This window comes from Cetorhinus maximus, chromosome 7 (assembly GCF_964194155.1).
Source record: "Cetorhinus maximus chromosome 7, sCetMax3.hap1.1, whole genome shotgun sequence".
NCBI classification, from domain to species: domain Eukaryota; kingdom Metazoa; phylum Chordata; class Chondrichthyes; order Lamniformes; family Cetorhinidae; genus Cetorhinus; species Cetorhinus maximus.
This window is the reverse complement of record NC_135885.1, coordinates 15,363,798-15,435,886: the sequence shown is the minus strand read 5'-3', so window position 1 is coordinate 15,435,886 and position 72,089 is coordinate 15,363,798. Positions and strand designations below refer to the sequence as shown.

Genomic DNA, 72,089 nt, shown 5'->3' with positions numbered 1-72,089 from the left:
GCAAGTGATGTTTCGCTGGTGACGCAGTGAAGCTGTTGGAGGGATCACATTAAACTGGGCTCCCAGATGCAGTAGTGGAAGTGATCAGAGGTCAAGTCACCAGCAGGAAGGATTTTCTGGGTGATGGGATGCCCTCAGCCAAATTAGTCAACAGGAATGAAGAGAGGCGACAGAGCCTGTAAAACCCACAAGCATTGGCCGCAGTACAGGAAAAATAATGATTTCATCAGGGCTGCCAAGCTAATACTTCATATCAGTGTTAATCTCCATACAGTGCAAAACCCCATCTTAAATCCAGTACTGCCAATATTTCCCTGCTTACTATGTATCTCCTAAAGTTACCCTGGATCAATTCACTGCACTCACATCCTCAAAACCAGCCATTGTCCTCAACTGTCCTCTTTTGACTCCACTTATTCCTTTTTCTTGTCATGTACGTCATGATAAGATGCCCTGTACATCTTCAAAATCCTTCATTGGAGAATGAATTAACCCACCCTCCCTCATCTTGCAAAAGAACCTGGCAGACAAGAAAATGGACACTTCAGGGACTTCCTTCTCAGACAAACACGTTCCACAAAATGCTGACTAGATTCAGTCATGGTTAGGTACTTGGTCCATTAAATATTGTAATGGGGGAGGGTATTGGGATGGCCTGGATAGAGTGGATGTGGGGAAGATGTTTCCATTAGTAGGAGAGTCTAGGACCCGAGGGCACAGCCTCAGAGTAAAGGGAAGACCTTTTAGAACAGAGATGAGGAGAAACTTCTTTAGCCAGAGAGTGGTGAATCTATGGAATTCATTGCCACAGAAGGCTGTGGAGGCCAGGTCATTGAGTGTATTTAAAACCGAGATAGATAGGTTCTTGATTGGTAAGGGGATCAAAGGTTACGGGGAGAAGGCGGGAGAATTGGGTTGAGAAACTTATCAGCCATGATTGAATGGCAGAGCAGACTTGATGGGCCAAATGGCCTAATTTCTGCTCCTATGTCTTATGGTCTTATGGTCTATGGGTTCGTTACAACTTAAACGTGGTGTATATCAGGCATGAGCAGACTAGCATCTATGAAATCGGGGATGGCTTAGATCTAAGCTCAATGTATATACTATATTTTACAGTAATAACAGTAGAAGATCAACTCCTGATAAGAGATGTGTCTCTCATAAACAAGTGTGTCGCAAACTGAACAGTTTGTTTCACAATTGACTGGAATACTATTTCCCTCGATCAAAATCTTTTATTTTACTTCTTTTATGGGGAGTTGGTGTCACTGGCTAGGCCAGCATTTGTTTCTTGCCCTTGAGATGTTGATGGTGAGTCATCTTCTTGAACTCCTGAAATCTACATGGTGTAAGTACACCCTCAGTGCTGTTAGGAAGGGACAGTAACAAAAGGTTCCAAGTACAGGATGATGTGTGGCTTAGAGGGGAACTTGCAGGTTCTTTTCTAAATTCATTCACGGGATGTGAGCTAGGCCAGCATTTATTGCCCATTCTTAATTGCCCTTGGTCAGAGGGCAGTTTGGTTCACAAAGGGTCAGCCACATTGCCGTGGGTCTGGAGGCCAGACCAGGTAAAGATGGCAGATTTCCTTCCACAGAGGACATTAGTGAACCAGATGGGTTTTTAACGACAATCGACAATGGCTTTGTGGTCATCATTAGTCTTTCAATTCCAGGTTTTGATTGAATTAAAATTTCACCATCTGCCATGGAGGGATTCAAACCCGGGTCCCCAGAGCATTACCCTGGATCTCTGGAATACTAATCAAGCGACAATACCACTATGCGCCCTCCAAGCATCCCTGAAGTGGTTAAGCATTCCCACTGACTCATGAGAGTCTCCGGCTTGGTATCAACCCAAACGGAAAGCGCTCATTCTCAATCCTGAGGGTCTGCCTAAAATTGCTGTGTATGTCAGCAGTGGCTTAGTTGGTATCACTCTTGTTTCTGAGTCACAAGTGTCTGGGTTCTGGTCCCACTCCAGGCCTTGAGCACAAAAATCAAGGTTGTAATTCCAGTGCAGGGGCTGATAATGCTGCATGATCAAAAATGTTGTCCTTTTGGATAAGACAATAAATTGAGGCCCCATCTGCCTTCTCTGGTGAATGAAAAAAATCCAATGGCACTATTTTGAAGAAGGGCAGGGGTATCTCCCTGGTGTCTGGGCAAACCTTTATCCTTCAACTAACTGCAACAAAACAGAGTATCTGGATGTTATTATCACCTTGCTGTTTGTGGGTTTTCCGTACGCAAAATTGACTTCTTCCATTTCCTTCATTACAACAAGGATAGCACCTCAAAAATGGCTTCATTGGCCTTTTTTTAAATTCTTTCACGAGGATGGTGCATCGCTGACTAGGCCAGCATTTATTACCCATCCCTAATTTCCCTTGAGAAGGTGGCAGTGGGCGACCTTCTTGAACCGCTGCAGTCCATGTGGTGCAGGTACACCCACAGTGCTGTTAGGGAGAGAGTTCCAGAATTTTGACCCAGCGACAGTGAAGAAACGGCGGTATATTTCCAAGTAAGGACAATGTGTTGGAGGGGAACTTGGTATACTCATGTGTCTGCTACCCTGATCCTTCTAGGTGGTAGAGGTCATGGGTTTGGAAGGTGCTGTCGAAGTGGTCTTGGTTATTTGCTGCGGTGCATCTTGTAGATGGTACACTACTGCTCCTGGGCATTAGTGATGGAGGGGGCAAATGTTGAAGGTGGTGGATCGGTGGTGGGCGGGCTGTAAACTGCTCTGAGAAATCCGCTGGTTGTGAGAAGCACTATTGCAGTAATCTGATGTGTAATATACCTATAAGAAAAATGTTGTAATGGAAGATCACATGATCTTGGTATCCAATAGCAGAATAGCGTGGGCTACCTCTATAGTCAATAGTCTTGAGTCAGAGTCTGAAGTGTAGAGACAGAGTTTGAGTTGTAAGCACACAAGTGTAGCTGCTGCGTTCCTTTGTAAATAAACAGAATGTGTTTCTTCTAAGAGCGGTCTACTGATCTTCTCTGTCTATGGTGCCAACTTGGTCACCACGAAACAAGCATTCAACCCGGATCCTTAAGTCCCAATACACCAGGGTATAGGATCCAAAAATTGGCGATGAGGAAAAAGCAAGAAAAAGCATGAAAGGACAAGAGAAAAGCGAGAAAGCACAAAGGAAATCAAGACAACCGAAGTCGGGCCTCACACGGTAATTGCAAGAACAATTTCCATCCGGGTCTTCGAAGCAACCCATACAAAGCATGCTGCAATTTGTAAGAGTTGATCCTTTCAATCCAGCCCTGGATGATTGGTTTCATTAGGTTGAAGGTCTTGCGTCTTTTTCTGGGCGATCGACATTGCGGGGGAGGATAAGAGGCGAGCAGCCTCCTATCCACACGTGGGAGTAAGACCTATGGATTGACTCGAAATTTGTTGGCACCCAGTGCCCCAGATTCAAAGTTTTGATGACTTAGTGAACCTCATAAAGAATCACTACCAAACAAAGCCCTCGGTAACGATGCAACAGTTCAAATTTAATTCAATGAATAGAGCTGCGGGGGAGACAGTTGCTTGTTATGTGGCAAGTCTGAAACAGTTAACTGAATATTGCGAGTTTGGTCCATCTATAAATGATATGCTTAGAGATCATTTGGTGTGCGGTATAAATGAAAATGCAGTTCAGAAGAGATTATTGTCTGAAACAAATTTGTATTTTCAGAAGGTATCGGAAATAGCACTGGTTATGGAAGGTGCAGTGAGGGACTCAAAAGCAATATAGGGAGCGCAAAATGGCGTGAAAACATGGCATAATGGTAACAGAGGTGGAAGTAGACAACCTTGTAATGAATCACAGTTTTAAAAAATCAAATGTTTTTTTCTGTCATCAAAATGGACACCGGATGAGACATTGTAAAGGTAAAATCAGACAGACTTCCACAGAAGTAACAGATTCAGATATTTATTCACTGTATAATTTAGAGGTAGGAAAAACAGAACCTATGTAGCAGTGAGAGCGAATGATAGGCCTATCAGGATGGCAGTGGATACAGGAGCGTCCGCTGTCCAGCCGAACTCGGCAGATTGGAGAAACTGGAAGTTATAGACCATAAGACGTAGAAGCAGAAGTAGGCCATTCGGCCCATCGAGTCTGCTCTACCATTCAATGAGATCATGGCTGATCTGATAACCCTCAACTCCACTTTCCTGCCTTTTCCCCATAACTTGAATATACTTAACAACCCGGCCTCTATAGCCCTCTGCGGTAAAGAGTTCCACAGATTGACTACCCTCTGAGAGAAGAAATTCCTCCTCATCTCTGTTTTAAATGGGCGCCCCCTTGTTCTGAGATTATACTCTGGTCCTAGGCTCTCCCACAAGGGGAAACAACCTCTCAGCATCTACTCTGTCAAGCTCCCTAAGAATCTTACATATTTCAATAAGATCGCCTCTCATTCTTCTAAACTCCAATGAGTATAGGCTCATCCTTTCTCCTCATAAGAAAATCCCTCCACATCTGGGATCAACCTCGTGAACCTTCTCTGGACTGTCTCCAATGCCAGTATATCTTTCCTTAGATAAGGGGACCAAAACTGTTCACAGTATTCTAGGTGTGGTCTAACTAGTGCCTTGTATAGTCTTAGCACAACTTTCTTATTTTTATAGTCCATTGCCTTTGAAATAAAGGCCAACATTCCATTTGCCTTCCCTATTACCTGTTGAACTTGTATGTTAGCTTTTTGGGATTCATGCATAAGGACTCCCAAATCCCTCAGTGCTGCAGCTTTCTGCAGTCTTTCTCCATTTAAATAATATTCAGCTCCTCTATTCTTCCTGCCAAAGTGCATAACCTCACATTTTCCCACATTATATTCCATCTGCCAAGTTTTTTCCCACTCACTTAACCTGTCTATATCTCTCTGTAGACTCCTTTTGTCATCCTCACGACTTGCCTTCCCACCTATTTTTGTGTCATCCGCAAACTTGGCAATAGTACATTCACTTCCCTCATCTAAGTCATTAATATATATTGTAAATAATTGAGGCCCCAGCTCTAATCCCTCTGGCACTCCAATAGTTACAGGTTGCCATCCCGATAGTTCCCCCCTTATCCCAACTCTGTCTTCTATTAGTTAGCCAATCCTCTATCCATGCTAATATACTACCCCCAACACCATGGGCTCTTATCTTATTAAGTAGCCTTATGTGCGGTACCTTATCGAACGCCTTTTGGAAATCCAAATATATAACGTCTACTGGTTCCCCTTTATCTATCCTGCTTGTTACCTCCTCAAATTCTAATAAGTTTGTTAGGCATGATTTTCCCTTCATGAAGCCATGCTGACTCTGCTTGATTAGATTATGTATTTCTAAATGCTCTACTATTACATCCTTTATAGTAGATGCCAACATTTTCTCAATGGCAGATGTTAAGCTAACTGGCCGATAGTTATCTATTTTATGCCTCTCTCTCTTTTTGAATAAGGTTGTTACATTGGCTGTTCTCTAATCCTCTGGGACTTTTCCAGAATCTAAGGATTCTTGGAAGATTACTACCAGTGCATCCACTATCTCTGCATCTACTTCCTTTAATATCCTAGGATGCAACATATCTGGTCTAGAGGACTTATCGGCCTTTAGCCCCATTAGTTTCCCTAGTACTTTTTCTCTAGTAATAGTTATTGTATTTATTTCCTCCACCCCTTTTGCCTCTTGATTATTTAATATTTTTGGTATGCTATTAGTGTCTTCTACTGTGAAGACTGATGCAAGTATTTATTCAACTCCTCTGCCATTTCCTGGTTCTCTATTATTATTTCCCCAGCCTCATTCTCTTTGGGGCTTATGTTCACTTTGGCCTCTCTCTTCCTTTTCACATATTTAAAGAAGCTCTTACTGTCCATTTTTTTATTGCTTAGTTTACCCTCAAAGTTTACATTTCCCTCTTTATTTTTTTTTGGTCATCTTTTGTTGGTTGTTAAAACTTTCCCAATTCTCTGGCTTACCACTAATCTTTGAGACATTGTATGTTTTTTCTTTCAATTTGATACTGTCCTTAAATTTCTTTGTTCACTATAGTCGGTTTACCCCCTTCCTTGAATCTTTCCTCACTGGGATATACCTTTGTTGAGAGTCATGAACTATTTTCCTAAACATTTGCCATCATTCATCAACTGTCTTTCCTGCTAAACTCCTTTCCCAGCCCACTCCAGCCAACTCTGCCCTCATTCCTTTTTAATTCCCCTTATTTAAGTTTAGCACAGTTGTTTCCGACCCAAGTTTCTCACTCTCAAGCTGAATGCTAAATTTATATTATGGTTACTGTTTCCTAGGGGATCCTTTACTCTGAGATCCTTTATTAAATCTGCCTCATTACACATTACCAGATCCAAAACAGCCTGATCCCTGCTTGGATTCACAATTTATTTTTCTATGAAATTGTCCTGAATACACTATAAAATATTGCTTATGTCTACCTCTGACAATTTGATTTTCCCAATCTACATGAAGATTAAAGTCACCCATGATTAATGTACTGCCTTTTTTACATGTCCTTATTATCTCCTGATTTATTCTCTGACCTACAGTATAGCTACTGTCAGGGGGCCTGTAAACTACTCCCACCAGTGTCTTCTTCCCCTTGTTATTTCTTACCTCCACCCATATGGATTCTACATTTTCCGATCCAAGATCTTGCTATCGTACTTATTCCATCTCCTGTTAACAAAGCTACCCCACCACCCGCTCCTTCCTGCTGTCCTTTCGAAAAGTCACATACCCCTGAATATTTAGTTCCCAGCTTTGATCTCCTTGTGACCATGTCTCTGTAATGGCTATAAAATCATGCCTGTCTATGTGTGCTGTTAATTTGTTAATTTTATTCCAAACACTACATGCATTTAAGTAAAGAACCATTAATTTTGGTTTTTTACCATTTTTTCCCGTTTTGACCCTATTTGCTGCTGTTTTTTAATGTTTGTACGCTCTGTTCCTTCCTGTCACACTTTGGGTATCATTATCTAAATAGCTGCTCTGCAAGGCTGTCACGTCCTTTTACTTTGTAAGCCTACGTATCCCCTTTCCAGAACCCTCCCCCCACTCTCTTTAGTTTAAAGCCCTCTCTACAGCCCTAGCAATTCGGTTCGCCAGGACACTGGTCCCAGCATAGTTCAAGTGAAGCCCGTCCCAACGGAACAGTTCCCTTCTACCCCAGTACTGATGCCGGTGCCCCATGAACTGAAACCCATTCCTCACATACCAATTTCTGAGCCACACATTTAACTCCTTTACTTTAGTTACCCTATGCCAGTTTGCCCGTGGCTCAGGTAGTAATCCCAAGAGTATAACCTTGGAGGTTCTGCTTTTTAATTTAGCTCCTAACTGTTCAAATTCTTTCAGCAGAACCTCCTTTCTAGTCCTATCAATGTCGTTGGTACCAACATGGACGACGACAACTGGGTCCCTCCACACCCCCCACTCCAAGTTCCTCTCCAGCCCTGAGGAGATGTCCTTAACCTTGGCACCAGGCAGGCAACATAGCCTTCGGGACTCACGCTCACGGCTGCAGAGAACAGTATCTATGCCCCTAATTTTACTGTCCTCTACCACTACTATGTTCCTATTTTATCCCCCAACTTGAATGGCTCCCTGTACCATGGTGCCATGGTCAGTTCGCTCATCCTCCCTGCAGTCCCCACTCTCATCCACACAGCTTGCAAGAACCTTGTAACTGTTGGACAGCTGCAGGGGCCGAGGCTCCTTGAATGTTACCCCCTGGTCCCGAAACCTGCTTCACCTGCAGTCACACCCTCCTGTCCCTGATCACAGATCAAATTTGAATTACCTAACCTGAGGGGTATGACCACTTCCTGGAGCAAAGTGTCCAGGTAACTTTCCCCATCCTTGATGTGGCGCAATGTCTGCAGCTCAGACCCCAGCTCCTGAACTTGGATCCTAAGCTCCTTGAGCTGGAAACACTTGGTACAGATGTATTCACTCTGGATCATTTCGGTGTCCAGCAGCTCCCACATGCTGCAACAGCAACACATCCTGTCATTGCTATCTTATTTTATTCAATTTATTAATTAATTACTCTAATATCTCCACTCTTTACACTTTATTATAATTATTTTTTTATACACACCAGTATCGATCTTATAATTAACAAACTATCTTTAAGAAAAAGAGAAAAAAAAGACTAGAGCTAAACATAAACTAAAGACCTTACTTTACTTTAAAGATTAGAAATACTCACCAATCCTACTCACCAATCAGCTGCTGTCCGCACTATTTTCCCTCTCATGCTCTTTAATGGTCTCACACTCTTCTCTCACTCTCTCTCTGTTAAAGGCCCCGCTCCTCTCACACTCTCTCGCTGTACGTGACCATGTTGTTTCTCTCACAGACTCCCGCTGTAAATGACCACACAGCTTCTCTCACACTCTCTCACTGTTAAAGGCCCCACTCCTCTCACACTCTCTCACTGTAAATGATCACGCTATTTCTCTTGCACTCTCTCACTGTAAATGACCCCGCTGTTTCTCTCACACTCTCTCACTGTAAATGACCCCGCTGTTTCTCTCACACTTTCTCACTGTAAATGACCACGCTGTTTCTCTCACACTTTCTCACTGTAAATGACCCCGCTGTTTCTCTCACACTTTCTCACTGTAAATGACCACACTGTTTCTCTCACACTCTCTCACTGTAAATGACCCCGCTGTTTCTCTCACACTTTCTCACTGTAAATGACCCCGCTGTTTCTCTCACACTCTCTCACTGTAAATGACCACGCTATTTCTCTTGCACTCTCTCACTGTAAATGACCCCGCTGTTTCTCTCACACTTTCTCACTGTAAATGACCCCGCTGTTTCTCTCACACTTTCTCACTGTAAATGACCCCGCTGTTTCTCTCACAGTCTCTCACTGTAAATGACCCCGCTGTTTCTTTCACACTTTCTCACTGTAAATGATCCCGCTGTTTCTCTCACACTCTCTCACTATAAATGACCACGCTATTTCTCTTGCACTCTCTCACTGTAAATGACCCCACTGTTTCTCTCACACTTTCTCACTGTAAATGACCCCGCTGTTTCTCTCACACTTTCTCACTGTAAATGACCCCGCTGTTTCTCTCACACTTTCTCACTGTAAATGACCCCGCTGTTTCTCTCACACTCTCTCACTGTAAATGACCATGCTGTTTCTCTCACACTCTCTCACTGTAAATGACCATGCTGTTTCTCTCACACTCTCTCACTGTAAATGACCCCGCTGTTTCTCTCACACTTTCTCACTGTAAATGACCACGCTGTTTCTCTCACACTTTCTCACTGTAAATGACCCCGCTGTTTCTCTCACACTTTCTCACTGTAAATGACCCCGCTGTTTCTCTCACACTTTCTCACTGTAAATGACCCCGCTGTTTCTCTCACACTCTCTCACTATAAATGACCACGCTATTTCTCTTGCACTCTCTCATTGTAAATGACCCCGCTGTATCTCTCACACTTTCTCACTGTAAATGACCCCGCTGTTTCTCTCACACTTTCTCACTGTAAATGACCCCGCTGTTTCTCTCACACTCTCTCACTGTAAATGACCCTGTTTCTCTCACACTTTCTCACTGTAAATGACCCCGCTGTTTCTCTCACACTTTCTCACTGTAAATGACCCCGCTGTTTCTTTCACACTTTCTCACTGTAAATGACCCCACTGTTTCTCTCACACTTTCTCACTGTAAATGACCCCGCTGTTTCTCTCACACTCTCTCACTGTAAATGACCACGCTGTTTGTCTTGCACTCTCTCACTGTAAATGACCACACTGTTTGTCTTGCACTCTCTCACTGTAAATGACCCCGCTGTTTCTCTCACACTTTCTCACTGTAAATGACCCTGTTTCTCTCACACTCTCTCACTGTAAATGACCACGCTGTTTCTCTCACACTTTCTCACTGTAAATGATCCCGCTGTTTCTCTCACACTCTCTCACTGTAAATGACCATGCTGTTTCTCTCACACTCTCTCACTGTAAATGACCATGCTGTTTCTCTCACACTCTCTCACTGTAAATGACCCCGCTGTTTCTCTCACACTCTCTCACTGTAAATGACCCCGCTGTTTCTCTCACACTTTCTCACTGTAAATGACCCCGCTGTTTCTCTCACACTCTCTCACTGTAAATGACCCCGCTGTTTCTCTCACACTTTCTCACTGTAAATGACCACGCTGTTTCTCTCACACTTTCTCACTGTAAATGACCACGCTATTTCTCTTGCACTCTCTCACTGTAAATGACCCCGCTGTTTCTCTCACACTTTCTCACTGTAAATGACCCCGCTGTTTCTCTCACACTTTCTCACTGTAAATGACCCCGCTGTTTCTCTCACACTCTCTCACTGTAAATGACCGCGCTGTTTCTCTCACACTCTCTCATTGTAAATGACCCCGCTGTTTCTTTCACACTTTCTCACTGTAAATGATCCCGCTGTTTCTCTCACACTCTCTCACTATAAATGACCACGCTATTTCTCTTGCACTCTCTCACTGTAAATGACCCCACTGTTTCTCTCACACTTTCTCACTGTAAATGACCACGCTGTTTCTCTTGCACTCTCTCACTATAAATGACCACGCTATTTATCTCTCACTCTTTCACTGTAAATGACCACGCTAACCTGTGCAGTTTTCAGAATGGGCAGCACCAATTGCACCCATCCTCAAAAGCATTTGAATTTATGGAGACAACAAATTAACAGTTAATAAAAAGGCTAAGTTGGACAGACACCCCATGCCAAAAATTGAAGACTTGTACGGTAAACTGGCAGGTGGAACCTCCTACACAAAGCTTGATACGAGTCATGCTTATCAACAATTGGATTTAGAGAAGGCCTCCTGGAAATTTGTCACAATTAATACACACAAAGGCTTGAATCAACACATCTGTTTACCTTTTGGCTTATCTTCAGCTTGCACCATATTTCAGAGAACCATGGAAAGTTTACTGTAGGGATTGCCCCATGTTGTAGTTCATTTAAATGATGTTCTGGTGACAGGACTCACTGAAAAGGAGCGTTTGGCAAACTTGGAAGAAGGTTTAAAACTTTTCTTGCAAGTCGGAGTGCGTTTGAAAAAAGACAAGTGCATGTTGAAAGCAAAAGAGGTCGTCTATACAGATGCACAGGGCCTCCACCCAGTTGAGGAAAAAGTGAGAGCCATTAGAGAGGCACCAGCGCCTAAGAATGCATCCGAGCTCAAATCATTCTTGAGGATGATCAATTACTACGGATGCTTTTTGCCTAATTTGTCGACAGAACTGGCACCCCTGCATTACTTACTCAAGGAAAACCAATGTTGGTCTTGGCAAACACTACAGGAAGAAGCTTTCACAAAAGTGAAATAGTTGTTACAATCATCCACCCCATTAGTACATTTTGACCGGAGGATAAAACTGATGTTGACATGTGACGCATCTCCCTATGGAGTGGGAGCAGTGCTCTCCCATCGAATGGACGATGGGTCAGAACAGCCTTTAGGATATGTATTGGGGACACTTGACACAGCAGAAAAGGGGTAATCAACGATAGAAAAAGAGGGCCTGTCAATCATCTTTGGTGTTAAGAAATTGCATCAGTATGTACACGGTCACCATTTTACTATCATATTGGACAATAAGCCATTGCTGGGATTTTTCAGCGAAGACAAGAATATACCACTTATAACCCCAGCAAGAATAAAAAGATGGGGGTTGATCTTGGCAGAGTATGAGTATATTTTCATTCATAGGCCTGGAAGACAAATTGCAAATGCTGATGCACTTTTTCGTTTGCCCATGCAAATAAATTATGAGGATGTTCCAATCCCTCAAGAATTGGCTTTATTATTGAATTTCTTAGATTCATCACTGGTATGTGCTAGACAGATCAGAGATTGGACAAGTTGATCTCAGTCTTAACCAAAGTACGAGAATAAGTTCTTCATGGTTGGTCACAAGAACACGAATCTGACAATGAAAACGTATTTCCAGAGAAGATACAAAATAACCAGCCAGGACGGTATCTTATTGTGCAGAGCACGAGTGACTGGTCCTCCAAAAGGACAAAAGCCATTGTTGACTGAACCACATAGTGCACATCCAGGAATTTCCTGAATGAAGGCCATAGCACACAGCTACCTATGGTGGCCTGGGATGGATGGAGAAATAGAGAGCTTAGTGAGAAGTTGTTTGCAGTGTCAGCAAGCGCAAATGTTACCTTCAACCGCTCTGTTACACCCTTGGGAATGGTCAGGAAGGCCATGGGTGCGATTACACATTGACCACATGGGACCTTTTATGGGAACAATGTTTCTACTTATCATTGATGCTCACTCAAAATGGATGGACAAAAATGAGGTGAAGTCACCAACATCTTCTGCTACAATTGACAAGTTATGTTAAGGTTTCGCTATCAACGGACTACCGGAAGTGGTCGTATCAGACAATGGCATAATATTTCCAAGTGTTGAGTTTCACTGATTTATCAGCGTCAACGGTATTCCTCATGTAAAACTTCACCTTACCACCCTTCCTCAAATGGACTTGCCGAGTGGTTCAGATGTTCAAATCTGGTATGGAGAAATTATCTGGAGATTCCAAAGTGACTAAATTAGCACGTTTTCTTTTCCATTATAGGACCACCCCTCATGCAACAACAGGTGTCACACCTGCGGAATTGTTGATGAAACACTGTCTCCAATCGAGATTGAGCCTAATTATGCCAAACTTGGGAGCGGGGAAGGTGGAAAGGAGATAGGGAAGTCAGAAAACTGGACATGACTGGCACAGTCATGACAGGACGTTTAATGTAGGAGAGAAGGTACATGTGAAGAATTTTAGAGAAGGACTAACATAGTTGCTGAGTGAAGTAAGCACAGTAACTAGGCCTCTTTCCTAACAAGTGAAAGTGGAAGATTGAGTCATTTGGAGACATGTGGATCATATAAGGAGAAACAAAATACCCAGAAATGATTACACCGGCGTTCATGACTGAGTCAACATCTCCTGTTGAAAGAACTCAACTGAGTACAGGTGCGTCTGAAGGGTCGACTCTACCTGTAAGAGTCGAGGGAACAGGTTTGAAGGTACCTACCAAAGAACCTGATGCTCAGACGACTCCAGTAAAGAAAGTTCTGGATAAAACATCTGAATCTGTAGAGCTGAGACATTCTACATGCATAAGGAAACCCCCAGAAAGATGGAGTTTGTAAATTACTGATGACGAGATCTGATGTGTAATATACCTTTAAGACGAAGGTTGTAATGGAAGATCACGTGATCTTGGTATCCAATAGCAGAGTAGCGCGGGCTACCTCTGTAGTCAGTTGTCTTGAGGTAGAGTCTGAAGTGTAGAGACAGGGTTTGAGTTATAAGCACACAAGTGTAGCTGCTGAGTTCCTTTATAAATAAACAGAATGTGTTTCTTCCAAGAATGGTCTACTGATCTCTGTCTTGGTACCAACTCGGTCACCCCGAAACTTGAGGATGGATGTAGTTGCATTCGAGGCGGTTCGGAGGAGGTTCACTAGATTGATTCCAGAGATGCGGGGCTTGTCTTATGAGGAGAGATTGAGCAGTTTACGTCTATACCAACTAGAGTTTAGAAGGATGAGAGGAGATCCAATTGAGGTATATAAGATGCTGAAGGGGATAGACAAAGTAGACGTGGAGCGGATGTTTCCCCTCGTGCGGCATTCTAGAACGAGAGGCCATAGTTTTAGGCTAAGGGGCAGTAGATTTAAATCAGAGATGAGGAGGAATTACTTTTCTCAAAGGGTCATGAATCTGTGGAACTCACTACCTCAGAGTGCAGTGGATGCCGGGACGCTGAATAAATTTAAGGAGGAGATAGACAGATTTTTAATTAGTAGCAGGCTGAAAGGTTATGGGGAGAGGGCGGGAAATTGGAGTTGAGGCCGAAATGAGATCAGCCATGATCGTATTGAATGGCGGGGCAGGCTCGAGGGGGTGAATTGCCTACTCCTGCTCCTAGTTCTTATGTTCTTAAACAAGCATGGAACCCGGATCTTTAAGTCCCAACAAACTAGGGTATAGGATCCAGCAACTATATAAATCCAAGTCCCTTTTTTTAACCTCCTCCGTCCCTCCAAGAGTACAGAACAGCACTCCTCCAACTCTCGCCTCCTATGTACCCTCGATTTCTTTCACTCCACCTTTGGCATCTTCAGGGGTGTTGGCTTGGCGTTTTGGGAATTCCCTCACGGAATGTCTTTGCCTCGTCACGTCTCTTTTCCTCTTTAAGACGCATTCTAAAGCCTGCATTCGGCTGGCCCATCCTGTTCCCTGAAAACACTAGTGAGGCGCCTTATTGCATCACAACCCCCTACATAAAGGCAAACTGCGTCCAATGTGTAACCCAACAGGCCTGCGGTTAGCTGAGTGAACATTTCGAGGATTGCAATTTATATGCCCTATCTTACAGTAATGCACCTCAAACATGATTCGCAGGATCTTATGAATTCCCTCTCCTACAAAGAAAGTCAAACAAAGCAGGGTGGTGGTTGAATAAATCTGCAGCCTTTGTTGATTCACACTTTTGCCTGTCCCTACAAGTTTACCAGTAACTTACCACATGAGTGTACGTTGAGTCATTAGGCTGTTGTTGCGCAACTTTTTTGTGTGTGTGTTCGCCTGGGTTGTGAGTTTATTTTTTTTGGGGGGGAATTCACTTTTTACCTGCAGAGTACAGAACTGTCGAAATTAAACCCCTCGGATCAGTCGGTATTGTGGAGCACCAGCAAGAGATCCCACCAGGTATGTGCCGGGGAACCCGCCAGTAAGCATGATCTTGGAGAGGGGAAATCACACACTGATGATTTCTCTCTCTCTCTCTCTCTCCCCTCTCTCGCCTATGTGGACGACTTATTTTTGTATGCGCCCTTAAACCGGGGGACTCAAGGCGCTTTGGAAATGTGAACTCTTGGTTCTGTGGTTGGATGATCGTCTAGCAACTGAAGCAGAGTTTTGGACCCAATCCCTTAATCCTCAGGATCTGCCCAGGATGTTGTAGCTGAAGGTTTTCTGTTACACTGTTACTGGAATATTCTAATACTGGTATTTCTATCATTTATATGAATATTTTTTAGTTTTATTAGCATCTCTGATATGGTATTGGTATATCTGATACTGGGATGAATATTTCTTATTTAGTATTTCAGATACTAGAATTGATATTGGTAATTCTTGCCGTTAAAGCTGATTTATATAGTCTTTTTTCTGATAATCACCATAACTGATCTTTTTCATGGAAAAACTAATAGAAGTAAGGAATGTTGTCCGTCAAATCCCAATTTCAATCTAGCAAAGATAAGCTTTTGGCTTATCGAGCTTAATTTACCCCTTTGTTGCATCGAGGGAATACTGCAACTTTCAAGCACCAGAAGGTAGGAGAAATGTTCCAGAGACTCTGTGCCCCCTTTGCACTGCCGCAGGACACCCTGACGCTTCGCCTGAGTGCCGGGAGCGCACCGGTGCCCGCAATGGGTGCGGGCTAATGGTTTGCCAATGATACGAGTTGGGATGGGATGGGGTGTGCGTGGCCCTGCCGCCTCATTTCCCTCTCCAGCTACTGGCGTTTTGAAGGGTGGGTGGGAGAGGTTGGAAACTGGACTCTATACCCATCAGATGTGGGCAGATAGCAAATCACGAGAGGCTAAAAGAAAAAAAAAGCGTAAGAAATGTTTCATGGACACCCTTGGATCTTTTGGACGTTTGGCTGCTGTTTTTGGGACAAGTTGGGTTGCCCCTCATACCGATGCAAATATTTCTATGTACAGTGTTCACCCGGAGCAGCCTTGTAATTGAAGTGCAGTGAGAGTACATAAGAACATAAAAAAATAGGAAAAGGAGTGGGCCATATCCTCCACCATTCAATAAGATCATGGATGAACTCCTACCTCAACTCCACTGTCCTGCCATATCCTGATATCCCTTGATTTCCGTAGTGCCCTAAAGTCTATCGATCACAGTCTTGAATATCCTCGACTGAGCTTCCATAGCCCTCTGAGGCTAGGGGAATCCCAAAGAATCCCATCTCTCTCAGTGAAGAAGTTCCTCCTCATCTCAGTTCCAAATGGCCGATGCCTTATCTTGAGTTGAAAATGATCAGCTGCACATTTAGTTCCCTCATCTAAATCATTAATATATATTGGGAATAGCTGGGGTCCCAGCACCGATCCCTGTGGTGCCCCACTAGTCACTGCCTGCCATTTGCAGGTGACACAAAGCTGGTTGGGAGGGTGAGCTGTGAGGAAGATGCAGAGATGCTTCAGTGTGATTTGGACAAACTGAGTGAGTGGGCAAATGCATGGCAGATGCAGTATAATGTGGATAAATGTGAGGTTATCCATTTTGGTAGCAAAAACAGGAAGGCAGATTATTACCTGAATGGCTATAAATAGAGAGAGGGGGATGCGCAAGGAGACCTGGGTGTCCTTGTACACCAGTCGCTGAAGGTAAGCATGCAGGTACAGCAGGCGGTAGAGTAGGCAAATGGTATGTTGGCCTTCATAGCCAGAGGATTCGAGTACAGGAACAGGGATGTCTTGCTGCAATTGTACATGGCCTTGGTGAGACCACACATAGAATATTGTGCGCAGTTTTGGTCTCCTTATCTGAGGAAGGACGTTCTTGCTATAGAGGGAGTGCAGCAAAGGTTTACCCGACTGATTCCTGGGATGGCGGGACTGACATATGAGGAGAGATTGAGTCAGCTAAGATTATATTCGTTGGAGTTCAGAAGATTGAGCGGGGATCTCATAGAAACCTATAAAATTCTAACAGGACTAGACAGATGCAGGAAGGATGTTCCCGATGGTGGGGGAGTCCAGAACCAGGGGTCTCAGTCTGAGGATATGGCGTAGACTATTTAGGACTGAGATGATGAGAAATGTCTTCACCCAGAGAGTGGTGAGCCTGTGGAATTCGCTACCACAGAAAGTAGTTGAGGCCAAAACATTGTATGTTTTCAGGAAGGAGTTAGATATAGCTCTTGGGGCGAAAGGGATCAAGAGATGTGGGGAGAAAGCGGGAGCAGGCTATTGAGTTGGATGATCAGCCATGATCATAATGATTGGCGGAGCAGGTTCGAAGGGCCGAATGGCCTACTCCTGCTCCTAGTTTCTATGTTTCTGTGGTGGTTTTGTTTTAATGTTTGAAAAAACAAGTGTACCCATCCCCACTTTCAAAACATGGACAATTTATGAAATGGGTTCAGCGCTCTGGTGTGAGAAATTGCAATGTAGCAATTTAACTGCGATTAATCTTCATGACAACTGTCGTTTAATAACAGATCCAAAGCCAAACTTAAAATGTTCCCAGGATATCCACTGGAATTCTTTGGGACTTTTTCAACTCTTTTTTTTAACCTTTAGATTATAAATAGAGATTATAAGTCACGTTGACACAATACTAACAGAAATATTTAATGATCCAATAGGTAGAAATCTATACTCAACTCTACTAAAGCCGTATAACCAGCCACTTAAAGGGCAATCCCCTTAAAGGACACATTTGCATACAGTAAAAAGACTTCTCCTTTAATTTCTCCCAGTTGGTTGCATGTTTACAATGACATCATTGCCTCGCTAAAAATTCTATTGCCTAGTAAGTCTTGGTTTTAAAATAGAAACACGCCACATCACAAGTATCACAAATAGGTTCTTCTGTAATTTGTACATGATTGAGCCTCTATCAATGTCAGAGCTCTGCTGTTCCTCAATTGTATTAAGGGATATGGAACCAAGGTAGGTAAATGGAGTAAAGAAACAAGTCCACCATGGCCTATTTGAATGGCAGAACAGACTTGAGGGGCTGAATGTCTATGCCTATTCTTGTGTTCCTATGTACATACCAGAGGGATAAATATCCACAGTGGCTCTGATGATCACCTCACTGTGCCTTCATTGGAAGACCCATGAAAATCCTGGGAAAATATTGCTTAAACCATTATTCTGGGATTTCCCGGGCTGTTTACTGCAGTCAGGAGAGCCCCTGCAGAAACTCAATTTTATAATGTTCACAGTACCAAGCTGTGCGACTCGATAATCAGCGTACTGGAAGAAACCCACACTGAGGTGGTTTCAATCAATGTAACTCAGTTAATGTGCCATTGTGAAGGGAAGTTGGCATAAATATTAGGCTGTACATGGCGACATAGTAATGCATAGTACCATCTGGAGAGACGCACTAAATAAAAAACATCATAGCCCACAGTACCTCTCATACAAGTACTCGATCATTTTTCCCCCCAGGTATTTAAAAGACTCTCTTTCTTGAATTTGCTGGTGTAGTCACCCTATTGAATACTTTCACTACCCCTGCATAAAATTGTTAAAACTAAAGTTTGAGGTGATCGTTGTAAACCTGTTAAAAATACTGGGTGGAACCAGCCCAGATTTGCATTAAGTGCCGGAGCGGGTGGGTAAGACGACGTTTTACCCACCAGCCATGATGGTGGGTTTTCACGCTCTATCGTCCAAAACTCGCCACGTTATTTATGCCTTCTTGGGAAACACGCCATTTCCATGGCGGACGGGCTCCTAGTCGCCTGCCACGCCATCACCTCGCTGCTTCATCACGCCAGGCACCATGTTTAAAGTACAGCCGCGCTCAGTGCTTTCAGCCCAGGACTGCAAGCAAAGATGTCATGGTCCTGAAAGGCAAGAAGGCTTCAGCCCTCAGGCGTTCGTTGGATGCCATGGAGGCCCGCTGCAATGTCCTCTATCCCCTCTCTGGCCGCAGGAGGGGCAGCAACATTACCACTTGGTAGGCGATGGCAGTGGCGATCAGCGCCAATGCTGTACAGAAGAGGTTGGCCATCCAATGCAGATAGAGGATGAATGATCTCATCCGTGCAGCCAGGGTAAGGCAACCATCTCATCACTCTCAACTCACACACTTTAAGCCCATCACACATTCACTAGCATCTCAGCTCAAGGGACATCACCACCCTTTCTCACACACATACCTCACATGTCCATCTGGCTTCATATCCTCTGGAGACTGCCTCCTCAGGCATCACCATCTTGAGGTTACATATACAGATGAACATGTATCCCCCCACACACACCTTGGGGTACCCTCCTTCCCCGGTACAGCCCTTGCCCTGCAGCCTCTTTCCTTGCTCTATTGCCCAAGGTGCCTGTCATAGTTTGCGCTAGACATTCTCTTGTGTTCAGTGTGGGTTTTTACTCCCATAACTGACCCTCCCATCACATTTTCCAATCAAGTTAATTTATGAAATAACCTGGGGCAGCTTTGTTCTCATTCTGGGAATGTGACAAAGCTGGCAAGGCCAACATTTATTGCCCATCCCTGTTTTGCTCTTGAGAAGGTGACGGTGTCAAGTAAACTTGGGTGTTGTTGCAACTGCACCCAGGTAGTGCATCACACACCTGACTTGTGGCTTACAGGTGATGGTGGGGCTACGGCAAAACAGTACATGAGCCACTCGCCACAGAATGTCCAGCCTCTGACTTGCTCTAGCCACCATGGGATTTATGTGGCTGGTCCAGTTGAGTTTCTGAGCCAGATTGTAACAGGCTTTTTCTGGATGTTGACAATTGAAATATCTCACACGTACCTGAATACACTGAGAGAGTGTGTCTGCGTGTTTGTGTGTGTGTGTGCATGTGACAGTGACAAGAGCACGAGAAAGAGAGAGAGCCTTCTCTCAATCCCCTGTTTCAAGTCTCTGAAATTGGATGTTCGGCTAACCAGGCTGGCACTATCCTTTGATGTGTGAGGATTGATCGCCCATTACAGAAATGACCTTATTTTCTTTTCCATGGTCGGGCACAGAAATAAATGGAAATGAAACTTTTCAAATTGAACATATTAAACATTTCAAAGAGTTCAGCAGGAAGGTAGAAGTAAGAAATTGTTACAAAACATTTTAATGTATACATCCACCATTCCTTAGGTTGTGCTGGGATCACGAGTGATTATATTTGCTGTCCATGATGCTGCGTGCTCCATCTTTCCTGATAATGGCCATTCTTTGGACAGTTGCTATGAATGGAGCTTCTCTTACTTCCTCTCAAGACCTGTGTAAGTAATTTCAACATTCTAAAATCAGAATAATCTGAGATAAATAATTGTAATTTAATTTTAAATCTTTAATCCTGGACACAAAATCACCTCAACACCTTCATTCCTGTAGACCAGCTCAAGCCCATTGAAAGTTGGGTCACCGATAATGTCTTGCTGTTGGCTAGGGAATTGTATGTGCTATGCTGTTAAAATTTTGGTTTTGGTTATCTGCGCTAGCTTTGAATGGCGCTCTGTGCTCATCAAGGTGAGAGGCGTTGGCTTTGGGAAGTGAAACGAGAACCATTCAGCAAGTATATCATTGGAATCAAGAACTCCCATGTCAAGCACAGCTCACAGACAACTATTAAATAAAGCTCCTTCTAATCGGCCACTGCTGTAGAAGAGTAACTGTTGTGGTCCCTTTGACAAACGGACCGCAGGAGTCCTCAGGTACAGGTCACGATCGTTTATTCGAGCAATGGCAAGGAGAGAACCATCCCAATGCAGCTTGAGATAGCATCCTGCTAAACAGCAATTGTTCACCATATTTATACATTATTGATCACGTACAAGAACAGTTTCCAGATTCCGATCTCGTCAACATATATAGGTTTACATTAAACAGACATCTCTCTAGTAACAAAGGTACAAAGGTACAGGCATCACCCGTCCCTACTTTCACCCCCGGCGGAGACCTTCCCTCCCATCTCAACTAGGACCATCTGTTCTTTCCCTATCTGCTATAAACATACCCAATCTTCGTTGTTTTTCAACCTAAGGCTCCGGTCTGACTCCTAAGATACCCAATCTATCTTATTTGCATTCCTCTCTGTTCGGCCTGGCCTTGCTGATGGTCACAGGCTGACAGGGTGTGCAAGGTTCAGATTCCTCTCTGTCCAGCCTGGCCTTTAACTGTACTTGCAGGCACTGGATGCTTGGATATTTTAAGTAGTCCATTCCCTTTCAATAAGTTCTTAATGTGCCCCTATATTCCCCCCTAACAGTACCCCCTTTTGGCCCTTGACCTAGCCCAAGGTAGCTAACTACAGTGGTGCTGTCCGTCCTCTTTACGCACCGCCACCCACTGACACTAGCTAGGTATCCAGCTCTGGTACGTAAAAAGTACTGGTCAGACCATCTGTATCATCTGGTCCGACCATCTGTATCATCTGGTCCTTTAATTTAAACCTCTGACTTGCCAAATTCCTTCTCCTCCTGTTAAGACTCCCCCAGCTCCACATTTTTTGCCCTGCTTGGGTGGCCCTAAGACGCATTAGAATATTGGGCTGTCCCCTGTCTCTTAAATTACTTTTGTGATTGATGTTTTTTTTTAAGTTCAGTTCATCCTTTCCACCATCCCCGAGCTCTGTGGCTGGTAGGGAATGTGGCTGGTAGGGAATGTGGAATTTCTGTTTATATTTAAATTTATACATTTCTTTAATGACTCTTCCTGTGAAATGAGCTCCCTGATCTGAATCCACCTGGATAGGCACCCTCCACTCCTTCCAGTCTACTGTCTCCTGCTGCTGCCCCACGTCGGACCTCAATTCCTTAAACTGCCTACACAACTCTATAGTGCACCTTCTTATCCTATCTTTCAATGGCTCAGTATCTTCACTTCCAGTGACAGTTCTCTCTGGGAGCTGCTTAACTGTCTGTCATCATAGTGTTAATCCTGTGGTCCTACTTTTTGTACTGATTAATACAATCAGTAATACATCTATTTAGCCTTTTTCCAGCTTTCCCTTTACCTATATCCATCTTGTGGTAAATTATTGTTAAGTATTATTTCTCCTTACATTTCAATTTCTGAACTACAGATTCCACATAGTTTTACCTCTAAGTTTTTTTCCCCCCTGACCATGATCATCCTAAGGTTCTCTTGATGTCAGTTTCTCTATTGTCTTAATCGTTTATAATGTTTCCTTGCTCTTTAGGCCATATTAACTATTCCGTGTCAACGAGGTTCTCTGTCTCTGGATCTTTGCTTATTTCCCCCTGTGCGTTTCCAATGTCTCAATTGATGACCAGATTATCAAATTCAGTTCCCTTAAAACAGTTCGTATACAGTGTCCTCTTTCCCTAACACATTCTCCTATTTGCCTCATAACATTTTACACATGCAACAGCTACCATCTTATCTTGTCCAGGTTGCCTGGAGAGACTTAAAAATAAATAAAATATTCACATAACAATTTTAAAAACAGAAATCAGGCATTGACACGTTCCTTATCTTCTTCTCAAACAACATTTTATTGTCTCAAAGGTAACCCACTAAATTGTGTCTGACCCGTTTCTTTTAGAATTATCCCAGGTTCATTAACTCAGCCAAAAATTGGATTTCTGCCAAACTTTGTCAAGGTCTTGAGCTTAGCTTCATATTTTGGGAACAGACTTACAAATACAAAAGCATGCAGCATTTGAATTAGTGCCAATTGCTGTCAAACCCTTTAAAGTGAAAATTCCCTTTTGAGAACCTTATCAGGAACCAAACCTCAAAATTTTAAAATTTGTAAGAAATGTAATTTACACTATCAAAATTAAAACAATCTCTTTCTTATGTGTATTGATTTGTATCCAAGTTATAATTCCCATATGTTTATCAACACATTCTTTATCTTAGATAGCATCCTAGTGATTCATAAGTAATCTTCTAAACTACACTGTACTTTACACCTCAAGCCTTATCCCAACTTCAAATAACAGTGCTGTTGGGATGCAGATTGCTTTTCATATTTAATTCATCTCTTCAAAATAAACCCCTTTTTCTCCATTGGAACCACCTAGGCCGTGTGTTTATGCCTTTTGGTGTTCCTAGAATCCCTTGAACTTCAGGTAATTTTTCCCCTCAGAATTTTGGAATACTAACTCGTATGAGTTAATGTAATTTGTATGTACCAATCCCAATCAGCTTGGAAGCTGGTGATACTAGTCTGCAAGGGGGTGGTACAAAGGTTGGTTCATCTAACCCTGTTTAACGACTTAAAACTCATATTCCAAACTAAACTTCAATAGCAGTGAGGGAAATAAAGGGATCTTGAAGACTCCATCGATAGGGACAATCAAACTGACAAAAGCTCACATTTCCCCAGCTCCTGCCTATCAGTGCTTATTAACTCCCTAGGGGTACCCCACTTTTCTCTCTCTCTCGCTCTCTCTTCAGCACAAGCAGCTCTTGTAACTTAGATCAATTCATTTTTTTAAGTTACAGAAAATTCAGTAGCAGACCTTTCGGGTCCCAATCATCCTTCCACATTTACAGGAAAATCTCGTCATCCTGCATGGGACATTATACACCCCCAATTCATCTCTCCCTCCCCCAAAGCTTCCTTAAATGCCTCCTCAAAGTCCCTGTGCAGGGCTGTCCCCTTCTCCTGATCTGGGACGTTCCCAGGTTTCGCCCAGTCTCCACTTCTAGACTGCAGGGGTAATCTTCCCCAGATATCCCCTGGGCATTTAGCCTTCACCAGTATATGGGTAGCAAGGGGGTGCATTGCATGGAAATCTTGCATTTCCCGCAGTTTGGTCCAAAAATCTGGGTTGTTGTGCCAAGTTTTAAGTCTCAGCAGTTCTTTAAGCAAAACCTGCTTCTCCCCCGGGCTAATTGGTACCTGCTTAACTTTCTCCGTAACCCTCTCAATCCCCTCATCCTCCCCCTATTTCTCAGCCCCCTTTCTCTCTTCAGTTTTTATTCACCTATCCTGACTTTACTTTTCCTAACAGTTACTGCCATAGGGGCCATGGGATTCAACGGGCACAGTGGGGGCGGTTGGTTCCTATGAGGGTGGTTTTGTCCCAACTCCAACATAGGTTTCACCTTCGGAGCTCTCCTCCTCTTAATCAGTATCACTACAAGCTGCTGCCACCACTGCTCTGATCTGTCCTGGATCTGACTTTGTCTCTCTCTCACTAATCGACTGGAACTTAGTATTAATCCGTCTACACGCAGGTACAAAATAATAATAACCATCACCCCTTTCTTTTCCTTATCCTTTTTCTGCTCTATTCACCACTGTTTTTGTTCTCCGGGGGTTCCCTGTGGGTTCCACCCCTCCTTCTGCAGTTTTGTGATTAGTTTTGACTGTTGTTCCGCGATGAACCTCGTAATGGAATCCGCGGTTCCCCAGTCGAGTTCCATAGCACTGACCTGTTTCCCTGACAACAATCTGTTCTTATTCCCATCTATCTCTGCGCGGTACGTTCGCACGGCCCTAACAACTTAATTTCTTGTGGTATGTGCGGTTTCACTTATTTCACTGGGGTCTGGCCTTCCTGCGCGGCTTCGGCTAAGGTTATATTCCAAACCGTAACCCGCCAGCACGGCTCCGCCTCTTAACTGGGGTCTGGCCTTCCTGCGCGGCTTCGCCTCCTATCTCCTGTCTTGAGTCCTCCTCCCGATTCTTTGAGACTTGACCGGACCGTTCTCGGGTAGGCTTGCTGCACTAACTACGGGTGGTAAATAAATATACTCACCCACTCTGCAGAGCCATCCCGAGGGTCCAATCCAAATATCCTGCCGACTACGCCAAACTGTTGGGGTCACTTTGACAAACGGACCACAGGAGTCTCAGGTACAGGTCACGATCGTTTATTCGAGCAATTGCAAGGAGAGAACCATCCCAATGCAGCTTGAGATAGCACCCTGCTAAACAACAATTGTTCACCATATTTATACATTATTGATCACGTACAAGAACAGTTTCCAGATTCCGATCTCGTCAACATATAGATTTACATTAAACAGATATCTCTCTAGTAACAAAGGTACCAAGGTACAGGCATCATCCCTCCCTACTTTCACCCCCGGTGGAGACCTTCCCTCCCATCTCAACTAGGACCATCTGTTCTTTCCCTATCTGCTATAAACAGACCCAACTTGGTTGTTTTTCAACCTAAGGCTCCGGTCTGACTCCTAAGACACCCAATCTATCATATTTGCATTCCTCTCTGTTCGGCCTGGCCTTGCTGATGGTCACAGGCTCTGAGGGTGTCCAAGCTTCAGATTCCTCTCAATCCAGCCTGGCCTTTAACTGTACTTGCAGGCACTGGATGCTTGGATATTTTAAGTAGTCCATTCCCTTTCAATAAGTTCTTAATGTACCCCTATATTCCCCGCTAACAGTCACCATACCCTGCCAATGCAATTTTCTCCATTTCCCATGTGCTTTTGGACCTCTGAATGAATTGCTAATTAAACATTGCATTGCAAACAGTTTTACCAGTGGATCAACTCCTGCTGGGTTAAAACTGCCCAAACTCAATTCCCATTGTGCCCTCACAGCCACGGGGAAAACCATTAGCCAAGGCCGGATTTGATCCCACAGCTGAGTTGTGAAAGGAAACTGCACCAACTCGCACTGCCATCTACAGCTGGAATTTTGAGGGGTGGTGGGGGAAGGGATTGGGGGTGGATGAGCCTAGAATTTCCCACTAGCGACCGGCGTGCCAGTTTGCCAGAAGGGTTCTGGCCCAGGGCCATTTTGTATAAGGCCAGGTCAGGGTTTGGGGGTGGGGTGGGGGGGGTGGGGTCCGGGGGGCGGATTGGGGGTGTGAGGTGGGTGCGAGATGGCTGCACATAATTCATTCGGCCAGTTAAGAGGTCTTCAAATTTCCAGCCAGAAGGCAGGCATCCCACTGCAACTAAGCGCAGCCAGTTAAACAAGGCTTTCTCCTGGCAGGGGTTGAGGAGAAAGTGGGGTGGGAATCACGCTACATTCCTCTAGGACCCCCCCACCCATTCCATTCCCATGATGGTCATCAGGCCACAGCTGTGGCTCCTGGCCACCCAGTGGAAGAGCTATCCCTTAGTGATTGTGCCTGGCAACTATGTCCTTTTTCAATTTCATTTTTAAAAAATTCTTTCCTGGGATGTGGGCATCGCTGGCCGGGCCAGCATTTATTGCCCATCCCTAATTGCCCCTTGAGAAGGTGGTGGTGAACTGCCTTCTTGAACTGCTGCAGTCCCATGTGGTGTAGGTAAACCCACAGTGCTGTTAGGGAGGGAGTTCCAGGATGTTGACCCAGCGACAGTGAAGGAACGGCGATATATTTCCAAGTCAGGATGGTGAGTGGCTGGGAGGGGAACTTGGAGGTGGTGGCGTTCCCATGCATCTGCTGCCCTTGTTATTCTAGGTGGTAGAGGTTGCGGGTTTGGAAGGTGTTGTCGAAGAAGTCTTGGCAAGTTACTGGAGTGCATTTGGTAGGTGGTACGCAGCTCTGCCACCGTGTGCCAGTGATGGTGGGAGTGAATGTTTAAGGTGGTGGACGGGGTGCTGATCAAGCGGAATGTTTTGTCCTGGATGATGTCGAGTTTCTTGTTGTGCAGACAGTGCTGCCACCTTGAGGCATCCCTTCTGTCTATCCCGATGTAGGAATAGGCAGCTCCCCCCTTGGTGGGTGGTGCAGCTGACATGCCATTGTTGGAAGGTCTCCTATTGGCCCTCCAATATTGGGGCCCCGCTCTGCCATCCTTAAGAGGACGGCGAGCGCGCTCTCTGCCAATCATTGGCCAATCCTGCAAAACCCGTCGTCACATGACTGCTGCTGACAGGCTCGGGGTCATGACCCGCGTTTTCTTCTGACGTTGGGGTTCCAGCCCATGGTCTCTTGACTTTTCTAAAGTTAAAACAGTTTAAGGTACTGGTCACTGATGGATGGAAGTCTTGCATTTATATCATGCACTATCAATTCCATCAATAACATCTCAAAATCCTTCATATAGAGCGAATTAGTTTGAAATGCAATGGCTCCTGTCTTATGGGCAAATCCACTGTGGACGAAGAGAGATAAATAATCAGTTGCATCTGTATTGGTCGGGACCGTTTAAGGAAGGACATGGAAGGATCTCCTGACATTCACCTCAACAGACAGAAGACCCTAATTTTAACATATCACAGAATCACAGAATCACACAGTGCAGAAGAGGCCCTTTGGCCCATCGAGTCTGACCGACACGTGAGAAACACCTAGCCTACCTACCTAATCCCATTTACCAGCATTTGGCCCATAGCCTTGAATGTTATGACGTGCCAAGTGCTCATCCAGGTACAACTTAAAGGATGTGAGGCAACCCGCCTCCACCACCCTCCCAGGCAGTGCATTCCAGACCGTCACCACCCTCTGGGTAAAAAATTTTTTCCTCATATCCCCCCTAAACCTCCTGCCCCTCACATTGAACTTATGTCCCCTTCTGACTGACCCTTCAACGAAGGGGAACAGCTGCTCCCTATCCACCCTGTCTATGCCCCTCATAACCTTGTACACCTCGATCAGGTCGCCCCTCAGTCTTCTCTGCTCCAACAAAAACAACCCAAGTCTATCCAACCTCTCTTCATAACTTAAATGCTTCATTCCAGGCAACATCCTGGTGAATCTCCTCTGCACCCCCTCCAGTGCAATTACATCCTTCCTACAATGTGGCGACCAGAACTGCACACAGTACTCCAGCTGTGGCCTAACCAAGGTTCTATACTCCAACATGACCTCCCTACTTTTGTAATCTATGCCTCGATTGATAAAGGCAAGTGTCCCATATGCCTTTTTCACCACCCCTCTGACATGCCCCTCCGCCTTCAGGGATCTATTGACACACACGCCAAGGTCTCTTTGTTCCTCAGAACTTTCTAGTTCATTGAATACTTCCTTGTCAAATTACTCCTTCCAAAGTGTATCAGCTCACACTTTTCAGGGTTAAATTCCATCTGCCACTTATCTGCCCATTTGACCATCCCATCTATATCTTCCTGTAGCCTGAGACACTCAACCTCACTGTTAACCACCTGGTCAATCTTTGTGTCATCCGCAAACTTACTAATCCTACCCCCCACATAGTCATCTATGTCATTTATATAAATGAGAAATAATAGGGGACCCAGCACAGATCCCTGTGGTACACCACTGGACACTGGCTTCCAGTCACTAAAGCATCCTTCTGTACTCAACCTCTGTCTCCTACAACTAAGCCAATTTTGGATCCACCTTATCAAATTACCCTGTATCCCATGTGCATTTGCCTTCTTTATAAGTCTCCCATGTGGGACCTTGCCAAAGGCTTTGCTGAAATCCATATAAACTACATCAACTGCACTACCCTCATCTACACACCTGGTCACCTCCTCAAAAAATTCAATCAAATTTGTTAGGCATGACCTCCCTCTGACAAAGCCATGCTGACTATCCCTGATCAAACCTTGCCTCTCCAAGTGGAGATAGATTCTCTCCTTCAGAATTTTCTCCAATAGTTTCCCTACCGCTGACGTGAGACTCACTGGCCTGTAGTTCCCTGGCTTATCTCTACAACCCTTCTTAAATAGTGGAACCACATTAGCTATTCTCCAGTCCTTTGGAACCTCACCCGTGGCCAGAGAGGAATTAAAAATTTGGGTCAGAGCCCCTGCGATCTCCTCCCTTGCCTCCCTCAACAGTCTGAGACACAAATCATCCGGACCTGGAGGTTTATCCACTTTTAAGCCTGCCAACACCTCCAATACCTTGTCACTGCCTATATCAATTTGCTTAGGAACCTCGCAGTCTCTCTCCCCGAGTTCCATACCTTCACCCTCATTCTCTTAGGAGAAGACAGATGTGAAGTATTCATTTAACAATCTACCGATGTCATCTGGCTCCACCCATAGATTGCCCCTTGGTTCTTTATGGGCCCTACTCTTTCCCTGGTTATCCTCTTCCCATTGATATATTTATAGAATATTTTGGGATTTTCCCTACTTTTACCAGCCAGAGCTTTCTCATATCCCCTCTTTGCTCTCCTAATTGCTTTCTTAAGCTCCACCCTGCACATTCTGTACTCCACTAATGCCTCCGCTGATTTGCTTCTCTTGTACCTGCTAAAAGCCTCTCTTTTCCTTCTCTTCATAACCTGAATATCTCTGGTCATCCATGGTTCTCTGGGCTTGTTCCTCCTTCCTATCACCCTAGAGGGAACATGTTGAGTCTGTACCCTCCCCATTTCCTTTTTGAACACCCCCCACTGCTCCTCTGTAGATTTCCCCACAAGTAGCTGTTCCCAGTCTACCTTGGCCAGATCCTGCCTTATTTTACTAAAATCCACTCTCCCTCAGTCCAAAACATTTTTTTGCAACTTGTCTATTTCTTTGTCCATAACAAACTTAAACTGTACCATAACTTGAAGAACATCAACATCAGTGCTGCTTTGGAATTTTATCCTAGAATATACACTCTTGAGGGGCTGATACTTCTCCAGAAGCAACTTTGTTGGCTCAGGAACATTCGCAGGCTGAGAGACGGATGCCATTCCCAAGGATTGTCTGTATGGTGAGGTGGCCAGAGTCAGAAAATCCAGCAAGACACCAAAGCTCTGCTTCAAGGATGACATCAATTTTCACGCTTGGGATGCATGAGCTGGTGACAGAGGGAAATGGTGACATTGGGCAGAATCATCCTAGATTTGCCCTAAGTGCAGTAGCGGGCAGGAAAAAAATCGACATTTTACCCGTCGGCCGCAATGGCAGCTTCTCACACCATATCATCCCAAACCCGCCACACTAATTATACATTCCCTGGATACACGCCATTTCCGTGGCAGACGGGCTCCGATTCGCCTGCCATGCCGTCACCTCGCTGCTTCATCACACCTGGCACCACATTTAAAGTACAACCGCGCTCAGTGCTTCCAGCCCAGGACTGCAGTAAACATGACATGGCCCCAAAAGGCAAGAAGATTGCAGCCCCTCGAGCGCCTTTTGGATGCCATGGAGGCCCACTGTGATGTCCTCTATGCCTGCTCTGGCTGCAGTAGGGGCAGCAACATTACCACTCTGACTTTGCGATGGCAGTGGTGCTCAGTGTCAATGCTGCACAGGAGAGGTTGGCCACCCAATGCAGATAGAGGATGAATGATCTCATCCATGCAGCCAGGGTATGGCAACCATCTCATCACTCTAAACTCACACACTCACAAGCCCATCACACATTCACTGGCATCTCACTCACTGCCAGCTCAAGGGACATCACCACCCATTCTCACACACACACCCTTACATGTCCATCTGGTCTCATCTCCTCTGGAGACTGTCCCCTCAGCCCTCACCATCTTGAGGGCAATTACACCGATCAACATGTGCCCCCACACGCACTCAGGAATGCCCCCCTTCCCCAGTACAGCCCTCATCCTGCAGCCTCTCCCCTTGCCTGAGGCCACTTCTCCCCCTTCACCAAGTAAGCCCTAGCCCTGCAGCCATTGCAAGACCACCCACATATGGCTGGTCTGGTAGGTAGAGACCTGCCCATGAGCCCCCCCTAAAAGTGCTGTGGCGCTGTCTCCAAAGCCTGGCGCTGATGACTGCGAGTGCTGCCCGAAGCAAGGTAGGCAAACAAACCTTGAAATCCCGAGTGAAGTGCAGCCCGCCAGGTGCATGCTTCATGTGAGCTGTTGTGAAACACATGGGCGTGTTTTCCTGCCGACGTGGGCGGACGATCCAGAGGGGTGGTGGGGTTGAATCCGGCGGGCTGGTCTAATAATGATATGCTGATGTATTACAGTTAGGTTCCTGACGTTCGACGGCGGGGAATGTGGCTTGCCATCAACGGGCTAAACGGACGGTCGTTGTTTCATCAATTGTGAAACTGATTTTTGGCCATCTTGCCCGCTAACGCCACCGCACACACCCGGCGCCAGCGGGCACGGAAAATCCCGACCATTGCCTGTGGGCCAACACGTGCCACCATGATGATCAGTTGCTACGGTAGCTTGGCAACAGGCTTGGCAAACACCAAAATCCACAACCCGCAATGGCAGCTGACAGCCACTGCACGTGTGGTACTTGAGCCAGAACCTGCCTCTCATGGGTTGGTCTCTTCAGCCATTAGCAAAAGTGTACCATACGAAGCTACCCTACGAAGCTAGATGGCAGAATGCTGCAGTACAGAGGCTTCTGGGTGTCCTTGCACCTGAATCACAAAAAGTCAGCATGCAGGTTCAGCAAGTAATTAGGAAGGCAAACAGAACTTTGGTCTTTATTGTAAGGGGGTTTGGAGTACGAAAGAATATAACGATATGGAGGGAAGTCCTGTTGTACAGGGCATTGGTGAGACCACACGAGAGCACTGTGTGAAGCTTTGGCTACCTTACCTAAGGAAGGATATACTTGCGTTGGAAACAGTTCAGAGAAGGTTCACTAGGCTGATTCCTAGGATGAAGGGGTTTGTTCGATGATAGAAGTTTGAACAGAATGGGCCTACACTCATTGGCGTTTAAAAGAATGAGTGGTGATCTTATTGAAACACAGAAGATTCTAAGGGGCTGTTGGATCCCCTACCCTGGTTTGTTGGGACTTAAGGGTCTGGTTGCATGCTTCTTTCAGGGTAACCGAGTTGGTACCATAGACAGAGGAGATCAGTAGATCGTTCTGAGAAAAATCACATTCTGTTTACTTAAAAACGGAACTCAGCAGTTACACTTGTGTGCTTACAACTCAAAACTCTGTCTTTACCCTTCAGACTCTAACTAAAGACTACTGACTACAGAGGTAGCCCCCACTACCCTGCTATTAGATGCCAAGATCATGTGATCTTTCATTACAACATTTGTCTTAAAGGTATATGACACATTAGATTACGATATCCCTTCCCCTTTACTCAGAAATACATTTTACAATTTTTTCAGAATATATTTTTCACAGAGATAAGTAATTTACCATGTCAGTCTTTCTGGGGATTTCCTTATGCATGTAGAACATCTCAGCTTTACGGCTTCTGATGTTTTATCTGGAACTTCCTTCACTAGAGTCGTCTGAGAATCAGGTTCTTTGGTAGGTACCTGCAAATCTGTTTCCTCAACTCTTTCAGGTACAGTCGACCCTTCAGACACATCTGTACTCAGTTGAGTTCTTTCAACAGGAGACATTGACTCGGTTATGAGCACTGGATGCATCACTTCTGGGTATCTTGTTTCTCCTCTTATAATCCACATGTCTCTGTGTGACTCAATCTTTCACTTTCATGTGGTAGGAAAGAGGTCCAGTTACTGCACTTGTTTCACCAAATAACCATGTTAGTCCTTCTCTAAAATTCTTCACATATACCTTCTCTCCTACATTAAACGTCCTGTCATGACTGTGCCAGTCATGTCCAGTTTTCTGACTTCCCTGTCTCCTTTCCACCTTCCCCGCCCCCAAGTTTGGCATAATTAGGCTCAATCTCGATCAGAAACGGCGTTTCATCAACGATTCCGCAGGTGTGACACCTGTTGTTGCATGAGGGGTGGTCCTATAATGGAAAAGAAAATGTGCCAATTTTGTCGCTGTAGAATCTCCAGATAATTTCTTCATACCAGATTTGAAGGTCTGAACCACTCTCTCGGCCAGTCCATTTGAAGAAGGGTGGTATGGTGAAGTTTTTACATGAGTAACACCGTTGAGGCTGATAAATCGGTGAAAATCAGTACTGATAAATACCGTTCCATTGTCTGATCTGACCATTTCCGGTAGTCTGTTGATTGTGAAACTTTGACGTAGCTTGTCAATTGTAGCAGAAGGTGCTGGTGACTTCACCTCATTTTTGTCCATCCATTTTGAGTGAGCATGGATGACAAGTGGAATTATTGTTCCCATTAAAGGTCCCACATAGCCAATGTGTAATCGCGCCCATGGCCTTCCTGGCCACTCCCAAGGGTGTAACGGAGCTGTTGGAGGTAACTTTTGCACTTGCTGACACTGCATACAACTTCTCACTAAGCTGTCTATTTTTCCATCCATTCCAGGCCACCATAAGAACATAAGAACATAAGAACTAGGAGTAGGCAATTCAGCCCCTAGAGCCTGCCCCGCCATTCATTACGATCATGGCTGATCTCATTTCGGCCTCAACTCCTATTTCTCGCCCTCTCCCCATAACCTTTCAACCCATTACTAATTAAGAACATGTCTATCTCCACTTTAAATTTATTCAGTGTCCCGGCATCCACTGCACTCTGAGGTAGTGAATTCCACAGATTCACAACGAAAGTAATTCCTCCTCATCCCTGATTTAAATCTACCACCCCTTAGCCTAAAACTATGGCCTCTTGTTCTAGAATGCCCCACAAAGGGAAACATCCTCTCCACGTCTACTTTGTCTATCCCTTTAGCATCTTATATACCTCAATTAGATTTCCTCTCAACCTTCTAAACTCTATTGAGTATAGACGTAAACTTCTCAATCTATCATCATAAGACAAGCCCTGCATTTCTGGGATCAATCTAGTGAACCTCCTCTGAACCGCCTCCAGTGCAACTACATCCTTCCTCAAGTAAGGGGACCAAAACTGTGCACAGTACTCCAGGTGCGGTCTCACCAATGCCTTGTACAGTTGCAACAACACTTCCCTATTTTTATACCCTATTCCTTTAGCAATAAATGCCAAAATTCCATTTGCCTTCCTTATTACCTGCTGTACCTGCATACTAGCTTTCAGCGATTCATGCACGAGGACACCCAGATCCCTCTGCGCTGAAGCATTCTGAAGTTTCTCTCCATTTAAATAATAAGCTGCCTTTTTATTCTTCCAACCAAAATAGATAACCTCACACTTATCCACGTTAAACTCCATCTGCCAAATTTTGGCCCATTCACCTAACCTGTCCATATCCATTTGTAAATTTCTTATTTCTTCATTGCAACTTACTTTCCCACCTATTTAGCTGTCATCTGCAAATTTAGCTATAGTACCTTCTATCCCTGAATCCAAGTCATTAATATAGATTGTAAATAGTTGGGGCCCGAGGACCGAACCCTGTGGCACTCCACTAGTTACAGCTTGCCATCCAGAAAAAGACCCATTTATCCCGACTCTTTGCTTTCTGTTGGTTAGCCAATCCTCTATCCAAGCTAATATATTGCCCTTAACATTGTGTGATCTTATCTTTTGTATTAATCTTTTGTGCGGCACCTTATCAAAGGCCTTCTGGAAGTCCAGATATACGACATCTACAGGATCCCCATTATCCACTTTGCTTGTCACATCTTCAAAGAACTCTAGCAAATTAGTCAAACACAATTTACTCTTCATAAAACCATGCTGACTCTGATGGATTGCATTTTGACTTTCCAAATGCCCCATTACTACTTCCTTAATAATGGATTCCAACAATTTCCCAATGACAGACGTTAAACTAACTGGTCTATAGTTTCCTACTTTCTGCCTTCCCCTCCTTTTTGAATAATGGCTTTATATTAGCATTTTTCCAATCCACTGGAACCTTTCCAGAATCGAGGGAATTTTGGAATATTATAGCCAATGCATCGACTATCTCCGCTGCCACTTCCTTTAAGACCCTGGAATGTAGGCCATCAGGTCCTGGGGACCTGTTACCCTTTAACCCCAATAGTTTGCTTAGTACTTTTTCTCTAGTGATGGTGATTGTTCTAAGTTCCTCCTTCTCTATATCCTCTGCTCTACCTGTTACTATTGGGGTGGTACTAGTGTCCTCCACTGTGAAAACTGAGGCAAAATATTGATTAAGCGTCACTGCCATTTCTGCGTTCCCCACTATTAACTCCCCAGTCTCGTCCTCCAAGGGACCATTATTCACTTTAGCTACTCTTTTTCCTTGTATATACTTGTAGAAGCTTTTGCTATCAGTTTTTACATTTTGTGCTAGTTTTCTTTCATAATTTACCTTTGCTCTTTTTATTATTTTTTTAGTAACCCTTTGTTGATCTTTAAAAGTTTCCCAATCTTCCAGCCTGCCACTGACCTTTGCAATTTGGTATGCCTTAGTTTTTGGCCTTTAAGTTATCTTTATCTCCCTTGCTTAGCCATGGATGCTTTTCCCCCTCTTACCATCTTTCTTCCTCATTTGGATATATTTTACTTGGGAGGAATTGAATATCTCCTTAAATATCTGCCACTGTTCATCACCTGTCCTACCTTGTAGTCTTCCTGTCCAGTCCACTGGGGCCAAATCTGCCTTCATACCTATGTAGTTACCTTTGTTTAACTCCAGAACACAAGTATGGGACTCAAGTTTCTCGCTCTCAAACTGAACTTGAAATTCTGTCATAGGTAGCTGTGTGCTATAGCCTTCATTCGGGAAATGCCTGGGTATGCACTATGTAGTTCAGTCAATAATGGCTTTTGTCCTTTTGGACGAACAATCACTTGAGCTCCCCACAATAAGATGCCTTCCTGGCTAGTTATTTCATATCTTCTCTGAAAATACAAGTTTCATTTCCTTAGATTCGTGTTCTTGTGACCAACCATGGAGAACTTATTCTTGTACTTTGGATAAGACTGGGGCTGGACTTGTCCAATCTCTGATCTGTCTAGCACAGCTTGGTGATGAATCCAGGAAGTTCAATAATAAAACAAATTCTTAAGGAATTGGAACATCCTTATCATTTACTTGCACGAGCAAATGACAAAGTGCATCAACATTTGCAATTTGACTTCCAGGTCTACGAATGAAAGTATACTCAAACGCTGCCAAGATCAACCCCCATCTTTGGATTCTTGCTGAGGCTATGGGTGGGATAGCCTTGTCTTCGCTGAAAAATCCCAGCAATGGCTTGTGGTCCCATATGATAATAAAATGGTGACCGTGTACATACTGATGAAATTTCTTGGCACCAAAGGTGATTGACAGGCCTTCGTTTTCTATCTTTGATGATCCCTTTTCCACTGTGTTAAGTGTTCTCAATACATATTCAATAGGCCATTCTAAAACAATCAAGTCAGAGGGAGTACAGCTGCATTAAGCTTCAAAGGAGTAAGGCAAGACTGGATGGCCTCTACTTTAATGCCAGGAATATTACAGGTAAAACGGACGAGTTAAGGGTGAGGATTGACACGTGGAATTGTGATACAGTAGCCATCACTGAGGTGTGGTTGAGGGAAGGGAAGGATTGGCAGCTCAACATTCTGGGATATACAATCTTCAGGCGAGACAGGGGAGGAGGTAAAATAGGAGGAGGCATTGCATTATTTGTTAAGGAGTCAGTTACTGCAGTAAGGGGAGATGATATCTTGGAGGGGGCATCGAATAAAGCTTTGTGGGTAGAGCTTAGGAATAAAAAAGGGGCAGCCATATTTTTAGCTGTTTATTAAAGACCCCCAGATAGTCAGCGGGAAATTGAGGAGCAAATATGCGCACAATTTGCGGAGGTGTGTAAAAACAATAACATAGGGTAATTATATTAGGTGATTTCAACTTTCCCAACATTAATTGGGATAGACATAGTGTTAAGGGCTTGGATGCAGTGGATTTCTTGAAATGTGTACAGGAGAACTTTTTAGGTCAATACGTAGAGGGTCCAACAAGGGATGGCGCAGTGCTGGACCTAATTCTGGGGAATGAAGCCGGACAGGTGGCTGAGGTGGTGGTGGGCGAGCATTTTAGCGATAGCGACCACAACACGGTACAGTTTAAGTTTGTTATGGACAAAGAAATCAACAAGTTGCAAAAAAATGTTTTGGAGTAGGGGAGAGTGGATTTTAGTAAAATAAGGCAGGATCTTGCCAAGGTAGACTGGGAACAGTTACTTGTGGGAAATCTACAGAGGAACAGTGAGGTGTGTTCAAAAAGGAAATGGGGAGGGTACAGACTCAACATGTTTCCTCTAGGGTGATAGGAAGGAGTAACAAGAACCATGGGTGACCAGAGATATTCAGGTTACGATGAGAAGGAAAAGAGAGGCTTTTAGGAGGTGCAAGGGAAGCAAATCAGCAGAGGCATTAGTGGAGTACAGAAAGTGCAGGGTGGAGCTTAAGAAAGCAATTAGGAGAGCAAAGAGGGGATATGATAAAGCTCTGGCTGGTAAAAGTAGGGAAAATCCCAAGATATTCTATAAGTATATCAATGGGAAGAGGATAACCAGGGAAAGAGTAGGACCAAGAGAGCAATCTATATGTGGAGCCAGAGGACATCGCTAGAGTATTGAATGAATACTTCACATCCATCTTCACCAAAGAGAATGAGGATGAAGGTATGGAACTAGGGGAGAGAGACTGCAAAGTTCTTAAACAAATTGATATCGGGAGTGACAAAGTATTGGCAGTGTTGGCAGGCTTAAAAGTGGACAAATATCCAGGTCTGGATGATTTGTGTCCCAGACTGCCGAGGGAGGCAAGGGAGGAGATCGCAGGGGCTCTGACCCAAATTTTTAATTCCTCTCTGGCCATGGGGGAGGTGCCAGAGGACTGGAGAACAGTTAATGTGGTTCCACTATTTAAGAAGGGTTGCAGAGATAAGCCAGGAAACTACAGGCCAGTGAGTGTCACGTCAGTGGTAGGGAAACTATTGGAGAAAGTTCTGAAGGAGAGAATCTATCTCCACTTGGAGAGGCAAGGTTTGATCAGGGATAGTCAGCATGGCTTTGTCAGAGGGAGGTCGTGCCTAACAAATTTGATTGACTCTTTTGAGGAGGTGACCAGGTGTGTAGATGAGGGTAGTGTAGTTGATGTAGTTTATATGGATTTCAGCAAAGCCTTTGACAAGGTCCCACATGGGAGACTTATAAAGAAGGCAATTGCACATGGGATACAGGGTAATTTGATAAGGTGGATTCAAAATTGGCTTAGTTGTAGGAGACAGAGGTTGAGTACAGAAGGATGCTTTAGTGACTGGAAGCCAGTGTCCAGTGGTGTACCACAGGGTTCTGTGCTGGGTCCCCTATTATTTGTCATTTATATAAACGACATAGATGACCATGTGGGGGGTAGGATTAGTAAGTTTGCGGATGACACAAAGATTGGCCGGGTGGTTAACAGTGAGGTTGAGTGTCTTGGGCTACAGGAAGATATAGATGGGATGGTCAAATGGGCAGATAAGTGGCAGATGGAATTTAACCCTGATAAGTGTGAGGTGATACACTTTGGAAGGAGTAATTTGACAAGGAAGTATTCAATGAACGGCATGACACTAGGAAGTTCTGAGGAACAAAGGCACCTTGGCATGTGTATCCATAGATCTCTGAAGGCGGAGGGGCATGTTAGTGGGGTGGTGAAAAAGGCATATGGGACACTTGCCTTTATCAGTCGAGGCATAGATTACAAAAGTAGGGAGGCCATGTTGGAGTTGTATAGAACCTTAGTGAGGCCACAGCTGGAGTACTGTGTGCAGTTCTGGTCGCCACATTATAGGAAGGATGTGATTGCACTGGAGGGGGTGCAGAGGAGATTCACCAGGATGTTGCCTGGAATTAAACATTTCATTTATGAAGAGAGGTTGGATAGACTTGGGTTGTTTTCCTTGGAGCAGAGAAGACTGAGAGGCGACCTGATCGAGGTGAACAAGATTATGAGGGGCATGGACAGGGTGGATAGGGAGCAGCTCTTCCCCTTAGTTGAAGGGTCAGTCACAAGGGGGCATAAGTTCAATGTGAGGGGCAGGAGGTTTAGGGGGGATGTGAGGAAAAGCTTTTTTACCAAGAGGGTGGTGATGGTCTGGAATGCACTGCCTGGGAGGGTGTTGGAGGTGAGTTGCCTCGCATCCTTTAAAAAGTATTGGATGAGCAGTTGGCACGTCATAACATTCAAGGCTATGGGCCAAGTGCTGGTAAATGGGATTAGGTAGGTAGGTCAGGTGTTTCTCACGTGTCGGTGCAGACTCGATGGGCCGAAGGGCCACTTCTGCACTGTGATTCTGTGATCCATTGTCCATTTGATGGGAGAGCACTGCTCCCACTCCATAGGGAGATCCATCACATGTCAACACTAACTCTTTCTTCGGGTCAAAGTATACAAGAAGGGTAGATGATTGCAACAACTATTACACTTTTGTTAAAGCTTCTTCATGCGGCGTTTGGCAAGGCCAACGTTGGTTTTTCTTAATCAAGTAATACAGGGGTACCAGTTCTGTTGACAAATTAGGCAAGAAGCATCCATAGGAATTGATCATTCCCAAGAATGATTTGAGCTCGTATGTATTCATAGGTGCTGGTGCCTCTCTAATGGCTCTCACTTTTTCCTCAACCGGATGTAAGCCTTGTGTATCTACCTTGTGACCTAGTTAGTTTAGCTCTTTCGCTTGTAATGTGTGCTTCTCTTTTTTCAAATGCACCCCCACCTGCGAAAAACATCTTACTACTTCTTCCAAGTTTACCAAATGTTCCTTTTCAATGAGTTCTGCCACAAGAACGTCACCTAAATAAATGACAACATGGGGCAGTCCCTGCAGTAAACTTTCCATTGTTCTTTGGAATATGCCACAAGCTGAAGATACACCAAAATGTAAACAGGTATATTGGTACAACCCTTTGTGTTTATTAATGGTGACAAATGTCTGGGTGGCCTTCTCTAATTCCAATTCTTGATAAGCCTGACTCATATCAAGCTTTGTGTAGGTGGTTCCACCTGCCAGTTTAGCGTACAAGTCTTCAATGTTTGGTATGGGGTGTCTGTCCAACTTAGCCACCTTATTGACTGTTAGTTTGTGGTCTCCACAAATTCGAATGCTTCGGTCAGGTTTGAGAATAGGTACAATTGGTGCTGCCCACTCTGAAAACTGAACTGGGTGTATCTCTGCCAGTTTTTCTAATCTGTCCAGATCGGCGTCTATGTTTTCCCGTATTGCATAAGGCACTGGTCTTGCCTTCATGAATCTTGGTGTTGCCTCTGAATCCACAAGAGTTTTTTGCTTGTAGCCCCTCAATCTTTCCAAGTTTGCCCTTGAAAACTGAGGCATATTTTTATAGTAGCTCTGATAGCCCATTAGTTCTCAGTTGGAAGATTTCAGCCCATTTCAATTTAATTTCTTTCAGCCAGTTTGATCTGAGGAGACTAGGTCCCTCGCCTACTACCACCATCAATGGTGATTTCACTGTTTTACCTCTGTAGTATACTGTGACTTTGCTTATGCCCTTGACTTTATGTCTTCTCCCGTGTAAGTTTTCAATTTGGCATCTGTTTCTTCCAAATTTAGTTTACGTTCCCCATGATTCAGGTATTTAAAAGTATGCTCACCTATCACCATAGTGGCTACACCAGTATCCACCTCCATTTTGATAGGCCTCTCATTCACTCCCATGGTTACATAGGTAGGTTCTGCTCTTCCTACCTTTAAATTATACAACGAGTAAATACCTGAATCTATTACTTCAGGCTTTTCAATTCTGTAGATCTCATTGGGTTTTTGCTTTTGTTTGAAAGCCTGTCTGATTCTATCTTTACAATGTCTCATGAGGTGTCCGAAAAAATATTCGATTTTTTTAAACTGTGCTTCATTACAAGTTTGTCTGCTTCCACCTCTGTTACCATTTTGCCATATTTTTGCTGCTCTTTTTGGCTGAGGCTCCCCACCCAATGTGAAGGACGGCGCCATTTTGCACTCCCTGTATGGCTTTCAAAACCCACACAGCGCCTTCCATTGCCAGAGCGATTTCCAATGCCTTCTGAAAATCTAAATTTGTTTCAGGGAGTAATCTCTTCTGAATCACACCTTCATTTATACCGCACACCAAACGATCTCGAAGCATATCATTGATAGATGTACCAAACTCACAGTATTCTGTTAATTATTTCGGTCTTGCCACATAACAAGCAACTGTCTCCCCCCGTGGTTCTATTCCTTGAGTTAAATTTGAACTGCTGGATCGTCACCGAGGGCTTGGGCTGGTAATGATTTTTTACGAGGTTCACTAAGTCAGCAAAACTTTTCGAACCTGGGGCACTGGGTGCCAACAGATTTCAAATTAATCCATATGTCTTACTCCCACACGTGGATAAGAGGATCGCGCGCTCCTTCTCCTCCCCCCCCCCCCCGCAATGTCGATCGCCTGGAAGAAGAACGCGAGGTGTTCAACATAATGAGACGAGATGTCCGAGACTGGATCGAAAGGTTCAACTCTTCCGAATTGCAGCATGGTCTGAGGGGATTGCTTCGACCATGTAAAGTAAACTTTTCTTTACTTAGAATTACCGTGCGAGGTGCTGCCCGATTCCAGTTCTCTGGATTTCCTTCATCCTTTCTTGCTTTTTTCTCATCCTTTCGTGTCTTTCCCTGCTTTTTACTCTCGTCAGCAGTTTGTTGGATCTCGCACCCTGGTTTGTCCGGACATAAGGATCCAGGTTGCACGCTTGTTTCAGGGTGACCGAGTTGGTACCAAAGACAGAGAAGATCAGTAGACCGTTCTCAGAAGAAACACATTCTGTTTATTTACAAAAGGAACTCAGCAGCTACACTTGTGTGCTTACAACTCAAAACTCTGTCTTTACACTTCAGACTCTAACTTCAGCCTACTGACTGCAGAGGTGGCCCGCGCTACTCTGCTGTAGGATACTATGATCTTCCATTACAATATTCTTCTTAAAGGTATATTACCCATCAGATTACTACAGGGGGCTTGGCAGGTTGGACGCTGAGAGGATATTTCCCTTCGTAGGGGAATCTAAAACTAGCTGGGGGTGCATTTTTAAAATAAATCAATAATTTAAGACGGAGATGAGGAGGAATTTCTTCTCTGAGATTCCTTGGTCTTTGGAATTCTCTGTTCCAGGGAGCAGTGGAGGCTGGGTCACAGAATATATTCAAGGCTGATTTAGATAGATTTTTCATTGACAAGAGTCGAGGTTCATGGGGGACAGGCAAGAAAGTGGAGTTAAGGCCACAATCAGATTAATCATGATCTTACTGATTGGTGGAGCAGGCACAAGGGGCCGAATGGACTACTCCTGCTCCTATTTCTTATGGGAACCCCACCTAATTTGATTCACTGCATGTCCATCATCTTATGCAGATGGAAGGATACCAACGGCGATATGCACTCCTGACCCATTGCAGGGCTGATACAGACTTCTGACCATTGGAAGTGCCGCTCGCGATGAATTAAACTGAGAGCTGATGAATTGGAAAGTTAGTGAGGCAGCTGTGCTATGTAATTAAAAAGTGCATAGAAGGCTGGTTTGGTGGTTGACTCTTAATTTTCTGTAAAGTGGTCTCGCAAACCATTCAGTTGTAATCATAGTCACAAAAGAGGAAGGCCAGCAGAACCTTATCCGGAAGTTAGAGGTTGGAAGCAAATGTGGTTTTTATTTTGAAACTTTTATGTGAGCTCGATTATTTAACCTGTTGCAATTTGTAATATTCATTTTCTACATTTTGTAACATAGTTGAGTCTTCCATTTTGACATGGAGAAAGTGCAAGAGGAATATCAACAACACATAAGGATAAAACCACAACATATTTTGAGAGTGCTGCTGCAACAGGCTGCATACAGAATGACAACGCTCAGCGATTGATGGAAAACTTACATTCATATAGCACCTCTCACAACCAGCAGACATCTCAAAACACTTTAGAGCCAATGAATTTGAACTGTAGTCATTGGTGTCCTGTAGCAGCTACCAATTGCACATAGTAAGGTCCCATGGGAGTAATGTGGGAATAACAAGATAAACTTTTTGTGGCATTGACTAAAGGATAAACATTGATCAGGGATAACATGCCTATTCTTCTTCAGAATAGCACCATGGGATCCTCCTTCACACCCACCTGGGCGGGTCTCATTTTAATATCTCATCTGAAAAGAAAAAACCTCTGAGGGCAGTACTCCCTCAGTACACCATTGAAGTATTAGTCTTGATTGTTTTACTGAAGTTCTGGAGTGGGGTGGGAACCTTCTAACTCAGGTGAGAGTGCTACCAACAGAGCCATGGCTGTCACAAATAGGCTGAACACTGCATCACTAGGCTTTTTCTGGGCATCAATGTCAGGGCCAGCTTTTATTGCCCATCCCTAATTGCCCTTGAGAAGCTGATGGTGAGCTGCCTTCTTGAACAGCTGCAGACTATGTGGTGTAGGTACACCCACAGTGCGGGAGGGAGTTCCAGGAATTTGACCCAGTGACAGAGAAGGAATGGCGATATATTTCCAAGTCAGGATGGTGAGTGGCTTGGAGAGGATCTTGCCAGTGGTGGTATTTCCATGTATCTGCTGCCCTTGCCCTTCCAGGTTGTAGAGGTTGTGTGTTTGGAAAGTGCTGTAGTAAGAGCCAGGCTGAGTTGCTGCAGTGCATCTGTAGATGGTATACACTGCTGCCTTTGTGTGTCGGTGGTGGAGGGAGTGAATGTTGAAGGTGGTGGGTAAGGTTTCAATCAAGCGGGCTGCTTTGTCCTGGATGGTCGAGTTTGTTGAGTGTTTTTGGAGTTCCTTCACACACCTGACTTGTGCCTTGTAGGTGGTGGACAGGCTTTGGGGAGGCAGGATGTGAGTTACTCACTGCAGAATTCCAAACCTCTGACCTGCTCTTGTAGGCACGGTATTTATATGGCTAGTCTAGTTCAGTTTCTGGTCAATAGCAACCCCTAGGATGTTGATAGTGGGGGATTTAATTATGATAATGCCATTGAATGTCAAGGGGAAATAATTAGATTCTCCCTTATTGGAGATGGTCATTGCCTGGCACTTATGTGGCGCAAACGTTAGTTGCTGCTTATCAACCCAAGCCTGAACATTGTCCAGGTCTTGCTGCATGTGGACAAGGAATGTTGGAGTGTTGTCAGGGCCCATAGCCTTTGCATTACCCAGTGCCTTCAGTTGTTTCTTGATATCACGTGAAGTGAAACAAATTGGTTGAAGGCTGGCATCTGTGATATTGGGAACATCAGAGGAAAATGAGATGGATCATCCCCTCAGCACTTCGGGCTGAAGATAGTTGCAAATGCTTCAGCCTTCTGCACTAATGTGCTGGGCTCTCCCATCATTGAAGATGGGGATACTTGTGGAGCCTTCTCTCCCAGTGAGTTATTTAATTGTCCACCATCATTCACGACTGAATGTGGCAGGACTGCAGAGCTTAGACCTGATCCATTGGTTGTGGGAACACTTAACTCTATCTATCACTTGCTGCTTATGCTGTTTGGCATGCAAGTAGTCCTGTGTTGACACCAGGTTGACACCTCATTTTTAGGTATGCCTGGTGCTGCTCCTGGCATGCCCTCCTGCACTCTTCATTGAACCAGGGTTGATACCCTGGCTTGATGGTGATGGTAGAGTGGGGTATATGCCAGGCCATGAGGTTACAGATTGTGTTCGAGTACAATTCTGCTGCTGCTGATGGCCCACAGTGCCTCATGGATGCCCAGTCTTGAGCTGCTAGACCTGTTCAAAATCTATCCCACTTAGCACAGTGGTAGTTCCACACAGCATGATGGAGGGTATCCTCAATGTGAAGATGTGACTTTGCCTCCACAAGGACTGTGCAGTGGTCACTCCTACCAATATTGTCATGGATAGATACATCTGTGACAAGTACATTGGTGAGGACGGGGCCAAGCAGGGTTTTCCCTCTTTTTGGTTCCCTCGCCACCTGCCACAGACCCACTCTAGCAGCTATGCCATTTACGACTTGCCTAGAGTGTCGTGGTGCTACCGAGCCACTCTTAGTGATGGACATTGAAGTCCCCCGTCCAGAGTACATTCTGTGCCCTTGACATCCTCAGTGCTTCCTCCAAGTGGTGTTCAACATAGAGGAGCACGGATTCATCAGCTGAGAGGGGTGGGAGTGTGGTGGGTGGGAGTAGTAAGCGGTAATCAACAGGGGGATTCCTTGTTTAACTTGATGCCATGAGACTACATGGGATCTGGAGTCAATGTAGAGCACTCCCAGTGCCACTCTCTCCTGACTGTATACCACTGTGCCGCCACCTCTGCTGGGCCTGTGCTGCCAGTGGGACAGGACGTGCCCCACAGGGATGGTGATGGTGGTGTCTGGGACATTGCCTGTAAGCTATGATTCGGTGAGCATGGCTATGTCAGGCTGTTGCTTGGCTAGTCTGTGAGACAGCTCTCCCAATTTTGGCACAGGTCCTCAGATGTAAGGAGGAGTTTGCAGGGTCGATAGGGCTGGGTGCGCCTTTGTAGTTTCCAGCGCCTAGGTCGATGCCCGGTGGTCTGCCCCGTTTCAATCCTTTTTGTAGGCATCATAGTAGTTTGATCCAGCTGAGTGGCTTGCTAGGTCATTTCAGAGGGCAGTTAAGAGTCAGCCACATTGCTGTGGGCCTGGAGTCACGTGTAGGCCTGACCAGGTAAGGATGGCCGATTTCCTTTCCGAAAGGGCATTCGTGAACCAGATGGGATTTTATGGCAATCAAAACAGTTGCATGATCATCATTACTGAGTCTATCTTCCAGATTTATGAAACAAAGTTTAAATCCCACCAGCTGCCACAGTGGAATTTGAATACAGGTCCCCAGAGCATTAGCGCCTGGGCTGCTGGGTTACTAGCCCAGTGACGTTACCACTATGCCACCACCCTCCCAGATTTATTTATAAATTGACCGCTGTGTCAATAGGCTATTTATAGACTGGTCTCTGCTTCGCTGGGCTGTTTATAGCCTACCCACACTCGGCTTTTTATAAAGAGTGCACCTGCTGGGCGCTAGCTATTGCAGAGCCTCTTGGTGACATCAGGTTGTTTGGCAGAGAATGAGTATAAAAACAAGACTATTACGTTTTGCCAGGCAGAAGACAGTTTTGCAGATTCATTGTGATTGTGAAATCACGGGAAGATTGATAATGTCAACCGCAGCCACAAAGAGAAATGTTGTTTATCTCGTTATAAAAAAACATTCAGAATGTAAACATGGAAAAAAAGTTGTGATTCTGTAAAAAAATAAAACACAAAGTAGATAAGCTTTACTGGCACCTAGCGACAGTGATCCAGTGACACAAAGACAGATAAGACAGGAGTTGTGAGAGATGGGTTCAGCACGTGTGTGTGTGTGTGTGTGCGTGTGTCAGAGAAAAAAAAGACAGGGGGGAGAATTTTCTCCGTCGGGTGGGCCGGTCGGGAGCGAACCCGGGGCCGATCACCGCCTGCGATCGGCTGCGCGCCGCCAATTTCCGCGGGCGGGCCAATTAAGGCCCGCCCAGCGTGACGCGTGCCCGGTAGCGCTCAGCGCTACCTGTGCAGGTGGGGGGGGAGGGGGGAGAGTTGGGGCATGCGGCCCTTTCGAGCATGCGCGTGAGAGGGTGCAGAAATCTCCCTGAGGCACGAAGCTGCCTCAGGGAGGTTAAGTTCAAAATGAAAGTTTCAAATAAAGGAAGAATAAAATTATTTAGACATGTCCCCTTCATGCGGCAGTGTCATGTGAGCTGGGACATGTTTATGAGCCGTGTGAAAAATATTTATTAATTTAATAAAACGTTCATGAAACCGCATCCCGCCGGTGGATGAGGTCTCATGCAAAAAGCGGAGGCTGCTTGGGCTCTCCGCCTGCCCGCCGACCTTAAGGTTAGACGGGCAGGGTTGAGGATTAGTTTAATTGGTTTACTTCATGACCTTAACAGGTCTTTGACAGTCGGTCGGTTGCGCAGTCGCCTCCGGCGCGTGCCCACCGAGCGAAAGATCGGAATCGCTCATCAATGTGAAAATTCTCCCCAGGGATTTGAAGCTCTCTGAGAAGAAAAGCTACAAGGCTTGTGGGACAGTACTCAACTGAATAACCAGTTGTGGGGCTCAAAGTGATCAGTTTAGCGGAGGTGCTATTGGAAGACAGAGTTTAGGGAACAAATTTTGCCCTACGGTTGAAGAAACAGTGAGTTTAGAGTGCGGGTTTTGGGTGTCTCAGGGAGAGATACGAATTGAGCGAGGAGCATCAAGTGCATGCTCAGGAATTCACCAGAAGAAAACCGTTTGCAACTGTGCCAGTCACAGGCAAGCAGTAACTCTTCGCTGGTTTATGTGTCTGTTAAGATATTGCTGGGGTAAAGGAATAGTGGGAATTTGATCATCATCTTGTACTGAGATCTTTCCAACTTTTTTGTCTGAGGTAATATAGTTCACTTTTCTTGTTTTAATAAATATTTTAATCTTTGTACTAAAAGTTCATCAGCAGACTCTTGTGGATTTGTTCAGTAACTTTCCTCCACAGTTTCTTTAAAAAAGAGGATCTGTCAAGCCAAGTTTCACTCTGGGATCTGACTTGCCCAGTATTTACAGCAGCTGGGACCGTAACAATTGAGAAGGTCAGGACCCCATATCCTTTACTAACTGCTTTGATAACCTGAGCTGCCACCTTCAACTATTAGAATTATAGGAAATGAAACAGTCAATTTGTGCCCAACAAGGTTCTACAAATAGCAGTGACATAAATGATCAGATAATCTATTTTAGTGATGTTGGTTTGAGAGATAACTGTTAACCAGGAACGTGGGGAGAGTGTCCTGCTCAAAGTACCATGTGACCTTTTATGTCCACTTGTGGAGGCACATGGGCCTCAGTTGAAATTTTCATCCAATCACCAACAGTGCAGCACCCCCTCAGTTCTCCACAGTAGCGTCAGCTCATGTTTCTGGAGTGGGACGAGAAGCCACAACCTTCTGACTCAATAGAGGTGTGAGTGCTACCATGAAGCCAAGACTGACATTATTAACCACACACAAATTATAATCAGGATTTTTCCATGGAGTTCTTGTGGGTAGAATCCCTGCCTCTGAGCCAGAAACTCTGGGTTCAGGTCCCACTACAAGACTTGATGGCCAAGGAAGGTGCATTCATAACAGGCCAATCAGGTTGCAGATCCTTCCAATACATATCAATGGCAGGCATTAAGAGTAGAAAATATTTCTGGTCAGCCATGTGATGGAGAGAACATTGGAGCTTCTACTATAACTATCCATCGCTCCGGACTGCAACATGCATTTAAAAGTGCATGTTGTCACAGCAACTTCAACTTGGCGTGGAGGAGCTGGTTGGTTTAGTTGGCTGGACAGCCGTTGTGGATCAGATTGGCGCCAACAGTATGGGGTTCAATCCCTACTCCAGCTGGGGTGGATTTGGGCCCCATCTCCTCATCCTACCTGTGTTGGAGGGCATAGTGCTGTGGGTTGGAACTGCTTTTGGGAAGAAAACTGAAGAAGAAATTTTAAACTTCAGTGAGTTATGCCCTCATGTTACTCTCTAATCCTTTATGTTGCTTCAAGATTCATTTTACCCATATCAGGCACCACTCATGAAACTCATGTGGCCCGCACACCAACCCCCCCAACCCTGCCTCACGAAACTGGCCAGCAGACCACCCCACCCAACCCACCCCAGAAAAGACTCTGCTGATTGCACTGTTATGACACGGCAGGTGATGTGTGCCCGGCAGGTCAAATCCAGAAGGGAAATTTGATCACGCAGTCACCACGATTTTGCAATTTGTATTTTATTTTGAGATGCGTACCCTAAATTCAATAGTAATAAGTCTACCAAGACTCCAGAGATATTTACAAAACTAAATTCAACATTTATTAACAAAGAAAAGATTTCAAGCACATACAGAGGTCTACAAATTACTAGTATAATAACTCTTAAAACCCCTAATTAATTTAGCTTCCAGTAACACCCCCATTAAGGCAATGGGGTAAAAAATAGATTTAAACAGATCCAGGCAAGTCAAATATAACACCCTGGAAAGTAAAATTCAAAGTGGCTTTTTCCCAACTTCGGTTTCTGTATTCAGTAGCCTATTGCACACTACTGGAGGCTTTTCACACTTCTGGTAGATCTTGTAATGCCTTCCTTCATACATATTCTTCCCTTTTAATGCAAGTTCCATTGTTTCCATATGTCTTTGGAACTTTACCTTTCTCATAGTATTAGCACCATGAAAAGATTTTTATTATCAGTAGCCTTTGGGGAAAATAAACACACTGCTCGGCCTAGCTTCTCTGGCTAGGTATAACATCCTAGTATCTCCTTGAAATTCAAACTACCCTGATTTATCTAAAAATGCAAATTCTCCTTACTTCACCTTCTAAAACTTCAGCTATGTTTACATATTTAGCATTTCAAACCTAGCTTCTTTTGATAAGTCAAAGCCTTCACATCAGCTGTCTCGAATTCAATTAACACACACACACACACACACACACTATCCAAACCCCACTACTAACCTACTTTTACAAAAATATTATGAGAATTATTATATTTTCCTCACAATGACTCTTCAAATTGTGCTCATTAGCGCACAGGCACTAGTAGGCAAGGTTTTAAGTTGTTTTAAATCCAGTTACTCAGAGCTGAAGGATTGAACACCCTTTTTAAAAATGCTTATTTTATGCTGATAAATTGCACCACTAAGGCAAGAAAAGAGTAATGCTCATGCTCCATTACAGTGCCTGATGGTCAGGGAAGATTTTACATTTGTGATTATGCAATTTCTCATTTATAACCAGAAGCGGAAACCGTAACCCAGTGCACCTTTGGAAACAAAGAGAAAGCCCCAGACCACTTCCTCGCAGTTTCTTCAGCCCATTGGGGCTTAGACATTAATCTTCACAATAAACTTAGTCAGACTTTCCTGGGAAGCCCCAGCCATGCTAAGTTCCTTTATTGACAGCTTTCTGAACTGCTTTACACCTCCATCAAACCACTTCTGCAGCGATCGGCGTCAGCACCCAGGCTGATACTTAAACTGGTATCTCTCTCTCTCTCTGTCTGCCTTTGGCGCTCCATATCATTACATATCCTGGTCACTGCTGAAAAGTTTTAATGGTCTTTAAGTGCATTCTTCAAATCCTGTCACCTTCATACACATATACCAGCTCTGAGGTATTTTCATAAGACTGTCTGTGATCAGTTTATCAGATAAGGACCAGAAAGTCCTTGAAAAAGTATTTCCAAAGTTTCATGCTGAAGGACCCCCTATTTCAAAAGCTTGTGTGTTCTCATGCAGCATACATCACCCTCAGAGGCTCAACGAATTATTAAGGTGCCATAGTTGCTGTGCAACTAAAAGAAAATTGCTTCATTACAACAGGGAAATTTAGTTTAAAAAGCATTGATGTCTTTGGTAGTTCTAGATATCAAGTGACAGGCTGATATAATATCCTTCAGAGGGCACCTGTGAAATGCATTGTTTGCAGAAACTTATGAATTTAGTATAATCCACTAATAGAATAAAGGGATGTCCCACAGTGAGGTTGAGCTGTGTTCCTCAGTGAACTGCGATGTATGTTCCCAAGGAGGAGTGCAAAGCTCAGCAGCTGGTCTGGTGCTGGTCAATCTTTGGTCCTGATCTTAAGCCCACCACCGCACCTCTTGACTGGCAGACGCTGATCCAAGGAGGATGAAGGACATGAACGTTCCCCTTCGCTCCCAGCCCATCTTAACTGACAGTCGAGGCCTGACGCCTCAGTTTATGATGCTCCCCCCACCTCCCCACCCCCACGCCAATCAGATTGTGTGTTTAGTCCGGTTCATACCGGGACTCTGGCGAATGTTACGGTGGTGAGGCCACCTCTGATTGGCCGGTTGCTCTGGGGGGCAGGGCATCCTCCTGGAGGTGGATGCAAATCCGGCCTCTGTTAATTAAAGGGCTGTTGCCTGAAAAATTAAAGTGTGGTGAGCCGGCTAATGGGTTGTCCCTCAAAATTTACACTGGGTTGTGGGGAGCCGATGCTCAGCATAAAACCCAGACCAACATATCCACTTTCCCCTTTAACTTCAAGAACTTAGTTTGGGAAATGTGTCCAAAAGTGATATTCAGCAAAGGTGTGCAGTTCAAATCGTCACAAACTGCCATATTGTCTTTCTTAGAAGAGAGCACAACAGTGCAGTTCAGCTGAGTAAAGCTTCATTGACGTAAAATGACTATCAGCAGGTTTCCTATGGTCTGAAAAGCTGTAATACGGCTTCTGACACCTACCTGCAGTAACATTTGCGCCACACGAGTACCAGGTAATGACCATCTCCAACAAGAGAAAACCTATCAACATCTGGTGGGGGTAGGGGCATCACCATTGACCAGAAAATTAATTGGGCCAACAGGTAAACACTGTGGCTACAAGAGCAGTGATGGTGACCATGAAATTAGTATAAAAACTAAAGCCACTTACATAATTTAAAAGATAATTAAAAGCAGCGCTCAATTAATCAATCAGACCTAGGGGATAAAGTTATGATTAAATAATAGGGGACATTACGGCTAACGAAAGCTGATTTTTTTTCAGTAAATTACAATCTAAAGGTTTTAGATAAGAGTTGCCTAAACACATTTCATTTAACCTCCCTATAAATTAATGTGACACCAGCACTTGAGAAGTGAGTAGCTGGTGAGTCTTTATTTATTTCAGTACATTGGTCTGATAAATAGAGACATGGCAGGGTAATTCAGACATGTGGAGAGAACATCCTGCTCCATGTGGGAACTCAGGTCACTGCTCATGACCTGGACAACCATATGTGCAGGCAGTGTCATCAGCTGCAGCAGCTTTAGCTCTAGATTTCGGAGCTTGAGCAGCAAGTGACATCACTGTGGTGCATCCTCAAGGCTAAGAATTTTGTGGCTAGCATATTAGGGGCAACCCACAGTTTAAGTACATGCACGCAGAGAGGGAACGGTTGACCACCAAGGCCAACTAGTGTTCAGTTCTGAATACTGGTGAGAGCGATGGTGACTCAGGGATGTGCAGCCAGAGCCTAGTCCATGGCGCCATGGCTAACTCATCTATGCAGTGGAGCAGAAGAAAGATTGGGAAATCAGTAGTGATAGAGGATTCGATAGTTCGAGGAAGAGACAGACATTTCTGCAGTCGCTAACGTGAATCTAGGCTGGTGTGTTGCCTCCCTGTTGCCAGAGTCATGGATATCACTGTAGGGCTGCAGTGCAATCTGAGGAAGGGAGGGTGAATAGCCAGCAGTCGTGGTCCATACGACATAGGAAGAGAAAGGGATGAAGTCCTGCAGTCAGAGTTTAAGGAGCTAAGAAAGAAACTGGCAAACAGGACCTCAAATGTAGTAGTCTTTGGATTACTCCCAGAACCACATACAAGTGAGTTTAGAAACAGGAGGGCAGAGCAGATGAATGTGTGGCTGGAGAGGTCATGCAGGAGGGAGATCTTTAGATTCCTGAGGAATTACAACTGGTTCTGAGGAAGCTGGGATCTGTAGATGCCGGACAGTTTTCATCTTAACAGAGAAGGGACCAAAGTCATTGAGGGGTGGTTTGCTAGTGCTATTTGTGAGGGTTTAAGCTAACCTGGTAGGGGGCTGGGAATCAGGAGGTAATATTAGAGAGATAAAATAAGGTACACAGTGAGAGAGCACTAGAGTAACAATTAGAAGGTATGAGGTGGGGCCAGAGTATGAGGGAATATTATAAGGTCGCAGTAAGATTTACTGCACATGTATGTGAATGTGCAGAGTGTGGCAAATAAGATTGATGAGCTGCAAGCAGATAGCCACATGGTAATATGATGTTTCACTGATAACTGAGGGATTTCTACAGCTTAAGTTCTAGGCAGCTAAAAACATGGCCAGCAATGATGGAATGATTAAAATCAAGGATGCACAAGAGGCCTGAAATGGGGGAGCACAAACACCTTGGAGGATAGCTGGAGTGATTGGAAGCCAGGAAAAGACCAGCTGATCCACCAAGCTTTAGCCACATTCCTGACGGCTGGAGCATCCCTTCTCCCACCTCCCTCTCCTTCCCTCCTGCTATGCTCACTCCATCTCATATCTCCACCACCACACACCTCCCTTATACCAACACCTCAGCCATGTAATCTCGACAGAGAGTTGAAAGAACAGAGGAAATACCCACCGCCAATAGGGAAAACGATACCGTGGAAAATTCCTGTCCAGTTATCTCCAGCAATCAAAACCAGTTCCAGAGATGATCATGTGACATGTAAAAGTTTAGTGGGGGTGAAATTAGTCCATCATCAGCTGCTTCATCAATGACCTTCCTTCCATCATAAGATCAGAAGTGATGATTGCACAATGTTCAGCACCATTCGCGACTCCTCAGTTACAGTCCATGTCCAAGTGCAGCAAGACATGGACAGTATCCTGGCTTGGGCTGACAAGTGGCAAGTAACATTTGTGCCACACAAGTGCCAGGCAATGACCATCTCCACCAACAGAGAATCTAACCATCATCCCTTGACGTTCAATGGCATACCATCACTATCAATATCCTGGTGGTTACCATTGACCAGAAACTGAACTGGACTAGCCACATAAATACTGTGGCTACAAGAGCAGGTCAGAGACTAGGAATCCTGTGATGACCAACTCACCTCCTGACTCTCCAAAGCCTGTCCACCATCTACAAGATACAAGTCAGGAGTGTGATGAATACTCCCCACTTACCTGGGTGAGTGCAGCTCCTGAAACATTCAAGAAGCTTGACACAATCCAGGACAAGGTAGCCCGCTTGACTGGCACCACATCCACAAACATTCACTCCCTCACCACCAATGCACAGTAGCAGCAGTGTGTACCATCTAGAAGATGCACTGCAGGAATTCACCAAGGCTCCTTAGACAGCACCTTCCAAATCCATGACCACTACCATCCAGAAGGACAAGGGCAGCAAATAAATGGGAACACCACCACCTGGAAGTTCCCCTCCAAGCCACTCACCATCCTGACTTGGAAATATATCACCGTTCCTTCACTGTCGCTGGGTCAAAATCCAGGAACTCCCATCCTAACAGCACTGTGGGTGTACCTACACCACATGGACTGCAGCGGTTCAAGTAGGCAGCTCACCAGCAGCTTCTCAAGGGGCAGTTAGGGATGGGCAACAAATGCTGGCCCAGCCAGCGAAGCCCACATCCCCAATGAATGAATAAAAAAAACAGCTGCCACATTTTCCCTTCCATTGGTTATCCTGCCAGCTCTACCCCTGAACAGCAAGTGGAAAACGTACCCCCCATTACACAGGCATTAGACTAACATGTTGAACCATTGTTCTTTACCCTTTGAATGCAACAATAAGCCTTCCACACAATAATGAGTACAAGGAAAACATGCCGGTGCTTTGGGGAATGAATGAGGGACTAGGATTAATTGGATAGCTCCTCCAAAGAGCCACAGGCACAAAGGACCAAAGGACTCTTTTTTGTCTCTCTGAAGTCATAGGAGTGCCTGTTAAGACAGAAAAAGTCTCAACTGCAAATATGTTTACCTTCACATTGAATGTGTCTATCATCTTTCAAATGTTTTCTTGACACAGGTAACCACATGTCCTCAATTACCAACCTGTCATGTTTATTTTATAACTACTCCCAAATGAACTGTACCTGGGATCTCAATGAGCACGCACCAGCGGATGCACAGTATGCTTTGTCTTATCAGTAAGTGTGAGTTTTTGGTCATCTACCTATCTATATAGAGCCTGAAATGGCTGTTTGCACTCTATTGAGGGATGAAGTGAGGGTCATTTCACTTTAAAAGCAAAATACTGCAGATGCAGGAAACCTGAAATTAAAAACAGAAAATGTTGGAAATACACAGCTGGTCTGGCAGCAGCTGTCAAAAGAGTCAACGGGTGGAATTTTCCTGGTCCCGTGGTGGCGAGACCGGGGTTATGTACGGCTGGGATTATAGAGGGAGCAACGCATTCCCACCCTTGGGGAAGTTTCCCAGGTGTCTGTCCACTCCTTGGAGGCAGGTAGTTTAATGAATTAAAGCCTCTATCAGGTTCTCTATCAATTTGCCAGTGGTGGAATGCCCCCTTCTCCCCACCCACCAACCCTGCTGCATGGGGAGTCCGCCAGTGCATTGGAGGGAGGTACCCTGCCTCTAGTTGGCTGGGGAGGGGCTCTGTCCCCTAAAGAGGGGACCGTGCGAAGGAAAGGCCCCTTCGTGGCCCTAACCATCCCGTTGGAGGGCATTTCCCCTCTGTTTGGCTGGGCCTACCACCTCTCCCCTCACCACCGCCCCCCCAAAATAATTAATTATTTTTGCCTTTCAGATAGCAAACATACATGCGAACCTATGAGCAGGAGTAGGCCATTCGGCCCCTTGAGCATGCTCTGCTGCTCAATAAGATCATGGTTGATCTGATTGTGGCTTCAACTCTGCTTTCCTTCCTACCCCCATCCCTTTGACTTTCTTGTCAATTAGGAATCTACCTAACTCAGCCATAAAAATATTCAATGGCCCTGCCTCCACGGGTGTCTGTGGAAGAGAGTTCCACAGAGTAACGACCCTCTGAGAGAAATAAGTTTCTTCTCATCTCCATCTTAAATGATAGACCCCTTATTTTTAAACTGTGTCCCCTTGATTCTAGTCTCTCCCACAAGGGAAAATATCCTCTCAGCATCCACCCTGTCAAGACCCCTCAAGATTTTATATGTTTCAATAAGATTGTTTCTCATTCTTCTAAACTCCAATGGATACAGGCCCAAACTGTCTAACCTTTCCTCATAAGACAATCACCTCACCCCACGAGCCATCCAGCCTCCATGTTGAGGCACCCTTGGGCTCTCAGACCTGCCTCAGCAGCACCCACCTCTGCCTTTGGGGCCGCTGAGGCTTTAGAGCTGCCGGCTCTGTGATTGGGCAGGCAGTATCAGGAGCCTGCCCGCCATGCTTAATTAACCTTAATTGACATAATAATTATTATTTCAGAAAACGCCAGGTCACTGCATTCCACACACACACACACGTTTATTTCTTAAATATTATCTTTCTAAGGTTTATTGGAAAAAATGAAGAACTGACCTGTCAAATGACTGGATGTTGCAATACTACCTGCCAGTTTCAGAAGGATAAATTGAACCATTTCGACATAATAGAAATTTGTGTTGCTGAATCAAGCCAACATCTAACGAAACCTTGCTGCATATCCATCTCACCAGCCACTTATTGTAAGGCTTACCCACTTCAATCTTATATTGTCTTGTGTTCTCTATAGTACCATTGAAATGTGATCACGCTGTTAATTGAAATGCCTCAATTAAAAATGAACATATTCAATATATTCAATATATTCCCAGGCTACCATCAGCTATAATGCAAGAAGCAATAAATCTTAAGTGTTGGCGACGGATGATAATATGAACAAACCTGTGGTGTGTTTGGTATAATAAGTTATCATTTTTGATTTAGATAAAGCCAGTGCTCCAATTAAAGTTGAGGTAAATGAAACTGAAGTAAAATGGGATCCACCAAGAGGTGTTCATCCTTCCGAAGATTTTTTTTATCAAGTACAAATCACTGATAATAGTAACAATGTCAAAAAGGTAACTAAACCTTATTAATGTTTGTATTATACAGAATTCCATACAACGTCCTACTATCATGCTCTGCTGCTTACATCCTAACCAGTGCCAACTTCCATCCACTCACACTCCTGTGCTCACTAACCTACATTGAATCCCAAACTGGCAATGCCCCAGTTTTTGCATTTCCATCCTTGTTTCCAAACTTCTCCATGACCTCTCTCTGTAACCTCCTCCAGCCTGACTAACCTCCGAGATCTCTGCGTTCGACAAGAGTTCTCACCTCTTGTGCATCCCTGGATTCTCGTGGCTCCACCATTAACAACCACGCCTTCAGCTGCCTTGGCCCTAAATTCCCTGGAATCCCTTCCCTAAATCTTAATCTCCTCCTTCAAGATGGTTCTTAAAACCTATCGCTTTGACCAAGTTTTTGGTCCTTAATATCTCCTTATGGGCTCAGTGTCACATTTTGTTCAATAATGCTCCAGTGAGAAGCGCCTTGGGACATTTTACAATGATGGCTATTTAAATGTGAATTGTTGTCAGCACCATTTTACAATGGCTGATGTGGCACTTCCTGTAAATACAGGAAATAGATGTGCAAAGAGGACTGTGTATTAGATGTCTTTACACACGCTGTTTCCTGGTGCTGTTAATCAAGCTTAATATGCTGGGACCAATTCATAACCCATCGTGATGGCTCCATTGAAAGTCAGGGATTACTGTTGGGACTTTTTTTGTTTGGCATAGGCATGTTGCTTGTAATTTGTAATACTTGGGTGTATTTGAGTGTATTTAAGACCGAGATAGATAGGTTCTTGATTGGTAAGGGGATCAAAGGTTATGGGGAGAAGGCGGGAGAATGGGGTTGAAAAACTTATCAGCCATGATTGAATGGCGGAGCAGACTCGATGGGCCGAGTGGCCTAATTTCTGCTCCTATGTCTTATGGTCTTATGGTCTTAATTTGTGAGCCCAACCCTGAACGTTGCCTAGATCCTACTGTCGGTGAGTAGGTGTAGCTTCATATTCCGGAGGTCAGGCTGCATCCGTAGAGGGAGGAACCGAGTTAACACTTCAGGTCGATGACCATCCATCAGAGTTTTCTGATGAAAGGCCATCGACCTGAAAAGTTAACTCTGTTCCTCTCTCCACTTCCGTTGCCTGACCTGCTGAGTATTTTCGGTGTTTTCTGTTCGTATTCCAGATTCCCAGACCCACAGTATTCTGCTTTTCAAGTAGCTTCATTTCAGTTATTTCTTCATTGTCATTTATTTTAACTTCTCTACTTTAAACTGAAATAATATGAATTGTGCTGACGTATTAAGAATCACATCTGTCCACCTGACGTTCTAATGATTATTATATTGGTTTAGATTGAAGATGTAACATTGACAAAGTGGATCATTGAAAATCGAAAGAAAAGATACTCTGTAAAAGTGAGGGCAAAAATTGACAATCACTTTTCAGATTCTCTCTGGAGTGACTGGAGCCAGGCTGTCAATATTGGTAAGAGAATAACCTGTTTAAAGAGGGTTTTGCATCTTGGGCCAGATTCTCAAGTGGAATGGGGCCAAGATTGGAGATGAGCAAGTGTACGACTTACACTGCCAGTCTTTGTGCTGGTTCTCCACCACCAACCAGACCTCAAGGCCTAGTCCATAAGAGCACTCAGAGTCAGGTCTACTGCCCCAAGTGGGCAACCAATTTAATGCAATTACCGTTAATCATGCAGGCCCACTCAGGCTCTGTTCCCGCGCCAAACTGAGATTTTCAGTCAGCAATGAGAATGGCCCCATGTCACCATAGTCCATGTCCAGACCAACTCAAGGTGGGAAGCGAGGGGATGGAGGGGAATCAGTCCAGCAACACACCCCATCACCCCCTTCCCCCGACACCCTTATGATCCATAATGGATGCTGGGCCACAGCTGTGGCCACTGGCTTTCTCATGGAGGGGTCCATGATCCAGCTGGGTTTCCCAGGCCTAAAGATCCCAGCTCAATTGAGGGGAGGTACTGCTGAATTAGGAAGTGAGAGCCTTCCCACCCACCTGCTAGCATGCCTGCTAGGTGAACTCCCAGCATTGGCACCCACTTTAACCCCACTGATCTCCCGATCTCCCCAGAGGCCTCCCAGCCACCACCCCGCACCCCTCCGCTCCACCCCACCCAAGCAAGGGCTTTGAACTCCCCCCACAAGTGCCCCTCATTCTCCAGCCCCATAAGTCACTGTCAGCCCAAAACCACACACCACGCCCACCCACTGCCTGGCACCCATTCTCCCTCCAAAACTGTGAATCCCCTCCTGCCAGCCCCATGCCTCCAATTTCCTCCAGAGGTCTGTAAGCACCCCACCTCCAAGCACACACATGGCCTCTAATCCCTCAGGCCCACCACAATATCCTGCTAGGCCTCTTATCTCACCCCACCGACACTTCCAATTTCCCCCTACTGAGGCCTCCATCCAGCTCCCACCTCATGCCCACCCAACTGCTCCCGGCCTCTGCTTTCTCAGGCCTCTGATCTTCAACCCACCCCCACCCCCCCGGGTCATAACACCTCACAGGACCCCGAGAACAACCTGCTAAGATCCTCCCCTCCCGCGCCCCCCCCTCCCCCCTCCCCCACTATGCAGGAGGACCCTGGCTTTTGGGTTTCCCACGCACTACTGGGCCCCCTCCCCACAATCCTGGTAGGCCAACCGAGTTAAAATTCTCTCTTCTGCGTTTTCCCTTTGCTCTCAAAGTGGTACCGCTGACAACTGAATCCATTCAAAAACAACATTGCATTGCCAATATTCCTGAACCTTTTTTTTTGCCCCAGAGACTGATATGTCCAACATCAACTCTAGGGAAAATTCCCAAGGCAGTGTAGGAACTATAATTTGAATTTAAATAGGCTCTCTGCAATTGCCAGATGTAGGCGTTGCTGCACCCTGAAGAATTCGGAGAAAACAGCAGGTTTTTTTTAGGGGGAAGTTAAAACTGAAAAGGATCAGCTTAACGAACTGTTTTTGTAACAGAGCAAAGTAGTTTAAATGCAACAACTGAAGCAGGAAACTCAGCATCTCAACATGGACAGTGGGTTTGACAAAACTGGAAAACACGTATGCAAGAACCAAATTAAATCAGTGCAAAATTTTAAAATCCAATACGCTAATCTTAAAAAGATATTACAGCTACATATCATCATAAATGAGAAAAAAACTGATGAGAAATTACAGTTGTTGCCATTTCGCCTTCCATCAAGAAAAGCAAAATAATTAAGAATAGGTGGAGAGGGTGCAGCAGTCTGGGCTATATCTCCCTCTCGAGTTGCTCTTGTATTGTTTGAATGCTGCTTCTCTATTTGATGATAGTGATTCCCAAATCTATTAGGCTGGAAGCTATCATCTACAGCCCCCTCCCCACTGCCAGGTAACAACCTGACATCTACCTCAGTTCCAATTGTGATGCCACATTTCACTGTTGTCCAAGGGGCTGGTTGGACACCGAGCAATTTACTTTTATACTTTTAAATATTTTAACAAGAGGAGAAATCAAATAGATGCTACCCAAACATTAAAAAACGAACTGGCTTGAGAACTAAGATTTATGTAAACCCAAATGGCCCTATATTGTAATGTACAAAGCACTTAATCGACCTTCACACTGAACTCATGGAACCATGAATAGAGCTGGAATAGAAGGCAGTGGTTTCTTCTTGCAGCTCTAAAGGGCAGTCTCTTTATTGCATGAGACAAAAGCAGAAAATGCTGGAAAAACTCAGCCGGTCTAACAGCATCTGTGGAGAGAAAAAAAAACAGAGTTAACGTTTCGAGTCCATATGACTCTTCGTCAGAGCTAGAGAGAAGTGAAAATGTGATGAAATTTATACTGTTTAAGGGGGGGTGGAATAGGTGAAGCTGGAGAGAAGGTCAGTGATAGGTGGGGGCAAAGGAGAAATTGCTAGAGATGTCATGGACAAAGGGGTGTTAATAATAGTGATACCGGCTAAAGGAGGTGCTGATGGGGGCATTGAGGTCAGAAAGCAGAATGTGATAATAGCAGGACAAGGGTCAGCACTCTGGAAAGAACAACATGAACAAGTGACAGATGGCCCTTGAGGGGATGGGGTGGGAGAGGGGACGGTGGTGGGGAAAAAGGATTGAAAATAGGATATAAGGTGGGGATAAAACAATGAATAAAATTAAAATAACTAAAAGTAAAAATAAGCGGATAAAAAATAAAAATTAAAAAATGAAAAAATAAAAATTAAGAAATGAGAATGAATCTTGAAAACAGGGGGATAAAAAAGGGGGTGAGGATGGAGGAGAGAGTTCATGATCTGAAGTGGTTGAACTCAATATTCAGTCCGGAAGGCTGTAAAGTGCCTAATCGGAAGATGAGGTGCTGTTCCTCCAGTTTGAGTTGAGCTTCACTGGAACATTGCAGCAGGCCAAAGGTAGACATGTGGGCATGAGAGCAGGGTGGAGTGTTAAAATGGCAAGCGACAGGGAGGTCTGGGTCATGCTTGCGGACAGACCAAAGGTGTTCCGCAAAGTGGTCACCCAGTCTGCGTTTGGTCTCTCCAATAGCATGGCTGACTGCATTACATATTTAACTTGTGAAAGCTGACTGTAACATTCTGTTGTTATGGCAAATAGGCCATTTCAGATTTATCTGTGTCCTTTGGGAATAATGACCTTTTCCTTTGCCAAAAGAAATATATCAGAGAGCATGGTGGTCCCATTGTGCAAGAAAGTGTCAACCTCCCATTAGCAGACAAGGAACACTGGAACCACAATTGGCCATTCAGCCCTTCTAGCTTTTCCTGTGGCTCAATTAAATCATCCTCCTCTTCCTTCAAGCACCGTACCCTAAGTGGGCATTAGTCACCATAGACTTCCATTGGATTGGTCCATGGTTATGCTTGGCAAAGAACTGCAGTGGCTTGCCTTCTGCAGTATGGCTAACCAGGAAATTCTCCCACTCTTCCCACCTGCCATCAGGCATATTAGCATGATCTACAGTCTGATAATTAACTTGGTTGGCTATGCAGTGAGCATACTGTCACTGGACATCAAGGCCCAGATTGGGACTTGAACCCAGAGTTCCTGGCCCAGAGGCGGGGGCGGTACCACCGCACCACAAGATGCCAGTTAAACCATGGCTGATCTATATTTTGCCTCCATCCACCCACCTTGGCCTCTTATCCTTTCATACCCTTGCCTAGATTTTTTTATTGAACTCTGATTTAAAATGATTTCATTGAGCCTGGCGTGTGCTGCTTTTTGTGGGCGGGGAGTTCCACAGCTCTTAAAAAACCATGCGAAGAAGTATTTCCTAATTTCCCTAATGAATGGCTTGGCTCTGATTTTAAGGTTATGCTGCCTTGTCTTGAACTCAACAGGAAACGTTTATCTACCCCGTCAATTCCTTTCATTGTCTGAAAAAACTCCATCAAATCCCCTTCTATACACTAAAAGCATCACCAACTAAAAGCAGGTTCTTAAGGCATTTAGCAAATGTAACTCCTTTATTAAAAAGGGAGGGAGACAGAAAGCAGGAAACTACAGGCCAGTTAGCCTAACATCCGTCATAGGGAAAATGTTAGAGGCCATTATTAAAGATGTTATAGCAGTGCACTTAGAAAAATTCAAGGCAATCAGGCAGAGTCAACATGGCTTTGTAAAAGGGAAATCATGTTTAACAAATTCAATAGAGTTCTTTGAAGAGTCACATGTGCTGTGGATAAAGGGGAACCTTTATATATATATAAAGGGATGTACTGTACTTAGATTTCCAGAAGGCATTTGATAAAGTGACACATAAAAGGTTATTGCAGAAAATAAAAGCTCATGGCATAGGGGGTAACATATTGGCATGGATAGAAGATTCTTTAGCTAACAGGAAGCAGAGAGTTGGCATAAAGGGGTCTTTTCCCACTTGGCAGGATGTGACGAGCGGTGTTCCACAGGGATCAGTCCTGGGGCCTTGACCTTTTACAATTTATATAAATGACTTGGATGAAGGGACCGAAGGAATGGTTGCTAAATTTGCTGATGACACAAAAGATAGGTAGGAAAGTAAATGTGAAGAGGACCTAAGGAGGCTGCAAAATGACATGGATAGGTTAAGTCAGTGGGCAAAGATCTGGCAAATGGAGTATAACATGGTCAAAGGTGAAATCATTAATGTTGGCAGGAAGAATAAAAAGGAAGCTTATTATCTAAACTGTGAGAGATCGAGGAGCTCTGAGATTCAGGGGGACCTGGGTGTCCTAGTGCATGAATCACGAAAGGTTAGTATGTAGGTACAGCAAGTAATTAGAAAGGTTAATAGAATGTTATCATTTATTGTGAGGGGAATTGATTACAAAAGCAGTGAAGTTATGCTTCAGTTATACGGGGTACTGGTGAAACCACATCTGGAGCACTGTGTACAGTACTGGCCTGCTTATTTAAAGAAAAATGTAAATACATTGGAAGCAGTCCAGAGAAGGTTTACTAGGCTAATACCTGGAATGGGTGCGCTGACTTATGAGGAAAGGCTGGACAGGTTAGGCTTGTATCCACTGGAGTTTAGAAGAGTAAGAGGCGACTTAATTGAAACCTTTAGGATCCTGAGGGGTCTTGACAGGGTGAATGTGGAGAGGATGTTTCCTTTTGTGGGAGAATCTAGAACTAGGGATCACTGTTTAAAAATAAAGGGTCGCTCATTTAAGACAGAGATGAGGAGAATTCCTTTCTCACAGAGGGTAGTGATTCTTTGGAACTCTTCCTCAATTGGGTGGAAGCAATTCTTTGAATATTTTTAAGACAGAGCTAGATAAATTATTGATTAACAAGGGGGTGAAAAGTTATCGGGGGCAGGCAGGGATGTGGGGTTGATCTTATTGAATGGGGAGCAGACTCGAGGGGCTGAGTGGCCTACTCCTGCTCCTAATTCGTATGTTTGTACGTTACCAGCGAGCAATCCCTGCTGCCTGCTCTTGGAAGAGGAGCATCCCTATGTGCAATTGTGGCCATGAATCCCAGATCATGCAGCACACAGCATGAACAGGCCCACGAGGCACCTTATCTCTCTAATTGGCATCTCAGGAGGCCAGTGAATGGACAGCCAAATCCCATTACAAGCTTTTCGCGCCCCACACAGAAGTATTGCCTGCTTTGCTACCACTGTCAGTTAGTAAGAAATACCTACTGGATTTAATTATATTGATTCTTTTATCATGTAGTAAATCCACCAGAGATATTCAAGTTCACCTTGCCTGCAGTTGTCCATGCTTTGAGGAAACATGCCACTAAATTGTACCAGTCAGTAATCTGATTTTGTCTTGTTGCTTGCAGAGCCTCAGCCAAAGGATTACACTTTGCTGACTGAGATTGCAGTAGTGATTATTGTTGTTGCACTGGTGGTGTTGCTGATGTTCACTTGCAGAAGGTAATTTTCTTGTCTATTTCTGTTTGTTGCAATCATGAGGGGATTATAGTGTTGCCAGTGCTCAAACTGTTCCAAGACAGCTACAACACCCACAACCACCTGGCAATGTGGAAAATTGCCCAGGTATGTCCTGTACACAAAAAGCAGGACAAATCCAATCCAATTACCACCCCATCACTCTTGCTCTTGATCAACAGTAAAGTGATGGAAGGGGTCACCAACAGTGCTTTCAAGCAGCACTTGCTTAGCAATAACCTGCTCACTGACGCTCAGTTTGGGTTCTGCCAGGGCCACTCAGCCCCTGACCTCATTACAGCCTTGGTTCAAACATGGACAAAAGAGGGAACTGGGGAAAAACTCTCTGCTGGTTAGAGTCATACCTAGCACAAAGGAAGATGGTTCTGGTTGTTGGAGATCAATCATCTCAGTTCCTGGACATCACTGCAGGAGTTCCTCAGGGTAGTGTCCTCAGCCCAACCATCTTCAGCTGCTTCATCAATGATCTTCCTTCCATCATAAGGTCAGGAGTGGGGATGTTCACTGATGATTGCACAATGTTCAGCACTATTCGTGACTCCTCAGACACTGAAGCAGTCCATGTCCAAATGCAGCAAGACCTGGATAATATCCAGGCTTGGGCTGACAAGTGGCAAGAAACATGCACACCACATAGGTGCCAGGAAATCACAATCTTCAACAAGAGACAATTCAACCATCTCCCCTTGACATTCCATGACATTACTATTGCTGAATCCCCCACTATCAACGTCCTGGGGGTTACCATTGACCAGAAACTAAACTGGGTTAGCCATATAAATACTGTGGCTACAAGAGCAGGTCAGATGCTACGAATCATGTGGCGAGTGGCTCACTCCTGACTCCCCAAAGCCTGTCCACCATCTACAAGGCATAAGTCAGGAGTGTGATGGAATACACTCCCCTTGCCTGGATGAGTGCAGCTCCCACAACACTCAAGAAGCTTTACACTATCCAGGATAAAGCAGTCCACTGGATGGCATCCTACTCACAGACATTCACTCCCTCCACCATTAACTCACAGTAGCAGCAGTGAGTTCCATCTACAAGATGCACTGCAGGAATTCACCAAGGCTCCTTCGACAGCACCTTCTAAACCCATGATCACTACCATCTAGGAGGACAAGGGCAGCAGACACATGGGAACACCACTGCCTGGAAGATCCCCTCCAAGTCACTCACCATCTTGACTTGGAAACATGTTGCCGTTCCTTCGCTATCACTGGGTCAAAATCCTGGAACTCCCTTCCTAACAGCACTGTGGGTGTACCTACACCACATGGACTGCTGCAGCTCAAGAAGGCAGCTCACCACCGCCTTCTCAGGGGCAATTAGGGATGGGCGATAAATGTTGGCCTAATCAGCGATGCCCACGTCCCATGAATGAATAAAAAAAGTTATAATGCTTCTTGCATAGGATCAGCAACCCAGAGGTTCAGAGCTAAAAATGTGCGGGTCTTTCTGAATGTTCTGATGAAAGGTTATCGACCTGAAACATTAACTCCGTTTCCCTCTCCACAGATGCCGCCTGGCCTGCTGAGTATTTCCAGCATTTCCTGATTTTCTTTTAAATTTCAGATCGTCAGCATCCGCAGTGTTTTGCTTTTGTTTTGTTGGGCTGCCTCTGGCCCCTTGCACCATAATCCCACCCGCAACACAGCCAACCTCTCTCAGCTTCTCCCAAGCATTTGGATATGCCGCCTTTGCCAAAGAATGGTCCTCTGCAAGAAAAAGTAAAATAAAACTCCTTTGCTTTCCCTCTGGACACTGTGTCTGGAATCAGCGTTTTTTTTTCTCAAAGGTAAAGAAATGGCCTGCAAATATCATGTCCTGAAGTGTTGCCGCTTGGCCAGATATGCGCTAAACACTCAGTAATGCAGCTTGTACACTTGATTCGCCGTTCACATTTCCCACAGGCAGGCACGTTCACAAGTTATTTTCAGATTTGCTATTTCCCAGGAACATACACGACTGTGCCCATGTTACAGCTGTGCTGATTGCCAATTTTTACACAATTGCCAAGCCAGAACAATAGTCTTCATGACAAAAACAGAAATACCTGGAAAAACTCAGCAGGTCTGGCAGCATCGGCGGAGAAGAGCAAAGTTGACGTTTCGAGTCCTCATGACCCTTCAACAGAACTGAAGAACATGAGGACTCGAAACATCAACTTTGCTCTTCTCCGCCGATGCTGCCAGACCTGCTGAGTTTTTCCAGGTATTTTTGTTTTTGCTTTGGATTTCCAGCATCCGCAGTTTTTTGTTTTTATCAATAGTCTTCATGAACTCTAAGGGTGGCGTGTCTCAGCCATACAAGCCCTTAGAGGTGGGTGAATTAATGAAAATAATCTTTTGACTAAATCCTTCTCATTGGATATTTTTATTCTTTCCAGGTACAAGTTATTGGAAAACCTGTGTCAACCAGTCCCTGATCCTGAAAGGATGTTTAAGGGTCTATATGACCATCACAATGGAGATTTTCAGGTACCCAATGGCACTAACGGATGGTGACAAATTGTCTGCTGAATGCACAACAACATGCATTTACATAGCGCCTTTAATGTAGAAAGGAGTTCTCTCAAGTGGGCAGAGTTGGATGTAGCCAACCTCTGCGCAGACACAAGATCAGCTCAGGGTCAGATAGGAATCCGGGGGTTCGGAACATTTATATTTAGACAAAAGCAAAATGCGGCAGATGTTGAAAATCTGAAATAAAAACAGGAAATGCTAGAAACACTCAGCTGGTTAGGCAGCATTTTTGACGAGAGAAACTGGGTTAACATTTCAGGTCAATGCTGCCAGACATGCTGAACATTTCCTGTTTTTAGTTTGACTCAGACAATGTCTGGAGAGGGGGTAGAATCTCTAGTATGGAGGTTGTGGTGAAGACGATGGCTTTGAATGGTGGCCTATGTAAGGCTGGATTTTGAATGACCAGCCTGATAACACGGAGCAGTGGAGTCTACACAGACCATGACAAATGTACCTGTGAAAGCTGAGCTCCATGTCAGGAGATCATGGATTCTGTTCTGCTGCCCTCCCACCAGCAGAAGTTGGCCTTTCATTTTTTACGACTTGGCCATTCTTAGCTACATTCCTGTTGGTGGTGTTGCTTATTCTCAGCATTGTATTGTACATGGATGGTTTAAAAAAATTACCCATTGCTGACTATGGGGTGATGGTGTTTAATTGAAGTCTACCAATGATTATTATCACAGCTAACGGAAAATCAGACGCGTTTCCAAATCCAGATATTCAGGCCTCGTGTTTCCTCTTCATTGTATTGGCGGTGGGTCTCTGTTAGTTGGATCTTGTGCTTCACATTGTCACCTTTGACTCCTGGACATTTAAAAAAATTCTTTGATGGGATGTGGGCATTGCTGGCAAGACCTTGAACTGCAGCCAAATTAACAGTCACAATCATCAAAACTCAAGTTGCAGCCTAACGAGTTTGTCCACTGTAATGGGTAACTTAAAGTATTTGTGATAGGGCCTGTGCCTCAGCTAGCATAGGTAACAACATTCTTTTTGCTTTGAATAGGAATGGATCAATGCCAAGCCTTTGGTGACCAAAGTTCCCGACGAATGCATTGCAGTTACACTCGAAGACTAGATTTTTCCACCTCGAGGCAGAGAAAAAATTTCAGCTCATGGAACAGTTAAACCCAAACAGATTACAGCAGCAGAAAAATGTTTCTTCAGCAGAATATCCATATTAATGCAGTATAACCGTGACATGCGTTTGTTTACATTATTTGTAACTGTGTTTTAATTAGACTGTATTAAGTGCTTTGAAAATTGGCTTTCCCTTATTAGAATTTCTTCTCTACTGTAAATGGACAAGTAGTGAGCTCCCCTTGCTCTCTGTGATTAATAACTCAAAAGCTGCAATGTGTCGTTTAGCTCTTTGGATGAACAAGCACTCACCAAATGTGTGTAGCTCAGTGCACTTGGGCCTGCATTTTACGTGTTGGAAGCAGGCGTGTGCCGGACTGGAAGGCGCGTAAAGTAGCGCAAGAAGATGCCGGGCGTGCGTCCCGACATCATTGCACATGCTTTCAATATTTGCAGTGAGTGGGCGCACAAGGCAGTCGGAGCTGCGCCCGCCGACAATTAAAGGGTCAATCCAAATAATTATGAAACCAATAGACAGAGATTTTACAATGCCCGTGCGATTTTGAGCTCATTACACGGGCGAAATAGGCAGGCCTGCGTTATGTTTTTATCATCCAAGGGCTGACAAAAGGCCCCCAGAGTACAGGTGCTTTCATTTTATTTGTGACTTTGCTGCTGTCATATTTCTGAGTTTTGCCAGGTTTCCTTTTGATTGTAGCAGCTTTCGAAACTGGTTCACGAACAGACCTGTGTCTAAGTTCTAACAAAGTAGATCAGCCTGTAGAAACCATAGGGAACATTGATGTTTACAAACAATATTGGCCTTCCAAATCCATGGCTAATTGGCATTCACCACTGTAATTATATGGTGGGGGGTGTGGTCGTTGAGCTGAGGGTAGGGGCTCTCTGAACCTCTGCCATGAAGCTATTAATGTATATAATGTTTTTGGAAATTAATTTTTTAATAGAGGTTTAGTCTGTGTGTGTTAATTGGATTAAAGCCAGCTAGTCTGGGTGCTTTGATGCACAGTACTTTTGAGATGTAAACAGAGGGGTAAAGAGTACATTTGCATTTTGTTGAATAGAGCATTCAAGAAGGGGAGTGAAATCTTGCACCTAGCTAGGAGACACCAAACAATGTTTATATTACTAATAAAATTGGTGCTATGAAAGGAGTTCAAAGGGTCTGGGTGATACAATGGGCAGGATTTTCCCATCGGCGAATGGGGGTCAGGGCCCGCTCGCCGACACATAAAATGACGTGCGGTGACATTGGGCGGAACTCCTGATGTCACTGTGCCCCATTTAAATTTGCCAGTAGGTGGGGGTGCAGCAAAATCAGCTGCGCGCCGGCCGATCTGTCAATGGCCAATTGAGGCCATTGACAGAGTCATTTAGCTAATTAATGGACCTGCCCATCCAACCTTAAGGTTGGCAGGCAGGCCAGGAGCCCCGGCGGGAATTAGAAAATGCATGAAACCTCATCCACCGGTGGGATGAGGTTTCATGTCGGTTTCTAAAAATTTTATTAAAGTTTTAGCAAAAATTATGGACATGTCCCAATTCATGTAACAGTGTCACATGAGGGGACATGTCAGGATTTTTTTTTTCTATTTTTAATTTTTGTCACAGTACAGCCAATCTCCCTGAGGCAGCACTTAGCCTCAGGGAGATGACTGTACTCTTTCTTGTGCATGCGCAAAAGAGCGCATTCTCGATTTAGGGAATCCCCCCTCGCCCGCACAGGGAAGCTCATAGCGCTTCCGTGCAGACATCGCGCTGGGCAGGCCTTAATTGGCCCACCCATGTAAAATGACGCCACACCCTGACAAGGGGAAAATCCTGCCCAATGAGAATTTTATATTCAAAGGGGAGTGCTCGGTATAACAGAAGGGAATTCAAAGGGCCTGGTGATACAATGAGAATTTACATTCAAAGGGGAGTGCTGGGTATGACAGAAGGGAGTTTGTGTGTGCAAAGCAGAGGCATGTAACATCAAAGCCTGTAAGCCTACAACTGTCTGCAAAGGAACCAAAGTGAAAGGAACCTAATTTTGAATTTGTAAGGTGAAAATGCTTTGCCTGGTTGTCTGCTTGGGCTGTTGCCTTAGTGGAGATTAATTTGGGAATTGGTTAAAAAGTTATAATAGTAGTAATTTGTGGCCATGTATATATGTTTAATTTGTTGTAATTTAATAAATGTCTCATCTAGTTTGAAATAAAAACCTCTCAAGAACTGATGGTCTTATTCCTGAATTTAGAGCTGCATCTCAATACCAATTGAAAATATAGGTTATGACAGTTGTTTAAAGTTCCCCCCCTGGGATTTTCACTAACAACCTTTAACCAAACTGCTGTGTTATAACAACTGGGGTCTCTTGCGGGATAATAATTATAATTCCTTGATTGGTTGGAATTGGTGAATCTTAAGGTTACGAGTACGAGAAGCACTTTGAATTTGGGAGATGGTGAGGTATCTTAGAAGTGGTGAGACTGCAAGATGACCTTGGCAATCGCTAAGGCTTGCCTGGGAGTAGAAGATACAACTCTGATTAGGTTGGAAAAAATAACCAAAGGTCAACTAACAGAGTTGGCAGATTGTATTGTAATGAGATCAAAGGCTCAAAGGGAAGAACAATAAAAACAAGAAAGGCAGGCAATTCAAAGGCAAGAAGAAGGTGCTGAAATCTAATTAGCTGGCACTGTGTTTGACAATACTGTTCCGGAGAAAAGAATACAGGACAATCCAGCTGAAGTGTTTAGCTCAAGGAGGTTAGTGGAGTTACAGAAAAATTATTTGCAATTAAAGCAGTTATATACGAACGCTTATTTAGAAACAGAAGTAAAATGTTTCCCAGCATGTTATTATCTTCAAGGAGGTACTTTAATGAGAAAGTGGAGGTTGGATCATATCTCAGCCAATGAAAGCTAGAGGGAGGTGCATCAGATTGTTATCCCATTAGGGTATAGAAATGAGATTCTGAGGATTACTCATGAAATTCCAATGGGGAGACATTTAGGAATTAGGAAAACACAGGAAAAGATACAGAAGGTATTTTTTTTTGGCCAGGATTACATAGGGATGTAGCCAAATTCTGTAGAGCCTGTTATATATGTCAAGTAACAGAACAATAACAAGTAGTGATTAAGCCGGCACCTTTAATCCCAATAGCAGCAATTGAAGAGTCTCTTACCAGGGTCATGACTGATTGTGTAGGACCCCTCCCTGAGACTAAAAGAGGAAATCAGCTCTTACTGACAATAATTGATGCATTTACCAGGCTTCCTGAAGTGATATCTTTAAGAAATATTACAACTAAGAAGATTGTGGAGGAGTTAATTAATTTTTTTACAAGTTATGATTTACCTAAAGTAATACAATCAGATCAGGGGTCAGATTTCATGTCACAGCTGTTTAAGGAAGTAATGAACAGATTGGGGATAAAACAGTTTAAATCAACAGCTTATCATCCGGAGTCTCAAGGAGCTTTGGAAAGATAGCATCAAACTTTAAAAACTATGATAGCAGATTGTCAGGATTATCCACAGGATTTGGATACAGGAATTCCATTTTTGTTATTTCCTATTAGAGACATTCTTAATGCATCGATTGGTTATAGCCCTTTTGAACTAATTTATGGTCATGAGGTAAGGGGACCACTGAAATTGATTCATGAGAAATTGGTGGGCCAAAGTTCAGAAACTACTTTCCTGTATTAAGTATCAAATTTCAGGGAAAGATTGAACAGAGCATGTGAGTTGGCTAGGGAATATTTAAAGACATCACAGCAAGTGATAAAAGTGAAGGCAGATAAGAAAACTAAAACTTGTAGCTTTGTTTCTGGGGAGAAGGTATTAGTTTTGTCACCAGCACTAGGTGATTCATTAAATGCAAGATTTAGTGGGCCTTACAGGATTGAAAAGAATTGAGTGAAGTAAATTATTTAATAAACATTCCAGAAAGAAGAAAGAAGCAGAGGGTAAGGGAAAGGGAACAAAAAGAGATATTAGTGATGGTGGATGATGAGAAAGAAGTAGAAGTGCAGGACTCTGAAATTGATTTTCCTCTAATCAAATTGGATAATGAGAGGGTGCTTGAAAATTTAAATGAAATATTGAGTTACCTTCCAAGCAAGTGTCAAAGTGATTTGGAAAAACTATTACAGTCACGCAAACCTTTTGTGGAAATAAGTTGGGAAAGCTACACTTAGCTACCACATGATGTCTTAGTACAAGTTTCATCTTCAACAAGGCAACATCCTTCTAGATTAAATCGTGTAAAGTACAAAAAGAAATAGATTTCATGCTTCAAAATGATATAATTGAGTCTAGTTGCAGTAACTGGAGTTCACTTACTGTACCAGTACTGAAACCAGATGGAACACAAAGACTGTGTGTGGACAATCGAAAAGTGAATGTGGTGACAAAAGCAGATTCATATCCTATACCACATTTGGAAGATTGCAGTGAGAAAGCGTGGCAATCGAAACTTATCACAAGTATTGACTTGCTAAAAGGATATTGGCAGATACCTTTGTCGGAGAGAGCAAAGGAGATATCAGCTTTTGTAACAACAAGTGGACTATATCATTTGCTTTAGTGACTGGAAGCCAGTGCCCAGTTGCATACCACAGGGATCTGTGCTCGGTCCCCTATTATTTGTCATTTATATAAATGACATAGTAGACTATGTGGGGGGTAGGATTAGTAAGTTTGCGGATGACACAAAGATTGGCCAGGTAGTTAACAGTGAGGTTGAGTGTCTTGGGCTAAAGGAAGATATAGATGGGGTGGTCAAATGGGCAAATAAGTGGCAGATGGAATTTAACCCTGAAAAGTGAGAAGTGATACACTTTGGAAGGAGTAATTTGACAAGGAAGTATTCAATGAACGGCATGACACTAGGGAGTTCTGAGGAACAAAGGGACCATGGCGTGTGTGTCCATAGATCTCTGAAGGCAGAGGAGCATGTTAGGGGGGTGGTGAAAAAGGCATTTGGGACACTTGCCTTTATCAATCGAGGCATAAATTACAGAAGTAGAGA

The 72,089-nt window shown here is 44.3% G+C and overlaps 1 protein-coding gene across 2 annotated transcripts; it reads left to right on the top strand.

Moving 5' to 3' along the window:
• Positions 1-14,651: 14,651 nt before the first annotated feature.
• Positions 14,652-69,293, top strand: LOC144682609 (interleukin-13 receptor subunit alpha-1-like). Of its 2 annotated transcripts, none has more exons than XM_078545102.1 (9): positions 14,652-14,797; positions 19,965-20,092; positions 53,980-54,100; positions 55,446-55,618; positions 55,860-55,993; positions 57,348-57,480; positions 63,303-63,396; positions 65,825-65,915; positions 66,973-69,293. In XM_078545102.1, exons 2-9 carry the CDS (start codon positions 20,002-20,004, stop codon positions 67,042-67,044), a joined length of 909 nt encoding a protein of 302 aa, XP_078401228.1. In that variant the 5' UTR covers positions 14,652-14,797; positions 19,965-20,001; the 3' UTR covers positions 67,045-69,293. The 2 variants fall into 2 exon arrangements, with proteins under 2 accessions (XP_078401228.1, XP_078401227.1); XM_078545101.1 differs by lacking the exon at positions 14,652-14,797 and adding an exon at positions 14,814-15,097.
• The last annotated feature ends 2,796 nt before the right edge of the window (positions 69,294-72,089 follow it).

Bases quoted from the DNA above. Each gene is read 5' to 3' on its own strand.
- LOC144682609 (XM_078545102.1), top strand. From the start codon at position 20,002: ATGATGCTGCGTGCTCCATCTTTCCTGATAATGGCCATTCTTTGGACA. The intron at 54,101-55,445 runs GTAAGTGTGAGT...TATCTTTCTAAG, and splicing joins CAGTATGCTTTGTCTTATCA to GTTTATTGGAAAAAATGAAG. The intron at 55,994-57,347 runs GTAACTAAACCT...ATATTGGTTTAG, and splicing joins ATAGTAACAATGTCAAAAAG to ATTGAAGATGTAACATTGAC.